The following is a 60,948-nucleotide window of genomic DNA, read 5'->3' as shown; positions in this document are numbered from 1 at the left end:
CTTCCTCTAATAGCTTCATGTGTTCCATTTTCATAATCTATCCAATGAAATTGACAATCTCAATTTTATATTTAACGTTTTTTTGCTAATTTATTTTGTGGGATCAATGATATAGCACCAAACCAAACTCTACTAATTTGAAGAAAAAAAAACTCTTAACACAATTCACTGCATTGTACTAATTTGGTTCTCTATATTTCATTGTGATCAATTTTTCTGCTATGAAATCAACCTGATGTATCAATTCTCTAGACATGAACAATAAACTTTCAGAATAGATCAATTATATAGCGTACTAATTTGAAAGAAGCTGTAACACAATTGAAATACTCAAAAATATTGGCTCAACTGACATGGTAAATTCTATTGGTAACAGATAAAATATAGACTTGAATTTTAGTATAAGCCATCTTTCTTCAAAAGATTATCTTCAAACATGCATATGTGCAACATGATCAGACTCATTATGAGTTCAGTAAATTCATGAATGAATGCGATGTAACTGTAGATAGAAACTACGCACAATTGCCTAATTTCAGAAATATGCAGATCAATCCCCTTAAACTATTAACTCAGCAAATTCTTAGTGTCATCTTTGTCATTTGTCATCTGTAATGAGATCATTAGATAGGCGCAAAACATAGATGAAACTATGCAATTGTACTATAGGCGCAAAACATAGATGAAACTATGCAATTGTACTATGTCCCAAACCTTAATTTTCATCCAAAAATAATGTAAAGAGATGCATATTACTCATGTGACTTTATAAATGGAGTTCTCTATTTCGTTTAAGAAATGGAGAGGATTCTAATTTGCTATTATTGAATAAACAACAGGTTTGTTGCTAGTTGAAATATAATAATGTTTGAAACCTCCTAGGCCAAAATTAAAAAGGTCTTCATATAATGTTTGACACTATTTAAGAATAATTCATTATGCAGCTAACAAATCTTCCCAAGATGTGAACTCCTGCCATTCTCCATACTTAGAGCTGAATGTTCCTCCACCAAATTGTTGTGCATACTCGGAAATAACACCGCGAGCAGTAGGATCACAAGTCTTTGCTATATCCTTAAGGGACATAGGTTGTGAGAAATTACATAAGGACATGCTAAGCTTCACTTTTGCTTTCTCTGAAAGATCCTCATTCCCCTTACTGCCATAACGTATATAATAACACTATGCATTAGAAACAATTCGCAGCAAAATTTAAAGATAAGGGTGAAAAGTGATACATGCATTGTGTAGACTGCCACTATTTGGAAGAGAAAATACAAAACATTTCAGATCCGAAATTAGCAAAATTAAAGCATGTGGGGGCTAAAATGTTCCATTATCTCACCGGGATTCAACTGGAAACTTGTCTATGAATATGGGAGAAGAATTAGGATAGTTTGGAGGAACCAGCAAGCGCAGAGGCTGAATAGGTGACTGTAAGGTGATAAAACACAATTAAGGCTAATAAAAGCTATAAAAAAAAAATCAGTTGCAAAATCTGGGAGTCCATACCTGTAGTGAAGCATATTGAGATTTTAAAGATGGGCTGAGAGACACAGGAATGAAAGAACATTTGACAATGGTCCCATGAACCCACTCAGCAGCAGCAGCAGCAGCTGTAGTTGAATCAACATCTTCATTACTTATGTCTACTACTGTGTCAATAATTCGGCGATTAATTTGCTGTATTTCTTCCAAAAGGGCATGACTAACCTGCCACAGTACACAAACTCTATATCAGAACCAAAGACCAAAACATCAGATCGGTTATTGAACACAAATTTAAGAGAAAATGTAGAGCTACATAGTAGTGTCATAGCAATGACAGAAGTGTATTAAAAAAATTTACAGTGGCTTAATGGGAGAGAAAAAAATAACTGTAAACTAATCAAACATGGGCATAGCATGTGTTGTTAAATTTATTTGACCAAATCAAACATATTCCAAATGCCACCAAGTTAATGACAGTAGCATATCCCTCTAATAGCTTTTATGAGTTTACTTACTCAAAACAATACACTTCAATTTGTCCCTTTTTAGAAAAGCAAATCAACATTGAAGCAAGTACTTCAAAGACGGTTTAGAGAAATATGGAATATCGGCCTACATCTATGCTAGAATAATTTATAAACATTAAGAAATACCAGATAAGAGTTTAACATGTTTTCCATCAATATAAAACAACTGACCTCTATTGGCCACATTGCTTCAGTGAGTTCACCAACAGTGGCACAAGGGTTGAAAACAATTTCGGCGCCATTCATGCCAAAAGTTTAATAGTGTAAAGGATGGTGCCTACCATAACATATATTAATGTCAATCTTTCCAAATTCTGTTTCAAATACAAGGTGACCTGTATTTCCTTCCATATAATATGCACTCTCAGTGAAGTCTCCGACTCTTGTTACATGGTTGTGCAAAATTTTGTATGTTTATTAGATAGCTGAAAGACGGTCTATTCCATTAGAAGTGGAAGTAGAAAGTTTAGAGAATTTACCTTCCTGTGTATCCCAATTATATTGTTGTGATTCCCAATCACAACGGCAGTGTTCCAAATAACCTCTCCGTGGTTCATATCCCTCTCAAGAAATGGGCTTATAATCACCATGTTATACTTCAGTGCAAAGATTCGCAAAAATTCAGTTGATTCCCAGTCAACAGGTTCTGCAAATTCACACCACTTCTTCTCTCGTGTAGAGAAACCAAATGGCATCATCCAAAATTCCTACAATCAAATTTTTAATTTTATATAAACAAACATCGAAGGTTTTACTTTCTCAAAGATAGCCTTTTCTTGGTCGATAAAGTGTTATTTGCAAAATTGTAAAACAATACTACAAAATTTTTATAAATAGTTAGTAGATAATTCCTTTTTCCCTTTCTTTGTCATGATGGAAAATTTATGCTTATTGAACAAAAACAGTTTTTAACAAATTGTGTATTCAATTGTTTGCAGGTTTTAGTGAGTATAAAGCATTAAAGGGGAACCCCCAGAATTGCCAAAAATAAGTGTGAATGGGTTATAGGATAGTAATGATTACTTGTTTATGACAGACACCTTTTCTTCTTGTTGTTCCAGCAAAGAAAGACCCTCTTCAAGCTTTCCTAGGTGAAAGTAGGCTTTAAGCAGCATTGAACACCTCCATAGTCTGAAGTAGACAACTTTTGAGAGTTCTGAAATATCCATATATGTCACTTGGCAACCAGCAGCAATTGGACAATCATTCTTCTCAGCAGAACTAAGAGTCTTGTCACACTGATGAATCACCTCCTCATATCTACTCAGCTGATATTTGAAACAAAAGTTAACCAACTCAAATCAATTGGCATAAATTACTACACTAAAAGGCTTATGCTGACGCTTAAGTTTTTTTTTTTTATATTAATAGATTCAGAGAATTTGAGAGAAAATACAGAAACTGTAACTTGAAAATGAAACATGCTCTATCATACATAATATAAACTTTAACGAAATTGCAGCATAATATAAGAAGAGGCACCAACCATTAAAGAGCTTCTGCTTTCATTTCAAGCAATTTTTCAGAGTGCATATTGATCATCAACGCCTCATTAATATGTTCCAATGGCCTCTCTGCATCAGAGGATGTTCTTCTTTGCAAAAGCTCAGCAGAATTATAAATAGAATCTGATACTTTCTGTCATCCAGTGAAAATAATCAGTTAGGAAGAGGGGGTGGACATCAACACCATAGCCAATTTATAAATTGTAAATTCAAAAACCTCTAGATTTTGTGAAGGGGAATGAAGAAGAAAATGCAAAATTAACACACATCCATCAAGCAGTAGACTGTTTTTCGCACAAGATAGCGACATACAATCTCTCTCTCTCTCTCTCTCTCTCTCTCTCTCTCTCTCTCATCTTTACCTATCTATATTTGTATGGCCCCACTTTGACAAAATACTTCAATTCAACACTTTCATTATTAAAATATATCCAATTTCAAATAATTTTATAAACCTAAGGCAGAGCCATGTTTGCAGATATAATATCAGAAAACCTTACAACTCAAACAACCGTGTAGAATATCAACTGAGGTTCTGTTGTGTGTGATGTTCTTCTTGAACCTCTTTGTGTTTTCCTATGAATAAAGATAGAAATCTGAATACATTGAATTCAAAGAATATGCTAGCTATTGTTCTAAGTTTCTTTTTTGAAAAAGTTATAGTTGTTGCTCATAAATTTGAAGACTTCGATTTCAATAAGTTTTCAACATATAAAACTTCAATATTTAAAATGATAATTTCTACATAAAAAAATAAAAGACATTAGGGTAGAGTAACTGAGTAAATACCTGAAGACGATGACAATGCGGATAATCTGAAACTCATGCAGACATGTAAAGGCTCTGTGAAAGTCGAAATGGTTTCCGAAATTCAATGGAAAAGTTGAATCTAACTCATATGAGTTAATTCTGGAAGAAATAAGATTGGAAAAATTGAAGCATTAACTCATATTAGAACCAAAAATTAACATACGACCACCATAAGTAACACCAGACTCAAATCATATTAGAACAACAAATTAACATACAACCACCATAAGTAACACCAGACTCAAATCATTAGCCATTATTAGAACCAAAACCAAAACAACCACCATAAGTAACAAAGACAAGGTAAAATACAATGCTAAACATCATGAGCAAACACAATAAAAGGCATCATCTCATATTAGTCTTTCTATAAAACAGAAACTCACAACCGCCATTTAGTTCTTCAACTATTTTATCTAAAGCTCAAACTATTCAAAACAAAAGTTAAGGAATCAGCACCTTGTAACAATAACTTCAGGTTCTGCAGGCTTTTGAGCATGTTTTCCACCCTTGTTGCAGGAACAAAGTTCTACAACAACAAAAAGAGTTCCATCAAAACAAATTTAGTGATACAATGTCTTAAGGAAACACAACCTTTAAAAATGGAACAAAGTAAACATGATAACAGCAACAACAAATGTACCTTGTTCTTCTCGGCTACTATAACGTTATGACACCTACTATGGAGATATCCACCTGCGAAAATAAATTAATGTAGCCAGGTCGTGAGCAAAACATTTGGCAGATCTGAAGCAGTCAAATACTCCTTGATTGTTGTTGTGTATTCATATATTTTGTTGGTAATTCCCTCTGGTGCAGGTCCACTATTTTCCATGTTATATTTAATCCCAAAATCCTGCATAATGGAAACCAGTTGACAGTAACAATCATTTAGAGTTGGTTTTCAATGCATCAAGATCTCACTATAATATTATACAAAAATTTCTATAGCATGAATTCCTGAGACATTACCATTTATCATTGGGAGAATTTTTGAGGGACAGAAATTAATCACTTTTCATAATTGTTAAATGAGATGATTTGAATTGCTTCAGAGAAATTACTCTCAGTCTCAGCCAAGTTATATAAAACCAAGTGATTGCAATCAAATCTAAAGTTAAATCCCTTGGTTACAGGGAGAAAAGTCAACAAACATAATCAAGAGATATTTGTTCAACATAATTTAAATCTAATACATATTTTAACAACAAAATCAGAGTGCCCATGGATAAAGATAAACGATTGAAAATTTTCAGGCAATGAGTAGATCATACCCATTATCAACTTGAAGCCTTGGAGTTGTGTTTGCTGTCATCAAATAGCACCCATTTGGAGACCATTCACTTGACACAGACCATTTAAGTTGTTTCCTTTCTACATAATCCCAAAAATACCTAGAACAACATAATGAAAAATGCATGAATTCTTCATTAGCGTATCATAAACAAATCATAAATAACAAATGGTACCTTCTCTTGGATACAAAATGTCCACTCCAACCTATCAATCATAAACATAACCAAATCACATAACATTACCAATATCAGCAAAAACACATTATTATGAAAGGACCTTAACCAAGACAACAAAATTCCATTTTTTTTCAAGAATCTGAGAAAGACCCAAAATTCAAGCATACCCTAATTCAGAAAACAACAACAAACTCAGTCAATCACCATTCTCAAATCTCAGCAACAAACCCACAAAAAATTAAAATTTCCAGAACTCATAAAAACCAATCCAAACTGCCATCAAACATTAGCAAATTACCTCTTTTTTATTCAAATTAAATTCATATCAAACATAACCCTAATAATTAAAACCGAAATTAACCCAGAAAAGAAGAAAAAAAATGCGATACACAAACCCTTAACATCAGATTGAAAGAAAAAACATAAATTCACACCTAAATTAACAAAAACTGATTCAATAAAGCATTTTTAGAGACATGCATGATCTCAGATGAACAAAAGAGGAAGAAACAATACCTCCCATGAAGATCCGTGTGTTCAACGGCGGAGACAGCGAGGACTTTTCCGATCATCTTCAATCCAATCCCACCGTCGGAGAATTCTTCTCCGGTACTCCCTCCCACCGCCGGCGAATTTCTCTCTCTCGTTCCCGTTTCTCTCTCTCTTTTCTCTCTCGTCCTCGACGGCGGCGACCCTTCTCCCGCTTTCCTTCTCTCGTCCCCCCTTCTCTCTCCCGTTCCCATTTCTCTCTCCCCTTTTTTTCTTTTTCTTTTCACATATATATAGGCAAGGGGAAGCCCATTTTGTAATTTACCAAAATACCCCTCATAAGGGCAAAATGGTAATTTCCACGGCCATTTATTTTCTTATTTAGTTTAGTAGACAAATGATCAAGAACAAAATTTGGAGGTGTTCAAAGAGTCATAAACAATTGTTACAATCCTCTTTTTAGACAATTTGGAGAAGAAGTTACAAGAACAACCAGAGAAAATTCAAGATAGAGTGGAAGCTATACGGATGCAAAAATCTTACAAATATTGAATAAAGGATGAAGATGATTTTACCCCATCCATAATCCAATATTTGCAAGATTTCTAAACCCATACGGCTTCCAACCTATATGAAAACCTTCTACAATTGTTTATGTAACTTCTTCTTCTCCAGGTCGTTTAAAAAAAGGTTGCAACCGATGTTAACAAGTCATTGAATACCTTTAATCTTCTTGTTGTTGATGCTTTGTTTTAGTTTAAAATTATCACCAAACGTAGACTTGTTCCACTCATTAAAAGTGTTCGTAAGGAATTCGTAAGGCATAGATTCAATGTTATTAAGCTTCTTATTTGCATACACGCATATAGAGTGATGATTTGATTGAATCCTAAGGAGAGCAACAACAGCATCTTGCAAGAGAATTCTCCAATTTATGTTTATAAACACACGACTCTATCGGCCTTTTGAAAACCTTGTCTCCGTTGTTCCACTTAGGACCTCACCAAATGAATTGCTAGTAATATAAACTCAAACAAAAAGGAAAATAACTACTAGACTAAATAAAAATTCATTTTAATAAACAAAAAAAATGTATACAAGACTATTTATCTTTTTTTTTTTTGGTACAAAGACTATTATCTTATATGAACTAATTGTTAACTTAAATATATCTCAACTATGAAATATTTCTATCAAAATTAAAAAAAAACCTAAGCCAAATGTCAAGGTATTGTCTATTTTGAGATCTGGTGTGTAATCTCTCACAATTTTTTTTTTTTTTAAAGAAAATCTCACAATTTTACCATATTGATCTATTGAGTGGAGAATTATATTTATTTACTTGAACATCAAGCATCCGATACTTGTGATCAACGTTTCTCTAGACTCCAAACCTCTAATGCTTGTGATCAATCCTTTGCTAAATTTCTAAACCTCCATGATTATATGACCAAACAAGATGATTTACAAGAATTTTCTCTAAATCAGGTTGTTTTAGATATAATCATAGATATTTAATGAAAACACTAACAAATGCATTGGACACTTAAAACTTTGATTATCATTGATAAGGACTTGGAAGATGCTTCATATTTCAAGCTTCACAAATATAAATTGTTCATTCAATAAAAATAAATGTTTTTGGACATAAGATGATGGGGAATGAGAGATTTTTTTTTTGAAGGAAGGAATGAGAGATTTATTAATGAATACCATAAGAGATAGAACATGTGACATATAAAATCTGAGGAGAAAGAATAATATGGGCAAAAAAAAATGCTTAGGAGTAAGTGGATTTTGTAGATAATGAAAACTACTCTGATGTGATGAAGAATAAAAAATAGTCTCTCTATTACTGTTTTTTTTTCTTTCTTTTTTCTCCTTCCGCTCTCTCTTTTTCAGACACATCCTCTTGATTAACTTTTAACTTCCAATTTATAGGCTTCAATGTCACCACTGATGATCATCAAGGACAGTCATAGACAAACCTAACGGCGATGAAAAGAGAATGGAAATACTCACCTTTTAGATTAATTGTATACTTGGAGAAAAATAGAGTCCTATTAAGAAAAAAAGACAAGAATATTGTGAGCCCCTCTTTATTGAAGTTGGAAGAGAAAGATGTTTGGTTGAATACTAAAAAATACACAATTTTTCTTCAATTAACCGCTGTTTTTTTGTTCATTTGTTTCTTTTTTTTCCCTTCCATTATTTTGTGATGGTAAATGCAAATAAAAAAATGTTAGTGATGTGCCAAACTTACGGCTAGATTAATGGTTGTAAAAAAATTATAGAAATTTAAATAAAGGCTAAAAATTCATTTTGGGGAATAATATTATTTTAGTCATTTTCATGAAAATAAAAAATTATAACTCAGGTCAAATATGGTGTCGATAACACTCAATTACTACTTTTCACTCTTCTCCTAAATCTAAATTGATTTTTGGAGTCAAAATTAAATTCTAAAGTCATATATTTGGTTTACCTTTTGTACATATAAATATAATTTGTGGTTGAGATAGTGTGAGTTATCGACAAGGATATCGGAAAATCAAGTCCCCACTCCATCATATATATATATATATATATATATATATATATATAACAATACTTGCCGTTTTTTAATTTAAAAAAACGCATTTTCAGCTAAAATAATTTTTAGACAATCAATTAATTTAAAATCGATTTTATCACTGCATAATCAAATAGGCTAAAAGGTTCGAACTCTTTCAGGAAAAGAAAAAAAAAAAAAAAAAAGGCTAATACAATGTATATCTTCTCCTCATTGGATAAGAGCGATTGGTTTGTGACGAAAAGGCTTGTGTATATTGTAAAGCCAGACTAGTGTATATATGTGTCAATGTGTGCAATGTTGAACAAATCTTATATGTGTGTACAATGTTGTCTATGTGTTTGATATTATATATGAACTAGCGATCGACCGAGGTGTGTACCTAAAGACTTCCATTTAGGAACTAAACTGCAAGAAGCCTAACAAAGGGTATATCAATGTTCCGCAAATTTTATATTAAGCTAATTATTTTATGCATATTCATGTTCACACTCTAAATTTTTTTTTTTAAGAAGCTAAACTAGCCCACCTAAATTAGCATCGGGGAGAATCGAACATGAGATGAGGAGCACACTCCCAGATCCCAAGCCAATACCATTAGGCCAACCCAAGTGGATTATTTTTATTTTTAAATTTACTCATGAACCAAACAAGTTGAACTGTATATAGCAAGTTCAGTTCATTAAGTTAACAAACTTAGTTTTCACATCATTTGATTCATGAATCATGTTTATCGAATCAATTGTTGAATTGAATCTCAAAATTTTATTCGAGTTGACTTGGTTCATTACCGGCCCAACCTTCATGTTGCTATTGTACTTCAATGTTGTTTACTATTTTACTTTCTTGTTATTTTACATATGAAGAAGGGACGTAAAATATCAAATATGTTCGCTCGAGCGTTAAGATTGGATGTCTTAACAGACGTCGTAATTAAGGTCGGTGAATCTGATAAAAGCATAAGAGCTCATAAATGTGTTCTTGGTGCACGGTCAGCAGTTTTAGAACGCATGTTTGTAATTTCTGAGAAGAAAAAGGAACCACCAACTACTATAAACATACCTGACATGTCATTTGAAGTTTGTCAAGCATTAATCAGTTATATGTATGATGACATTGAAGAAGAAGAATTTAGAAAGTATATGTGTGAGCTATTGGATGCTGCTAAAGCATATGAAATTGCTGACTTGGAAAAGGCGTGTAGTGAAGTGATTTTTATTATTCTTGTTATTTCTTTTGTCAATTTCCTTAAGTATCTCTATGAAAGTTTTGTAAAGATCTCGTTGGAACTCTAGATTTTGAGAATACATTTTTTTTCCTTATTTTCACTGATACACAATCAAGTAGTTTTCTACTATATTTTGAGTTTTAACACTTATTCCTAAGTGGGAGTTTGTTTACAATGTTGAACGATGTTTTTTTTTCATAATTAAAATGATTTGTCATAATATGTATTTGTAGAGTAAGACTATCATAAAACCAAAGACTAAACATTAATACATAGATCACACAACCATAAACATAGACAAAATTACAATAATAAGAAGTAATATAAAATCTAATCCTAATATAAAATGAGATTAGATTTTGTATTACTTACTATTGTAGTTTTAGAAGTTCTTTTACAAAAGAAAAAATTACACCATATCAATAATGCTCACAAATGTAATATAAGTTGTAATATGATTACAATTTCGAAATATAGCTATCCCTATCCAAACCTCTAATGCTTGTGATTAATGTTTCACTAAATCTCCAAGATGTTATCTTTGACAAGATGATTTACGAGAGTTTTCTATGAATCACCATGTTAAAGATATAATCATGAACATTCACATTTAAAGAAAACATTGAGAAATGGAATTGGAGACTTAATTAAAACTCTGATTCTCATTAATAAGGACTTGGAAGATGCTTGATATTTCAAGCCAAATAAATATAATTTTGACATTGTTAGTTGTTTTCGAGTAGATTTGATTTTGTCTCCATAATTGATTCTAATTGGAAATTGGAATTTAGAGTTCTTGCCTCAAAATGATTTTTAACCTTAACTCACTTTTATATGAATGTGATCAAACTCATAAATCATTTTAACTTCAACTCACTCGTAACCACACACAAGTATTGTGTATCCTCGCCATCATTCATAAAAAATAATGTTACAAAAATTAATAAATAATAAACTATTCCTGACTCAAGACAAAAATTCTTCATGGATCAATCCGGCACATTCCAAATTTACAAACCTAAATCATGCACAGTAATTGAACACATGCAGGCAGCCAGCAGTAGAATTGTGATCTAAAGCCAATATAATGCTTTGCTCATGTCAACCATGCAGAAGCAAACACCAACTGGACAAAGTTGGAAAAATAAATCAGTTAGCTGAAAGAATTGAAATAGACAAATTAATGGAGGATTCAGAATGATCCGGCAATAGTTATAACCTTACAAAAACCTTTGACATGCAGTGACTATCGAAAATGTGGTATTTTCACAAGAGACCGGGTTTTGGCTTACAAAAAATGTTGCAAAGGAGGTTGTGGTCTCTTGTGAATAAAAACTCAAGATAAAAGAGTGGAGAGACATTTAACTGAGATTTTGCCACACGTTATTCAAGACTTGAATTGAGATTTTGTGATGGTTAGCAGACACTAGTTACTTAATAGCACAGGTGTTGCTTGCTTGCTACTTAGTTTCAATTCAGTACTTCCACATGGAGTGAGTTTAGAACAAGATTCAGTGAAATTCTTATACAGAACCAAACCTTCACTCTTGCGGTGAATCTAAACAATCAATGGAAAATGTAATGAATTTAGTGTTTGGATTTTGAACAAGATGCGCATTTTTTGAATTGGTAAAACACTGGTTAAGTTCGGCATTGAAGCCATGGTGCACCGAACTACTGAACCGTGAACAAATTGTTTTTCTCAAATTGTTTTTGTGGTTCAGTTCGATTCAGTTCAGTTTTCTCCTATAAACCAAACCGTGAACAAGCCTATTGGATAAGGCATTACGAAAAAATGGAATGAAGCTAGAGACATAGTGAAAACCTAAGGGATGTTTGTTTCTAAGTTACGCAAATTTGATTTTGAAATCTAGGAGAACCTTTGCATGGGAGTATTATTTTCTACCCCCTTTACAGAGAAGAAAAACTGTGGGAATACGAAAGCTGTTTGTTTTTAGGAAATTTTTTATTTTCAATCTTTTAAATACTGTAACAAACATGGAATCCATGTTTCCTTACCACATATTTTTGGGATGTATTTGGATGACTTGAAACAAACGCACCCTAGATAAATTAGCTTTACCAAAAAATTAGGGAAAATAACCACTAGGAGAAAGCATTCAAAATGGGCAAAAAGGAAGTTATAATCATCATACTTATTAATAGGCATTAAGTGATGTTTCTTAGTAAGGAAGCTTACCAAATATGAAGTCTTCTGCATTTTAGTGCCTTCATTGCTGCTTTTGCAATCTCTCGTGCAACCTCTGCTTCGGCTTCCGCTGCCTCAGCCTCCCTTGCTGCTGTCTCAGCCTCAGCAATGGCGGCTTCTGCCTCCACATCTGCTTTTGTAGCTGCTGCTGCCACCTCTTGAGCTGTCACACACCTCATTTTTAAAAGCTCAACATCAATTTGAGATTTTGAAAGGATGTTGGCATCAGTTTTCTCTGCTTTTGGAGAATCTTTTGTTCTCCCTTCCAGGAGTAACAAGGAAGAGCATCTTCTTTTCTTAGATGTTTTTGTTGAATTGGTTGCAATCCTGTAATTATGATTTACCTGTGAATAGGTATGTCAGACATGGGATCAATTGACCAAATATCATATTTAATTACATGTCCAATATTTATCTTACAGTAATATAGGTTTATTAAAAGGAAAACTTTGTCAACTAATAGAATTTCACTCCCACTACAGAAAATGGCCATATATGCATAGTTCGACTGCCATAACAGATTTTTCGTAATTACATCTGTATATACAACCAATTAATTTCTCTGTAACAATTATTTTCCCCTAAGAAAAAAATTGTTTTCTGCTAATAATGTCCAGTAACATATCCATATCAGGCAATATCCAAAAAATTATCCAGATCGACAGTACTCCATTCGCTACACAGGTTTGCAGGAAAAAATAATGCTTTTTCAGAAATAAGTTCTAAGAAGCCAGGTTTGAGTAACCTAAGTGTCAATAAGGAAAAAAACTTACCTTGAGATCTACATTTGAACACATGCGCAAAATGGTGCTGAAATCTGGGTCTGTATGGTATGCCATTTTCTAATTCCGTGTTTGACTTCTTCTGCTTTCATGATGCCTCTTCTTCTGCAGTCCATTTCTGCTTAGAAGCACCCATTAAAAAAAGTCTACAACCTTCTTATGCCAATATAGTTTTTTCTTTTATTCTAGAGAACATCTTGGAATGCCGTTTTCTTCTGCATGTCTATGCACAAAAACTAAAAATCTAATTGAATATTTCCTTGAGAAGAGTTGAGGTTTAAATCAATCCAATCAGATAAATCCAGGGTGTTTATCTAATGACTTTGCACAAGAGGAATCCAAGCCATGCGGGCCAAAGGATAATCTCGAAGGAGAAGCAGACAGGATTCATGACTATAGATAGCGGCAATTGGGACATTCAGGGGAACTATTGCTCCATTTGCTTCCAGTAATATTTGCTATCAATAGATTGTCACAAAATTTCCGTAAAGTGGTTCAATTAAACAGACTAGAGTTTTAGGTATTTAACTCATTAAAAAGGTATGCAATTCACGTGACAGAGTTTTCAAAAAACATGATAAGCAGTAAAATAAACAGAAGAATTTTCTTTGAACACGCTATTGTGGTTGCTATCTATAGGATTCAATTGGATCATCACCCTATATGTGTGTACACTGATAATAAGCTTAACAAGATTGGTATGGACCTTATGAATTCCTTGCAGCTTGGATTCTTCACCAAGAATTCAATGAAGTAAAATTGAATGTAGTGTTGAAAGCGTTAACTTATCTATTACCATGAACAATCTTAACAAGTAGTACATACAAATACACTTTATGTATATTCAAAGCCTTAACAATAAGGGTCACAACTAGGGGTGTTCGCAGTCCGGTTTGGATCGGTTTTGAGGGGAAAAGTGAACCGATCCAAAATAAAAATCATGTGCGGTTCGGTTCGGTTTGGATGATTATTCTAAAAAAATCCGATCCGATCCGATCCAAATATATGCGGTTTATTTTGGATCGGTTTTTGGACATCCAAAGTGCAACATTTAATTTTTTTTATTAATATTAATATTACACATGCATAGAAAAATAATAGGTTTGATACAAAATATAACACAAATGTATTAAAAAAGTTTTTTTTTTTGACAAGAAATGTATTAAAAAAAAATTAACATTACACAATGAAAATGATTGATTATATTTGAAAGAGATGATTAATGCAATATATAATACCAATAAAATAATAAATAAGAATTAAAATCTACTTTTGCGGTTCGGTTCGGTTTTGAAAAGGTGATCCGAAATCCGAACCGATCATAGCGGTTTTTCAAAAACAACATCCAAACACATCCAAAAATATTCGGTTTTTTGCGGTTTTCGGTTTTTTTGGATCGGTTTGCGGTTTTATTTTGGATCGGTTTGGATTTGAACACCCCTAGTCACAACCTGGAAAAGAATGTGCATGAACAACTACAGAAAGTTATGAATAGATTAGATAACCTATATGGATTGAAAATCTTACAAAGATTGGATTAAAGATGAAGATAATTTTACCCCATCCTTAATGGCTTAATCCAATCTATGTAATATTTCTTAACTCATATGGCTTCCTCTCTATCTATAATTTTCTTTAGTCTCGTAAACTCCTTACGCATCAACAGATTCTAACCCTTGTTGTTAAGTGTCTTTGAATAACTTGAATCTAAAACTCATGCTAATTTGTTTTAGTTTGAAAACATTACCAAAAATAGATTTGTTGCACTTCTTAATATTGTTGTGGTAGTGGATAACTTACCACCGGTCACACTTCATTCATGTTTTTTATGATGATTTCATTAAATTATTCATGAAAATTCCAAGCTGCAAGGAATTTGTAAGGTCTAGGACCAATCTTATTAAGCTTTAGGTTAAGAGTATTACTCAAAACTACTTTTCCCACCCTTGTGCAGTCCGGATTTTAAAATCCGGATTCATGTTTACTATTTCGGATTTTATAATCCAGACAATTCTTATGTATAATCAGCCATCAGACTCTCTTACATTTCAGTAGTTTTGAGTTTTGCTTTTAAAAACAACAAAAAAACTAAGTAAAAAATGATAAAAACCTGTCAAATAAAATCATAAAAATACCACGAAAAAATTCTAAAAATCAAATAAAACTAATGCAAATTTTTTCGGATTTTTCTGTGAATATGAAAAATTTTAAAAAATGAAAAATGGGTCTAAACGATGGAATTTTGGATTTTGAGGGGCGGAGTCCCTTAAAAAGTCCCTTCTATGGGAGTCATGATCCTTGAATTTTTTCTGATTTTCTGGGGAAGTTTCGGAGCAATCCGATCAAGTAGCCCGAAAACCCGATTTTTTACTAAGAACAGGTAACAATGACTTAAAACAGAAGGATGAGAGTTAGGAAGATTAATATTGTTCCCTACAATGACTATCCATGTTACAAACATGTTTAGGATTTGTGTTGATATAGTTCGGATTATATAATCTGAACTGTTTTACCTTGAAAAAGGGTGTTTAGGGGGTTTCCGGATTATGTAATCCGGAAACATCATGTAACGCGCCCTATTTTTGATGTTTCCGGATTACAAAATCCAAAAAAATCCGTAACTCCATTTTTCACCCTATAACAAAGGAAAACACCATTCTGGATTATGAAATCCAGAAACCTAAAGGGCATTTTTGGAAAGAACACAGGGCGCGCGAGAATCCTATAGGGTGGGAAAAGTAATACTCTTAGGTTAAATTCTAAATAAATGCAACCAGAATAGCATCTTCAACTTGAATTCCCCAATTTCTGTTATTTATGGCACCATCAAATCTTTAGAAATCTGGTCTCTATATTGTTCACTTAGGGTCTCTCAAAGTGAATTGCTAGTAATATAAACTAAAACACAATAGGAAAAAATATTATCATCTTTTATAAAATTAATTTTTTAACTTGATATATCTTAATTAAATGACTAAAATACCCCTACACATGTTAACTCACGTTAGTGTTAAATTTACGCATGTTAACTCACGCTGCGTGACTTAAGTCACGCAGAAAAACACATACTAAAACCCAACGTGAGTTAACTCACGCTGGTTTTGTTTCATCCATTATCCAATTTTTTCACACATTGATGAGCTAAGGATGCTGATCACGTGCATGCAAATGAATGCTAGAGGACACCTCCAACTTCAATGTCATGCATGCACTACAAACACTTGTCAACTTTTGGGTAGCTCAAATGGAATACCAAAACAAGTTCATTTTATTATATAAAGACACATGTTAGATTTTTTTTTAACACTGAACTTACCATGCCATCGATTAACCGATTATCCTCATCACATGGCTCCATTAATGAGTACAATCACATAGTACAAAGTAAATGGCTCCATTAAAGAGAATCATGCATAAGAAAAATGATTGTGAATTGAACAAAACCAGCGTGAGTTAACTCACGCTGGGTTTCCAGTGTGTTTTTTTTTTTCGCGTGAGTTAACTTATGTTGCGTGAGTTAACATGCGTAGGGGTATTTTGGACATTTACTTTGGGAATGAGCAAAACTATTTGGGTAAAGAGCAGAATTCCTTTACTAGTTCTCCAAAACTAAATGATTATATGATGGAACAGAATGATTTACATGAGTTTTACTAAGCCATGTTAAAGTTAGAATCACGGAGACTTAAACATTTACAAATGCATTGGATACTTTAAACTTTTATTTTCATTCTTAAGGACTGAGAAGATGCTTCATATTCAAAATAAACAAAACTCAAATGCGGTGGTGGTGATATGGAAATGGGTTGAAATTTGGCAGAAGTAAAATGCTTATGAGTAATCTAAAATAAAATAAAAAATAAAAACTGCTTGTGAGTAGTGGAACTTTTGTAGATAATGAAAATTGTATTTGATGAAGAAGGAAAAAAAAAGGTTCTATGTTATGTTTTTTATCTTATTTTCACTATATCTCTTTCAAAAGGCTATATCTCTTATTGTCACTATTTGATGAAAAAGGTTCTATTCCTCTTGTTTAATTTTTAACTTCCAATATATAGGCATCAATGTCACCATTGATAATCCTCCGTGACCATTATAGACAAAACCAAGTTCTGATATATATATATGGGTTATGATAGAAGACACCTTTTGTGAAGGTGTCTTTTATCAAGTTACTCTATGAGCATTTGTTAAAAGACACCAACTACTTTTTATGAAGGTGTCTTTTATCAAAGTTATAACTAAAAAAGTGAAAATCACACCTTGAGGTGTGACTTGATAAAAGACACCACACTACTTTTTATGAAGGTGTCTTGTAACATAACCCTATATATATATATATATATATATATATATATATATATATATATATATATATATATATATATATATATATATATATATATTTTTTTTTTTTTTTTTGCAGAAAGCAAGCAACATTTGCAGAGAGTGCATAGCTATAAAAGAAATGGAAAGACTCACCTTTTCGATTACTTGTATACTTGGAGAAAATTAGTGTTCTATTAAGGAAAAAAACATAACAACCTCTTTATTGAAAATTTGAAATGATCCCCTTTGTACTAGGCTGACATAGGATGTCAAAACTACCGTTGTTGCTCTGTTACGAGTTGTATTGTTTGCGTAGATATATGGAAAGGGAAAAGGGCAATAAGAGAAAGATGTTTGGTTGCATACTCCAAAATACTATACACTTGCTCTCCAACAATCTTTTGTTCATTTGGTTCATAGACTATTTTGTTGTGGTAAATGAAAGTAAATAAAAAAAAATGTGTCATGGACCAAAGTAATGTAGTAGATGAATGAGCCATCAATTTTCATGCTTTTTAATTTATATATTTTACAGAATAATAAAAAAAACACATAAAACAATAACAGTAAAGAAATAAATAAAGGCTAAAAATTAAACAAAAAATATTACGTTTGTCATTTTCTTGATAAATAATAATTTAAGATGCATTAAAATCCGGGTGTCAATCATAGTTTTAAAACCCGGACCGGCCGGTCGGACCGGTTAGACCGGGAACCGGAGGTGCATCCGGTTCGAGCAGCTTAATGGATCGGACGTGCAATAGAACCGGTGAAAACCGGCATGACTCGGTTAGAACCGGTAAAAATCGGTGAACCGGCGGGTTCGATGAACCGGACCGGTTCAATGCTTGAAGTTAAGAAAATGAAAAAAAATCTGAGAAGAAAAGGTGAGAAACTGAGATCTACGAATCTGCGATGGTGATGGTAAGAAAGCAAGGAAGCGGCAGATCTAGTTCGTGAATGCAGCAACTGATCGATTGTTTCAAACTAATCATCTTATTGTTTCAATTAGATCAAAAGAAAGATGAAGATTAGAGGAATATAGATCTAATATTTGTTTTCTGACTTTTCTCTTAAATTTAAGGTAGAGAGTTGGTGTAGCCTTAGGTTTGGGTTAGAGAAAGAAAGATGAAGCTGCCGCTGCCGCTGCCGCTTGTGAGTACACACACAATTAGGTTTATTTCACTGACTTATTTCTTGGTTGGGTTTTAAATAGTTTTATATTTTTTGAGGCAAAGGCTTATAATAGTTTCATACTTTCACTTTCATCACGTAAAGCATTAATTTTTCCTTTTATAAGTAATGGTTTGCAAACCCACTTTACCATTACCTAGTAATTTAATATTTTTGTTTAATAATTTTTTAATTATTCCTTGTAAAATATTAAATTATTTTAAAAGCAAATGTGGATTAATAGAATATTTATTAAAATTTTTACGGACACAGTTCAAACATCGATTACAAAGATATACTACCTCCGTCCCTAAATATAGGAGCCTTTTGCCAAAATTGCGGAGATTAAGAAAGTTGGTTGTAGTATTAATTTTGTATATAATTACTATTGTTTTTACAATTTTATCCTTAAGAGAGAGAGTTAATTTATGTTTTCAATATAATATTTATTGTTGATTGAAGAAAAAAATGCAAAATAAATAAGGGTATGTTGGTAAAGAAATAATTAATGTACTTGGAAATACCAAAGGGGTCTTATAAAAAGGGACAAATTATTTTTTCAAAAGGGTCTTATAATTAGGGACGGAGGTAGTATAATTTATGGAAAATGTTAACTTGTGCCCTTAAGGCACAAGTTTAGAAGGTAAATGTAGAAACTTATTTTTGAAAATTGTGCATTCAATGTCTTGGAAAATTAAAAACTTATTTTTTCAATACAACACACATGTTTTAATTCTTTTTTTAGATCCTTAACTTGTGCCCTAAGGGCACAAGTTAACATGACCCATAATTTATTATAGGGAAATGTTAACTTGTGCCCTTGGTGCATAAGTTAAGAAGGCAAATGTAGAAAGTTTTTCTTGAAACTTGTGCATTCAATGTCTTAAAAGTTGCAAAAGTTATACTTTCAATATAAAATTTACTTTCAATTTCCCTTTTAAGGTTCTTAACTTGTGCCCTAAGGGCACAAATTAACATGACCCTTTATTATATTATAAAGACCGAGTCATAGAACCGAGTCATCCGATTCAATCCGGTTTAGACATGCGGTTCAACCAGTGACCCAATGGTTCGACCAACGACCCAGTGAACCAGTGCCCTCACCGAGTCGATCACCGATCCGGTTTTTAAAACTATGGTGTCAATAACGTCATCACCAATGAAGCATGGAGATTTGACAAGACGGCATAAGATTAATACAGACACGTCGACAATACTAATGCAGAAAATATAGAAAACCAACATGCAAATTTAATTATCTATTATATTTAAATAAAATATGAACATTATTTATAAATGATCTAAATTGATAATGAAAATGTAAACATGATTTAACATTGTTAGTTGATTGCGAGTAGATTTAATTTTATCTTCAAAATTGATTCTAACATGAAATTAAAATTTGGAGTTCATGCCTCTAGAATTGATTTTTAGCCTCAAACTCACTTTACATGCATGTATTCAAACAGATAAATCATTTTAGTTTCAACTTACTTTTAACTGGAATCAATTAATTCAAAATCAATTTGTCACTACATAACCACACACAGTAGTATTGTTACAATACCCTTACCGTATGTCTTTCAATAAAAATAATGTTACAAAAATAATGAATAAAAACTATTCCTGACTCATGACAAAAATGCTTCATGGATCAATCCGGCACGTTCAAAATTTACAAGCCTAAATTATGCACAGTAATTAAATACATGCAGGCAGCCAACAGCAGCATTATGATCGAAAGCCAACATAATGCTTCAATCATGTCAACCATGAAGAAGTAAACACCGTCTGCACAAAGTTGCAAAAATAAAACGGTTAGCTGAAAGAACTAAGATAAACCAATTCAATGCAGGTATTAGAATAATGCAACAATAGTTATAACTTATAACCTTACCAAACCTTTGACCTGCGGTGATTATCGAAAATGTGGTATTTTCACAAGAGACCACGTTTCGGCTGGCAGAAAATGTAACTATTTAGAACCAAACTGAACCAAATTATCCTTAAAAAAACTGAACCGTTAAATGATTGGCAAACTGAACCGTGTTTTAATTCTGTTAATTTACTAACCAAACTTCAAATTTCCACAGTTTGGTGAACTGAAACAAATTGTGGACCCCCTCCCTGTTGTTCCACGCACCCACAATGTAAGAGTTGTTTTCTTAACTAACGAATTCAACTAAAACTTCATGGGTAAGAAAAATATCAGAAACATGTGATGATTCATATCCCCCCCGTTTTATCAATTATATCCCCCCTAATTTATCATCACTTGGTGATGTTCTTTCTGTGGATTTAAGGAAATTCACTTTTCCATTGAATTTCCTTTTCGATAACATTTAAAGCTTTTACCTTTCTGAATCCACAACTCATGCAATAATGCAATCACTATGTAATAGTAAGCAGACACTAGTCACTTAAGGGGACAGTGTTGCTGGCTGGCTTGCTACATGTTAAAAGAGTCCCACATTGGATGATATAAGGCTTGGACATGGGTTTATGAGTGCAAACCTCACCTTAAAATCCGGTTTTGTAAGGTTGAATTAGACGCAACACAAATTCTAAGCTAGTATCAAAGCCTATACAAGATCTGCTTGGCCAACTGCTATAAGGTCACCGCTATCGGGCCACTCAGGTCCCGCTCCAGATGTTCAGTCTTGACATGAGGGGCGAATGTTTTTGTCCCACATTGGATGAGATAAGTCCCCTGAATATGGATTTACAAGTGAGAGTCCCACAGATCCTATCCAAGACCAAGTGGACCACCTACTATAAGGTCACCGCTATCGGGTCACACTCCAGATGTTCACTTTTGGGCGTGAGGGGTGTGTGTTTGTGTCTCACATTGGATGAGATAAGTCCCCTGAACATATGGGTTTATAAGCAAGTGCAAACCTCGCCTTAAAAGGCGAATTTGTAAGGTTGATTAGGCCCAACCCAAATTCTAAGACTACTTAGGTTCAATTCAATGATATATTTGCATTTAGTGTTTACAACAAAATGGAGTGGGTTTACAACAAGATCCAGTGAAATGCAAATCAATGTCTAACAGCACCATATATTTGCATTTAGTGTTTGGATTTTAAACAAGATGCAAAATTTTGAATCGGTAAAAAACCAGTTCGGTTCGGTATTGAAACCATAGTCAATCGGAGCACTGAACCAGTTTGGTTTGATTCAGGTGAAGCCATTGAAGTTTGGTTCGGGTTTCTCCAACTGTTTTGTAGTTTAGTTCAATTCTCCTATAAACCAATCCATGAACAGCCCTACCTAGATAGGGCGCATTATGAAAAGATGGAATGAAACTAGAAACATTGCCAAATCTTAGGGGATTTTTGTTTCTAAGTTATCTAAATTTTATTTTGAAGTCAAGCAGAACCTTTGCATTGCAGTATTATTTCCCACCCCCTCCATAGAGAATAAAAACCGTGGGAATACGAAAGATATTTTTTACGTGAAATTTTTTATACTCTGAAATAATCTTTTTAACACAATTACAAACATGGATTACATGTTCCCTTACCATATATTCCTGGGAATGTATTTGGTTAACTTGAAAGTTGAAACAAACACACACTTGAGAAATTAGCATTATAAAAAATTAGGGAAAGTAACCACTAGGAGAAAGCATTCAAGATGGGCTAAAAGGAAGTTATAAACATCGCAGTTATTTATATGCATTGAGAAACGTTTCTAGGTAACTTGAAAGTTGAAACAAACACACGCTTGAGAAGTTAACTTTATAAAAAATTAGGGAAAGTAACCACTAGGAGAAAGCATTCAAAATGGGCTAAAAGGAAGTAATAAACATCACAGTTATTTATATGCATTAAGTAATGTTTCTTGGTAAGGAAGCTTACCAAATATTAAGTCTTCTGCATTTTAGTGCCTTCGTTGCTGCTTTTGCAAACACACGTGCAGCCTCTGCTTCAGCTTCAGCTGTTTCAGCCTCCCTTGCTGCTGTCTCAGCCTCAGCAATGGCAGCTTCTGCCTCCGCAACTGCTTTTGCAGCTGCTGCTGCTACCTCTTGAGCTGTCACACCCCTCATTTTTAAAAGCTCAACATCAATTTGAGATTTTGAAAGGATGTTGGCATCAGTTTTCTCTGCTTTTGGAGAATCTTTTGGCCTCCCTTCCAGGAGTATCAAGGAAGAGCATCTTCTTTTCTCGGATGTTTTTGTTGAATTTGTTGCAATCCTGTACTTATGATTTACCTGTCATTAGGTATGTCAGACTAGGAATCAATTGACCAAGTATCATATTAAATTACTTGTCCAATATTTATCTTACAGTAATATAGGTTTATTAAAAGGAAAACTTTGTTAACCAATAGAATTTCACTCCCACTACAGAGAATGCCCATATGTGCGTAGTTCGACTACCATAACAGATTTTTTGTATTCACATCTTTACATACAACCAATTAATTTCTCTTTACCAATCATTTTCTGCTAATAACTTCCAGTAACAGTGTAACCATAACATTCAATATCCAATAAATTATTCAGTGGACAGTATTCCCTTCGCCACAAAAGTTTGCAGGAAAAGATACTGCATTTTTGGAAACCAAGTTCCAAGAAACCAAGTTTCAGTAACGAAGAGTATATTTACCTTCACTAATTTGCCGCTTGCCACCATATGCTTCAGTTTTGTTGACAGTAACTTTATGAGGTTTGGTGGAGACCGGTATTGATCCTATTGAGGTAAACAATTTCAGAACTACAATCAACTCAATGATACAGAGAAGCAAAAAAATAAAATGTCAATTGCTAGTATATTTAAAATGACACAAACAAATAGATGCATATTATGACTGATTGACTTATGCTAAGCCTTTCTTAACCACAGGAAGGCAAAAAGTTAAGAGCTTGTTCTTGCCAGGTGAGAGCTTAGGGGAACTTGTTTAGGTGAGTTAAAGAACCATCAAATGAAAAAACTGCTCTAATATTTTGGTACCAGAAGAATGGAAGTCCCCTAGTTACATGTTAGAACTAGTTGAAATTGTGGAGAGTTAATAAACAACATATAAATCAATGGACCTAGGAGAGAAACATTTCCAACAACAACCATCAAGCCTTATCCCACTAAGTGGGGTCTGCTACATGGACCAAATTATATCATAATGTTCTATCATAAACCTTATTTGGATCCAACTCATTAATATCTAAGTTTTTCATAATAGTTTCTCATATAGTTTTTCTAGGTCTTCCTCTGCCTCTAGTGATCTGACTATCCTCCATCTGATCTACTCTCCTTATACAGAATCTACGGGTCTTCTCTCTACATGCTCAAACCACCTGCGCCTGTTTCCACTATCATTTCTACTGTAGGTGCTACCCCAACTCTCTCTCTAATGTTGTCATTTCTAATCCTATCTTGTCTAGTCTTACCACACATCCAACGCAACATCCCCATCTTTGCTATGCTTGTTTTATTCTCGTGTTCATTCATAACCGCCCAACATTCCGTTATTCTCGTGTTGGTTCTTATACAGAGGAACAATTCCAAAGAGTTTAAAATACTTTTATTATTGTAAACTTGATCGCAAGCAGGCTGACCGATATTTTCTAGAGGGAGACTGAATAAAACTATAGGTCAAACTGTTATGAAGGAATTGGAATAAATGGTCTGTCATTTGAGATAGGATAGTGTGGTGTCTGATGATGCATGTAACTGATCTCACTGAGTGAGGAAAAAAATTTGGTTGCTCTATTTGTTTGACATTTAGATTATATATACCATTAATGAGGCAATCAAGGTAGAAATACCTCTATATAAGCAGCAATGGCGGCAATGTCAGAACCCTTTGGCTCCTTCAACTTGACAATCGAGTCGAATATAAGGCTGTCCAATCTGTCATTATTAAAAAGAATTCTGCTGCCATCATTGAAAAAACATTGCCACATGATTGACGTTGCAAATTCACCACAATCTTAAGGGGATATTGTCATCAAAAGCGACAACAGAAGACAAATATTTATCAAACATTTTGTAGTTGTAATTGGAACCTATATGTGAGTTTGTGCGTGTATTTGAATAATTTGAGTGTATGTTTGCCATGCTTAGAAAAGAATCATCATGAAATTATATAGCTAATGAAGAATCAGAAAACAATATACCTTGTGGTACACAAATTATAGCCAAAATTGTTTGCAACTTGTTTAATTCATTAATTCATTTAAAACTTTGGTATGCTGGCATACTGCATTAAGCAACCTTAGAGCTGATAACTATTATAGAAGTAATATCTATTGATTATATGATGTTTGTTCATTTGCTATTCAAGAACAAGTTTATACCAACCAAGAATCACAGACCATTTAGTTCTATAAAGTGCAAAAAATATTTCGCATGAAGTGCTATAACCTTGATATTTGTTCTTTGGAAGTAGATATTCCACCAGAAACTGAAAGAGGCTTAGGAGCTGCAACTTCTGGATTATATTGAACTATGGCGGTCGAGGTTGGGTGGTGGTTATTTTCATTTTTCGGGGGTGGTAGGTTCTTTTTAAGTGCAAGTTTTGCCTTCTGCCTGGATCCCCATATTGCAGTCACATTTATGTTCCTCCATTTGTCCTGTTCATAGCTTAAAACACATATAGTTATATAGTAACACACCTAGGTATATAGTTTAATATGACAAAATTTTCAACGCAAAGAAATCTGCATATATTTCTTAATCCTTGTGATAAAGTAAACAGTTAATCATTCAACATGTGCCGTAGCAGTAACATCTCAAACCTAACATAACAATAATTTTACTTTAAAACAATACCTATCTAGAACATTTAAAACAAATATTACCTTGAGATCTACATTTGAACGCATGCGCAAAATGGTGCTGAAATCTGGGTCTGTAAGAATGGTACGCCATTTTCCAGCCCCGTATTTGACTACTCCAGCTTTCAGAGCTGCCTCTTCTTCTGCAGTCCATTTCTGCTTAGGAGCACCCATTGGAAGAAGTCCGCGGCCTTCTTATGACAGTATTGTTTTTGCTTTTATTCTAGTACTAGAGAAAACCTCGGGATGCAGTCTTCTTCTGCATGTCTATCCACAAAATGTCTGACTTTATTGACCTACAAACGTCATCCTTCAATAATTATAAGACTTAAATGCACTTTTGACCCCCGTTCCTATACTGTTGCAATTTTGGTCTAAACTCAGATATTTTTACTCAAAAAATTGTGATTTTTAGCCATAATTTTGAATCTAAACAACAACAACCAGGACTTATCCCACTAAGTGGGATTGGCTACATGGATCAAAACAACGCCATAATATTCTATCATATACCATATATTTCTATCCAACTCATTAAACTCTAAATCTTTTTCAACAGTTTCTCTTACAGTTTTTCTAGGTCTTGTTCTTCTTCTAATTTCTATCCAATTATGAATCTAAATAGGGCGTAAAAAGTTATAACTTTTGGGGCCAAAAATCACCATTTTTTGGGACAAAAATAACAATTTTTGGTGTATTGGGACAAAAAATTGCAACAATGTGTGAAATTGAGGACAAAAGTTAAGTCTAATTATAAACAATATCAAAATAAACTAAAATAGAAAGATTTAAAAAATCTCATTTACCAAACATTGACCTCAATAGCCAAATTAACTTCAATTGCACATTTTTATGCATCCAATGTTTGAAAAGAGATCAATTCAGGAATCTCCAGCAACCACAGCTCAGATTATTTGTCTGCAGGAAAAGGTAACAAAATTGTGAAAAATCATCAAATTAGGTGAAACAAATTATGAATTGTATTGTTTCAATGGCAATGCAATTAGATCAAGCCTTGCTACAAAGAAAATGATTCTTGATTTGCCATTTCAAAAAAAAAAAAAATTGAATCTTAGATTTTAAAGAATCAACCACCAACATTAACAAATTTTGTTTTTTTTTCTCTTGCAAATTTGATTTTCAGCTCAAAATTTACAAATTTTAAGTTTTTTTTTTTTTTGAAATATTGAAGAAAAAATGATGAATACTGACCTGGGAAAATTAAAGAAGAAATTGAATGGATCGGAGAATGAAAGGTATAGGTGCGAATTGGGAGAATTTACGTGCGGGTAAATTGAATTAATACGAGAAATTCTGCGAATAAAGAGATACACGAGAAAGAGATGATGAGTATGTCTTCTTTCGTCTTTTGATTTTCGTGGAAGGATTTTTGTTTGTGTTTTTCTCGATGTTTGAGATTTGATCTTGTTATTTTTTATGGAGGAATTTAAAATAAAAATTGGATAAATAATGTCTATGTTAGAATTAGACCAGAGAGAGATCATACATAAATATACTTTTTATCCTTTAATCTTAATTAAAACTTAACTACTTAAATTCAATTACTTGATTCCTTCAACAATAAAAAAAAATTACTTGATGAGAGTCTCAAGTCTTAATTGAATAAAGATTTAAAAGGAATATGATATCACACTAACAAAAGAATAATGTTCCAAACCCCTCAAAAAAAAAAAAAGAATAATAATGTTCCAAAATAATTGTTGGTATATGACTTTTTTTTTTTTTTGACAAATGTTGATATATGTTTTTAATGTATCAATTACTTAATTATTTTTTAGGGAAATGCTAATCGGTAGCCGCGGTCATTGGTTAATGATATTAAAAAAGGAAATTATAATAATTATTGTATTGAAAATTGTGTAATTAATCCATAAATAGTTAAAAAAGTTTCCTTTTTTTAGTAATAACTTCCTTTTTTTCTCTCAAAAAACTTCCTTTTTTGTATCATTAACTAATGTTCCGGAGACAACGGTTAAGAAGACTTTCTGTTTTTAAAGGGATGTATCAATTACTTAATGAGAGTGTCAGACCATCCACAACAGAGCACCCTAAATTAGGTGCTTATATTTATTTCATATCTCCACATCACTCATTTTACGGTAATACTTAATAAGCACCACGTTTCTCCAACCCAGCACCTCAAAATAAATTATTAAATAGGTCTCACAAATAATTTTATATCATTACATTTTAACATTTATTTATTTTATTAAGATTTATTAAATGGGACCCATGAAAAATGAAGAGAGAGAGGGTGCTTCCATAGCCACCCTTCTCCATAGCTACCCATATACTATTCTCCATAATGGGGTGCCTATTTAATGTGGTGTTAAATAGGTGAACCACCCACCATTGTGGATGGTTTCAGGTCTTAATTTATTTTATTTTAACCCCCCACCCCAACTAATAATGTATATTATACTATCCATTTCAGAAAAATCTTGTATGGACATAATCACAAATCAATGCCATTTAGGCACTCTCACATTAAATGAGCAAAATTTAAGAAAAATTATTTAATCACATCAATTGATATTATTCAATTTTACTCTCTTTCATTTTATTTTTTTAAGTTTCAAGTGTGTGCTCAAATATATTTATTTGAGTTTATATCAAAGCAAGCAGGCCTCATGCATTTCTGATTAATACGTAGTAACAATAATTTCGTAAACTTGTCAGACTATTCTATTTATTTACATATTTGCTTAATGTGTGAAGAAAGAAAAAGTAAGAGAAGTGTTATTTGAACAACCAATTTGGTGACAACTTATTTGACAACCATATTTTACAAAGAAAAAAGTGGTATTGACACAGAAACCATAACAATAGAGAGATAAAGTAAAAAGTAATGTGAGTATGAGAGAGAAAGTTGTTGCAAAAGTTGTCACTAAATAGATGTTCAAATATCATTTCTGATAAAGTAACTCCCAATATAAGAGAGATGAGATAGTAACTATAAGAGAGCTCACTTCATTTACTTGAAACTAAAAAAGTGCTCATCATTAAAATCTAATAGTTAATAGCTATTTTTTTTTAACAAATCTAACCGTTAATAGCAATTAAGAAGTGTTTAGGGTGCGTTTGTTTCAAGTTATATTTATTGATTCCCGGGAATAAAATGATAGGAATATATATGCCTATGTTTGTTACAAGTTTACTAAATTTTATTCCCGGGTATAAAATGTTCCTGGGAATAGAAAAATTTTCCCAAGGAAAAGGGTGGGAATAAAGTTCCCATGGAGATGGGAATAAATTCATAAATAGTTACCTATTATAATCCCTATTTTTATGGTTCCTAGGAATATTATTTAGTAAACCAAACATATTTTTTCTAAATACCTAGGAATAAAATTCCCATCTTTATATTCCAAGGAATGTTATTCCTAGGAATAAATTTGATAAACTTGAAACAAACACACCCTTAAGGGTGTGTTTGTTTCAAGTTTACCAAATTTATTCCTAGGAATAACATTCCTTGGAACTTTAAGATAGGAATTTTATTCCAAGGTTTATAGAAAAAAGATGTTTGTTTAACATTATAATATTCCCGGGAACCATAAAAATAGGAAATATAATAGGCAATTACATATGAAATTATTCCCATCTTCATGGGAACTTTATTCCCACCCTTTTCTTTGGGAAAATTTTTCTATTCCCAGGAACGTTTTATACCCAGGAATAAAATTTAGTAAACTTGTAACAAACATAGGCATACATTTTTCTATCTTTTTATTCCCGGGAATCTACGAATATAACTTGAAACAAACGCATCCTTAGTGTTGTCATCTTTATAGAAAATAGAAATCATCCTTGTTTTTCTATTATCTCCCTCATTAATTTCCTTATGATGAAAGATTGAAATATTATCTTTTCGCGCTTCCCATATATATAGGCAAGCACCATATAGCTTATGGCTTGCCGGTTATAACCTTTCAATACCTATGAATACTCACTACTTAGATCATCTGCCCCCGGTTGTATTAACCTTTTATGGCAGAATGTAGCCAATGTCTATTTTACTCATCATGTTCGATTGTAGTTTTGACCCAACATGCCTCAAAAAATCACTGTCTTTTTAGGTGATCCAATCTACTGTACTCCTCAACTCCATGACTAAGGTTTGAATTGTGGGCAGGACAAGGGCATAAACACTAATAGAAATTAAATACTGACAACAGATTTACAATACAAAGGTTAATGCTACATGTCGAAGACCTGGTACCAAACACAGATTCGAGCTACAAGATTGTTACGGGATTATTAACTTATTATTATTTAGCATAAGTGCCCATGCTTCCAATCACACTTACCCCCTTGTAACTGGAAAACAGTTCTAATTTGTAACTAATTTGTTTCCACCAACAGTAATTCCACTCTTATTTGGTAGAAGCTTCTTCATATAATACTTAGAATTGCGGGACATGTTGATTGTTTTCTTTTTCTTTTCAGGAATATTATCAATTGAACATTCTGAAAATCCACGCCTCACAAACCTGTCAAGAAGTTGGGAATCATTTTGTTTAGAAATGCAATTATGAAGATTATAGTGCAGCAATTAAAAAGCAAACTTTTAAGTCCTTTAAACAAAAAACTTGTCTTCTAATAGTGAAAAATGACATGGATTGTGGATAAGGCCTAAATGACATGGATTAGGGGAAGTTGCTTACCAATCTGCTGTACGTGTTGTAAGTAGGAAAAGCTTATTGAATCCAAGAGATGCTGCTTTCTTCTCCATATAATCTGGCACATATTTCATCATTATATTATATTAAAAAGATGTGGCATGCATGATTACATGCAACGGCCTTTGATGATTAAAATTATACAACAGCTGATTAACATCCAAAGCTGAAGCCTGAAAAATATCTCCTTGAAACATAAACATGTTGAAAGTGGAAACTTTTTAACACAAAAAAAATAGTGTTTTCTTATGAGTTTTTTATTGATTATACATAGTTTGTTGCTATTACTAGTACAACTATTCTGGTACTTCCCAAACATGTCTTGTGAATTAATATTGCATCCTTTCATAATCATAATTCAGGTTTACATGGTTCAAGTCTTCATTTTTCTTTAGTTTCAAAACTCTTTTGTAACAAATATGGTCTGAAGCTGATTAATATCGTTCTGGAATGCAGCATAAGCAACAAAAATACCGAAAACATCCCAATACATAGAACAAATTATTACTCAGTAGTAACCATCCATCATTTACAAATAATTTCAAGCACTTCAGTAATGAACATACCAAGCAATTTGTCTCCCTGTCCTTGGCCACGGCAATCAGGAGATACTGCAATAGCAGCAACCTCTGCACACTTCTCCTCAGGGTAAGGAAAAAGGCCACCACATGCAATTATTTGACCTTCTCTTTCCACAACAACGAAATTATCCAACGTTTGTAGCAGCTATAAACAGAGAATGATAAAAAATGATAAATGTTTAGACAAATTACCACGGCTATGTAAGCGATGTAACTATCTACAATAGACACAGAGTAGATACATAGTTAAGCAAACCTCTTCATCAGACCGCTTAACCAGTATGCCACATGACTCCAAAGGCTGAATAAGTTGTTTGATTCCAGAAAAATCTTCTTTCTCTGCCTTTCGAGTGCCTTCGTAAAGGTCACTGCAAAATTCAAATACAGCGCCATGAACAATCTGATGTAGACAATAACTTTCTAAACTTTTAAGTATGTGGGAAATGAACATCGTAGGTTTTTGGTACAAATTTAATTTTGAAGTTGTAGTATGTGTACTATGAATTATAACCAGCTGCACTTGTATATAGCATACATGTACTCTATAAGGCTAATATGAAACATTATCTCAAGTCTCAAAACTAATCCTTCGATCTTTTTTGTAACTAATGGTTTCTTGAAAGGGAAAACATGAGAATGCTCACAAATGGAGTTCAGATCCAACTCGCATATTTACATCCTTACAGATAAGTCTGGATCTCACTAGAGTAAAATCACATGTACCAGGAAAAACCCACAAGGATGCCAACTGAACTGTTCTTAAAAGCTAAAACAACTTCAAGGATACAATTTATTTTCAAACACCTATTTGTCTTGGCAATTAGTTAAGAACCCTTGAACAAAATAACTTGCAAGCATAAGATCTAGTGCAGAAACACACTGCAAAGATTGCTTACCTAGCCACCATTGTTCCCATCCCATCTCTTGTAAACAATTCCAACAATAAAACTCCACTAATAGTGCCATCCAACAAGTGAACTCTTTGAACCCCTCCCTGATAAAATGGAAGATGGTATTACTCACAACATACCAAAGAAACATGCATCAACTGAATTTGAAAGCTAATCCAAACCACCCAGAGTACAGTGGCAATATTTGAAATGAGTCAAAGCTCAATATAATGAAGATATGTTGTAGTAACTGATATATATGTACAACACACACCACCTATTATTGGTCTGATATTGATTTTGAAAATACTTTTGTTTTTACAAATGCTTATGTACAAACATAGACTTAAATAAGCACAACCAGGGCACTTGACAAGAAAATTAAAAGATATAACATGGACTCACCCTGCAAACAAAAGCTGCAGCAGCCAATTCTGACAGGTACCCATTCATTCGACTTAGCCGTTCTTGACCTCCAATAGCAAAGCCTTGCTCGCTAGTCCCTAAGCCATCTCCATTCTCAAAACCAACACCATTGTGGAAAGTTGCATTATGCCATTCTGTAATGCGTTTTCCATTAGGTGGAGATTTGACTGCCCCGTTAAAATTGTTATGCTCAACAGGATTTAAACCTTCTTCCTCAACCGCTTTCACATAGTTAGCTGCTATTTCACTTTGCTCGGCCCGCTTGCGAATTAACATGTCTGCTTCTTCAAGAGGCAAGAAACGAATTAGGCGTCCATTTTCATCAAGTATTGGACCATCTATAACGCATATTAACTTGTCCGCCCCAATTGCCAAGGCACAAGCTGTTGCAACCTCATAGGTGCTGGAGAAAGAACAAATAATCATATTAATATTAAGGATTCAAGCATAACTGCAGTACTTTTGTGCTTTTTTATCATGATTTCAAGAGTCTGTCTTTTCAATTCTATTCGTAAGTGTAGTTCTTAAGAAGATCCTAGAAAAAGTACATATCAGATATGATTAATCAGAAATTACAAAAAATGCTATGACAGCATCATTCATGCAATAAGTTATACTATATGATATGATGTAGCTAGCAACTAGAAAGAAATTATTAGAAGCTAACAAAAGCATACTTGCAATTCAATACTTCACCAGAGCTGGAGTAGCCCAAGTTGGTTAAAATAACTATAGAACCACCATCAAGTCTCTCACGCATGCGAGTAGCGTCTATTTTTTTAACTTCCCCAGTTGACCCATAATCAATTCCACCGACCACCCCTCTTCTCTGTCAAAAAAAAAAAAAAACAAAATAACAAGATACTCTAAAACAGCGATTAATGATAAAAAAAAAGAGACAATTTTACAAGATCATTGTCTAAGCACAATGAATGAATCATAAAATCAAACCTTGGCTGCAAGAAAGTTACCACTTGTAACACTGACACTAACGTCATGCAATCGACTATTATCACCATGTCTACGAATATTGCATATGGAAGGTCCAACTGAAAGTTTAGCTGCTATCATTGACATTATTCCTCCTGCTGCACACATTGCAGCGTTTAGAGATTCATCATCTGTTATTCTATATCTCCCAACATACTTAGGCTCGCTCCCTGTAAACACAGTAACATGGTCAATGATGAGTTTTTGCAAGTAACACCGTGTTATGATTGAAAAGCCCTCATTTTTCACCATAGGTGGATAAACAGCTTAATTAAACCCTTATTGTGCATGTGCGTATGTATAAGCTATTTTTGTAACAAAAGATAATATAAACTATTTCATACTCGCTCTGTCCCTAAATATAATCACTTGTTTGACAAGAAAATTTGTCCACAGCTATAAGCCATTTTCAAGTTACTAGATGCATTTATTGTTTCTTTTCCAAATAAACCTTAATTAATACCACCACGCGTTTTAGAATATGAAATGTCAAATTTAATTATATATACAGATGGTATTTTAGGTACATCTATCTATACATAAAACGAACACATTAACTACATCATCAACTTTTCTTAATAAGCGTCAAATATGCCATAGGTGTTTATATTTAGGGACGGATGGAGTATAAGTTGTTTTCCATAGGTGTTTTCATAAAGTTGTTTTCAATTGTCTCCAAACAAAAATTGTTTATAATTTCATAAGCTCTCCAAAACAGTATTAAGTGCTTAAGTCAGTATATAAGTTCAAATAAGGTGATCCAAACAAACCCTTAACCCAACTAACCTTTATCTTTGAGAATGTTGTCAATTTGCACATGGGTGCCAGGAACAATAACAAAGTGGATTCCAAGGTGATGAAGAAAAGCTATATCCTGCACCCAGAAACATTACTGTTACTAACTCTAACACAACAAGTACTAAAAGTTAAAAAATAAAAAAAAAAGTGCAATTAAAACAATAAAAGCAAAAGGTGATATATTTAAGTTCATGTTCGTTGAACTGATTTTGAAGTGACTTATATAGTAAAAACCACGTTTAGACTCAAAAGTTAACGATTCTAGCTTCAATTAGAATGAATTCAATTCTGGAGTCAAAGTTAATTCAACTCCAGAACCTAACAAAAAAGAAAATAGCAATTTGCCTTGAGAATGGGATCCAAAGAAGAAGGACTATCAACAATTTCAGCAGAAATGACGAGAACAAAAGTGGTTCTACGATAAGCGAGAAGATAAGGCCAAGCTTCACGAAGGGAACGAATGAATTGTTGTTGTTCATCTCCTTCTTCAGTGATTCCGTTCACTCCTTCGTTGTTCAACGCATTGCGTTTTGTCATTGTCTCGTGATTTTGAGCGGTGAAAAACGAGGAATTAAAGGAGCGAGGTTTGAATTGGAGATTAAGTTGTTGAGGATTGAAGTGAGAGTATTGGCGAGAAGATGAAGTGGTGAAGTTGATAGGGTTTGGAAGGGAAGTATAGAGGCGCGATAAAGAAGGAGCCATTGAGTGTTAAGCGGCAATGGCGGACGTGATTTCAGACGTAGAGACTTTTCACGCCGCCGTGCCGCTTGGACAATTTGTTGCTTTCTTCCAGCCCCTGCCCATGTGTAAAATTTAATATTACCACGAACTCTTAAAAAAAGTTGGAATTTTATAACAAATTAAAAAATTTGAACGGATGTAAATTTTTAAACAACAAAAATATAAAAATATATATTTAATCTATAATTCTAATTTTCTTTAGAGTGTCATAATTCTAATTTTTTTTTAAAGATTGTCATAATATTTTATTTATTATTAAAAAATCATTAAAAAATACTTTATCCGATCCTATTTATAATAAATTTTTTGTCAACAAAAGTTAATGTATCGTAAAAAAAATGGACCAAATAATCCACTTTTGTTGACTCAAATTTCATTTATAAATAGGATCGGATGGAGTAAGAACGTTAAACATGAATTGACTAAATAATAGAGATTAAAATAGATGATGGAAAGATTATAAAAAGACTAAAAGTCTATTAAAAAAAATTTAGAGATCAAAACAAAAAGTTGATATTTTTTTAAAAAAGTTGACATATATATTTATAAGAAAAAAACATATTTAATTCAAAAAATTAATTGATTCTAAAACAATGGGAAAATACATAAAAACGTGAAAAAACAAATTTAGGTATTTTTGAAGCAAGAGAAATGCTAAAAACACACGTTTTAATAAACACTTTTCAACATACTATCTTTAATTGATTAAAATTTATGAGATTCACTAAATCTATATTTTTTTGGTGGTACTAAATCTATATCTGAACCACATAATTTAGTGAAACCAATCAAAAAGAGTGTGTTGTGCTATCATTCCTCTTGAAGTAATACCAAAGCTAAGTAGTGGTAGTAAAGGGACAAAATAACAAAATATAAAAAAAATATTAGGGAGAAGGGAGTGGGTGGTACCTTGAGAATGGCATGGAAGTAACTAGGAGTAGCAATAACCTCAGCAGAAATGTGAACAACAAAGACTCTACCTCTTTGCACAGAAAAATAAGGTTTGGATTCAAAGAGAATTTTCACAATATCTTTGTCTTCCTCAGTCACACCATATTCTTCTTCATTACATCCACACCCTCTTACCTTAAACTTGGTGTTTTTGACAGCCGCAATAAGACAACAATAATTGGTCACTGATCTTGAATCAAAGTTGAAGATTTGATGACAAGAAGTAGGGCCACGTGAAAACAATGTTTGAGTTTCTCTTTGGTTTGGAAAATTCATGTGTAGCTTCCAAGAACAAGCAGCCATGTGCTGTTTTGTTGATCTAACTTTCTAACTCAACAAGAAAGAGAGAGAAAGAAAGATTCTGTTTTAGGTAAGACTAAGAGCAAATGCATTTTACTAGTGAATGAGTGAGTAAATTAAGAAGTGATGCCATTATTGCCAAAAATGTCAATTACGCGGCGAGACGATAACGTTGGACAGATGAGAGTCGGTTCTGCTTGGAAGGCTACAATAGGAGGAATAAACGTACCAAAATACACCATTTTCCAATATTAGATCTTTTTCTTTTGTTCATAAAGGGTTAGTGAACCTTTCCGTAGAAAATTATACTAATTAAATTAATCCCGTAAAATGTCGTGTTTACTGTTTTATTTAGTCCTATCATGTGAAACTAAAAAATTGATCAAATTTCCTTAAAAAAAATTGTTTGACCAAATCAAATTATACTTTCTGGTGCTAAAAAACAACCGTCAATTAATGCAACACGCAACAAATAATATGTATCCAAAAAAATATGTATAGAAACTAGGGAAGGGGGTATTTTTGAATTATTTTTAACAAAATGTATATAAAAAAAATAGCAAATGGTTTTCAAAATTACGTTTAGATTATTTGAAACAAATTCATCACAGATAAAAGACAATGTCCTTTTGTTTGATTTTGAAGTTGAAACACTATGTGGTTTCTAAACCCTTGGGTAGGTTGTAGGCTTAAACTTAGGCTTTGAATTGGAAGTTTGGAGGGGAGGGGAGGGTTTTGGAAAAAAGGAAGGAGCAAGTGGAAGAAATAGAAGATATTGGGAGGAGAGGGCTTTGGAGGTTAATTTTTTACTCATAATAAAATATCACCCTCATTTGGGGGAACTCAAGAATTGTATTGGGGAGGGTTTTGGGGGTTATGGAGGGTTTATAGGAATTTTTCAAATCCAATTTATGTTGTTATAATATTCTTAAAATTAAAAGTATATTAATCATAAGTAGGGTTAATAGGCTTTTACCCCCTGTAATATAGGTGACTTTTGGTTTTGCCCCCTAGGAAATTTTTTTTTTAGATTCCGTCCTCGTAAAATGAAGATTCTTTGGTTTTGCCCCCTGACCCCAATGAGTCAGCAGAATCTCCTACTTGGCACGTGACGTCAGCAGATTCTGCTGACGTGACGCGCTGACTGTATAATTATTTTTATTTTTTATTTTTTTTATTGGGGTACACGCGGCATTTTTATTTTTTAAAAAAATATTAAAAAAAAATAAAAAATTCTGGAAAAATTAAAAATTAATAAAAAAACTGAAAAAAAAATATTAAAAAATTCTGGAAAAATGAAAACTTAATAAAAAATTGAAAAAAAAAATTTAAAATTCTGGAAAAATGAAAAATTAATAAAAAAATTGAAAAAAAAATTCTGGAAAATTGAAAAATTAATAAAAAAATTAAAAATTCTTGAAAATCGAAAAATTAATAAAAAATCTGGAAAAATGAAAAATTAATAAAAGAACTGAAAAAAATATTAAAAAATTCTGGAATTTTTTTTTAAAGAAATTAAAGAAATCTGGAAAAATTAATCAAAATAAAAAAGTATCTGAAAAAATTAATAATAATAAAAAATGATTAAAAAAATAAAATAATCTAATAAAATGAAAAATAATGAAAAAATTTTGGAAAATAAAAAATTTCTGGAAAATATTTAAAAAAATTCGAAATTTTCAAAAAAAATTAAAAAGATTAATCATTTTTAAAAAAATGAAATTTTTGAAATTTTCATTCGTATTTTTCGAAATTTTGATTAGTATATATGCATTCATCACTTTAAAATTTAGTTTTGTATGGTTGTATTAGGTCCAGTTTAAATTTGAAGACATGCAATTGAAATAAAACAAACCAACATGTCATAACATTAGTGAATGAGAAAGCTAGATTAATAGAGTTCGATATTGCACCCGATAGAAGAACAACCGACAAAATTCCAGGAAATACTAATTAGTTGTAATTTTTAAATGGTCGAGAAAAGGGGAAATAATGGGCGATAATAGAACACATGAATCAACGAATGTAGTAGACATTGTTGAAAACAAAATTTCGAAAAATACGAATGAAAAATTCAAAAATTTCATTTTTTTAAAAATGATTAATCTTTTTAATTTTTTTTGAAAATTTCGAATTTTTTTAAATATTTTCAAGAATTTTTTTATTTTCCAGAATTTTTTCATTATTTTTCATTTTTTAATATTTTTTACAGTTTTTTTATTAATTTTTCATTTTTTCCAGATTTTTTATTAATTTTTCAATTTTCAAGAATTTTTAATTTTTTCAATTTTTTTATTATTTTTTCAATTTTCCAGAATTTTTTAATATTTTTTTCAATTTTTTTATTAATTTTTCAATTTTCCAGAATTTTTTAATATTTTTTTAAATTTTTTTATTAATTTTTCATTTTTCCAGATTTTTTTAAATTTTTTTTAAATTTTTTTATTAATTTTTCAATTTTTTTAAATTTTTTTAAAATAAAAAATAAAAAATGCCACGTGTACCCCAATAAAAAATAAAAATAATTATATAGTCAGCGCGCCACGTCAGCAATTCTGCTGACGCAGCGTGCCACATAGGAGATTCTGCTGACTCAACTGGCTCAGGGGGCAAAACCAAAGAATCTCAATTTTACAAGGACGGAATCTAACAAAAGAATTTCCTAGGGGGCAAAACCAAAAGTGACCTATATTGAAGGGGGGTAAAAGCCTATTAACCCTCATAAGTATTAGTTTATCATTCTCTAAAAAACCGTTCTTTCAAAAAATGTGAAATTTTTGTCCATTTTTCTATATATTTCCAACCCCCAAAGCCCTCCCCTCCCTTTCCCTCCAAACTCCCGGTCGAAGCCTTAAGCTTGGCCAGCCGTTGAAAACTACGAGCATCTACACAATTTTTATTCTGTTCAGCAACAAGTTTAGTTGTCGAATTTTTTTAAAGGGAAAAAGATGTGTATAATGTAGCAGTAGCTTAGCTTTTGGGGTTTTAATTTGGAAGGGGTCTTAAAATTAATGATTGAAATTGCCAATTATGCGCAAGCATGTGATCCCACAACCGCAATAAATCCGGGTCAAGATATTTGTAAGTATTATCCCTTTGAGAATCAAACAAAAACATGAAAATATGAACCGGGTAATCTATTAGAGAGGGCCACTTTGGATGTGAATGACGATGTGATAACACGATATGCCCTACACTAGCCTCAAGTGAATTTCCTTTTATTTTTAGTGAAGTAATGTGGCAGCCGCAGGTATGAAAACAGGGTAGTTAGTGAGGTCAACAAATTAAATCCAGTAATGATAAATAAATAATATTATAAGATTAGTTTTTTGCTTTTATGTAAACAAAACAAAAGCTTTATTCTTTCAGTAATGATAAATCCAGTAATGATAAATCCAGTAATTAAATCCAGTAATGATAAAACTTTATTCTTTCTTTCTTTTTTTTGAAGTTATTTTGCTTTCAATCAAAATCGATTAGTTTAAAATAATTGAATAATAAATTAAAGGGCCCCTGAATTAAATATTAAACAATAATCGATCAAGCGTTTGGTCCAAAATTAGACATATCAACTAACTACTCCCTCCGTTCCTTTTTAAGTGTCTTTTTAGAGTGAATTTTTTGTTCCTATTTAACTGTCTTTTTGGTATTTTAAGGGTACGATTTGTCAATTATACCCTTTGTCAATTACTTTTATCTTTTTCAATAAAACTAATTAATGATATCTATTTGAAAAACTAAAGTTTGTTTTTATGTAAACAAAATTTATTTGTTTTGTTTAAACAAAGTTTGATTCTTGTTATCTTCAAATTTAAACAAAATTTTGTTCCAAACAATGGTTCCAAGAAGAGTTAAAATTTTATAGATAAGATGAGTAACAATTGTTAAAAATTCAAGTGTGACTCTAGCATTGGTTGGAGTCATAGTTGCAGCCTTAACTTTGATTAAAGGAGTTGGAAGAAAGTTAATTTTTTCTTAACTTTTGATTAATGTGAAGTTGGAATAATTTTTACATTGACTTTAAATAATTAAAAAGATGTGCACAATATTTAGAAAATTGACAATTGTTTGTTATGAGAGAGAGCGCACAAAAAAAAATTAGGAATTTGTTGGAGAAAAAGATAATAACTGATAGTTGTTTGTTACGAGAGAAATATAACATATTAAATTTATTGGAAAGATAAAAGTGTGTGCAAAAAAATAGGAATTTATTGGTGGATTACAATGAGGGTATAATAGGAAGAAAATGTGCAAAAATATACATCGCTATTTTGGTGTTAATTTTCTAAAAAGACACTTAAAAAGGAACGGAGAGAGTATCTTATTTACTAAAGCTTAACCCGTAAAGCTAACCCTAAACCTAATTTTTCCCCCCCATTTTTTCATCCACTTTTCTAAACCATTGGATCTTGCGCATTTAGGCGCCATTCAATTTTAGCCATTGATCATATTATATTTATCTCTTCTATTTTCCGAAACAACTATTTCGTATTTATCTCTTCTATTTTCCGAAACAACTATTTCATATTTATCTCTAATTATAATTTTGGTCATATCCGAAATTTGTTATCAATTCACTTAAATCCGAAATTTGTTTTCCTATAGTTTTGGCCATCCGAATCCTTATTTATTAATTAACCTAACAAATTTCCCTTTCAAAAAAAAAAAAATTAACCTAACAAATTTCATTTGTATCCTCTTTTTTTTTTTTTTTGAAACAAATATTTTCTACACTTTTACGATTGCAATTTAACATAACAAATTTCATCTAAAAAAATGCATCGCACAAATTTTATTCTTATCCTCGCCTTTTTTTTTATGAAGCAAATATTTTGGTTATATATACGAAGCCCTAAACCTGTTTCTCTCGATAAAAATAAACCCTAAACCGTGGTAAATGCTTAATCCGTAAAGCTAACCCTAAACCTAATTTTTCCCCCCATTTTTTCATCCACTTTTCTAAGCCATTGGATCTTGCGCATTTAGGCGCCATTCAATTTTAGCCATTGATCATATTATATTTATCTCTTCTATTTTCCAAAACAACTATTTCGTATTTATCTCTTCTATTTTCCGAAACAACTATTTCATATTTATCTCTAATTATAATTTTGGTCATATCCGAAATTTGTTATCAATTCACTTAAATCCGAAATTTGTTTTCCTATAGTTTTGGCCATCCGAATCCTTATTTATTAATTAACCTAACAAATTTCCCTTTCAAAAAAAAAAAAATTAACCTAACAAATTTCATTCGTATCCTCCTTTGTTTTTTTTGAAACAAATATTTTCTACACTTTTACGATTGCAATTTAACATAACAAATTCCATCTAAAAAAATGCATCGCACAAATTTTATTCTTATCCTAGCCTTTTTTTTTTATGAAGCAAATATTTTGGTTATATATACGAAGCCCTAAACCTGTTTCTCTCGATAAAAATAAACCCTAAACCGTGGTAAATGCTTAATCCGTAAAGCTAACCCTAAACCTAATTTTTCCCCCCATTTTTTCATCCACTTTACTAAGAACACAAAGGTGTTGTTTGTTACTTCTTTCTTTCATACGGTATAACTATAAATACACATGACCATGGCTGTGAATGTCACCTTCATCCTTGAATTTTCTTATCCATGAAAAAGAAGAAGAAATGGTAGGTGAGAAAGCATGAGTGTGGCCTGATAAATTCTTTCTAAAGAGGACCATAGTTTTTTTTTCTTTTGATAATAAGTGGTTTGCTGTTGTTCATGTTGTAAGATGTTGAACTGCTGACATCGTTGTTTGTGTTTTAGATGAAGATTGTCACGTGCGCCCCTTCCCATTACCTTTTTCTTTTTTGTTTCTTTAATTATAATATACACATGTGGCTTTTTCTTTTAAATTTAATTGAAAAATAATGCATGTGGCGTCCAACTCACTTAAGTGATGAGCCACGTGGGCGTTGATAGAGTCAAGATTAAGGGGACCTTAAAGTTGAAAAAAAAGGGTAAACTTAGGGGGTTAAAAAGTGGTTTTTTTAATAGGGTACCAAAATTGCAACTATGATAAAGTTAGGGGCCAAAAGTGCGTTTAAGTCTTTTAAATAAGATTTGGGTAGAAGAAAATCCAAAAGAAATTTGGGATCCATTTCCAATTAATATAATCCTTCTTTTATTTTTCAAAAAAAATATATAAAATCAATTCAATCAAACTCAATTTTGGTCACCGCATAATCAAACACATGCATAGTAGCTTCTAAAATTGTTTAGTTTAAGTCGATTCTCCAACATGGGTATAATCCGTTGTCGCCCTTTATCATATTTATATTAATGATTTCATATTACTATGATATTTAACTATTGTTATTGTCACACTAAATATCGTATAAGAAATTTTCCCTTTTCTTAACCATTAATTAAAATAATATTTAAACGAATTTAAAAAACACGGTAATAAAATATAGTATATATAGACATAATTATATTTTTAATTTTTAATTTATTTACATACTTTATATTTAACTTATTACAATTTATAGTTTCTTTATCTATATCTAATGAAATTTTATGTTTATAAATAAATATGTTTAGTTCCTATAAAATCACGACATTTTTAAGTTTACTCTGGAATTTTAAACGGTTGCGTGACTATTCATTTGTTTGCTAACAAATCTGTGTGCTGGTATTCTCCTAATATAATTTTTGGTATACTTTTTTAATTTTATAATTGAAACTATGGTTCCCTTACTAAATTAGTTACTAATCAATCAATGTATGATAACTGATCTGTTCGGTGAGGAATCGATGGAGGCAACAGTGGTGAAAAGTGTTCTGATACAGTGGCGATGAGTCTTTACGGTGGAATGGAAGGTGCATGCAGGCACGTTAGCTCTACGAGACTAAAGTCAGTAGAGAAACAAATACAATTAATAACTCCGACGATGGATTTGTTGTTGAGCTTAGTGTGGATTGTGCTGCGCCAAACAATTCAAATGTTCAGATGGTAATTATTACATTAATATTTCATGAGTCCGTAAAGGTTTAATCCGTAACACAATTGATCAAAATGTTTGCCGCCAATGTCTGCAGGATGTACCAGAGGCTGAGGACTCATGCAGCAATACATGTGTGATTGACACACCAACCACCAAAACAGGTGCTAAGAGGTCCTCTAATAGCATTGACTATGTGGCTGTTGATGATGATGAAGCTGGCCAGACGTCGGCCACAAAACCTACCAGAGTTGTTCGTGTCAAAATTGAGCACAAGGACGACAAAGATGTTTAGCTTGCTCGAATGCTAGAGCCGTTTGCTTTGTTATCGAATTCCTTCAATCTGCATAAATCTGACTTTAAATAATCTGTGTTTTTTCCTTTTGTTTTTTTACAGTTTAGTTTTTAATTTTCTTCAAGTTGTTGTGTCGGCTATATTTACTCAGCTAAGGAAACTTTTTCCAGTCCACCTAAATAAATTTATTCATTGCCATAAGTATTAATTCAACAATTTATTATCATTGTCTTTTATTAGCGCTTCGACCTCTAAATGTACGAAATTTATTTTTAGATTTACCTCCGGAAGGTGTTAATATTTTTCTGAATGTTAGATAGTCATTCACCAAGTTGGTATGCTTGATGAAGAAAACCCAATACTGATTTGGCTTGAGTAACTAGATCCCACACATTCACATGTTAAATTAAAAGTACAGATTGATAAAACCAAGTTAGTATGCTTGCCTTTGCTTAATATGTGTTTAAGCGAAGGAACATTTTATAATGTTTTAAACAAGTATGTAACAGATCATTAAAAAATTTAAAATTTTAAGCATAATTAAATAAATTTTAATTTATTAGGGACTAAACTACGTGCTGAAATTTTTTATAGAAACCAAAATCTATCAAAAAAATTTACGAGGACTAAAAACTAAATTTGATATATTTATAGGGACTAAAAACTTTATTAATTATTCGTTTTATTATGTATCAAATTATTCCGGCCCGTGAGACCCGTGCGTTGCACGGGTCGGCGTTCTAGTTATTCTTTAAAAAAAACTAACTAACTACTATTATTTGGCCATAAGAAAAACATATCGACTGTCACATCACATTCGATCCGATTTTAACAATTTACAAGATGCTCAAGATTTTATTAGAGAGATGGCATTAATTCTCCTTCATCGTAGAAATTAAAACTTGATTACGACACGGCATTTATGCTCTATTATTAGTTATGTGTGGATTCTAGTAGCATCTGTTCTACAATTTCTGGTTTGGACTTTATGCTGTGATAAAATTGCAATTGTAAGTTACTCCTCTTCAACCTCATTTTTGTGTCGACTTTTTTAAAATTTTGTTGTTGTTATTTATCTGTCACTTTTCAAGTCTATCGTAAGAAAAAGACAAATAATTTTATCAAAAACAACATCTTTACTAATGCTTAAAAATATACTTTTTTTTTTTTTACCTTATATGCTTATAAAATTAAAGAACACAACAAAAAAAGATAACGTAGCTAGCAAATACCCAGTGCCATCGGAAGACTACATTATAAAAAAAACATTGATAATTTATACAGTTTATGTAATCATTTTTTTTTTTTTGGAAGGAAGTTTATGCAATCATTTTAAAGAGCAGAAATGAACGTAATCCTTCAAAATTCAATAGTGAGAAGCAAATATGAAACTCAAATATAACCAACACTACGAGGCAAAGATGTATACACCAAGTCAGACTAGTTTCGATAATCAAATACAAGGCAATACAACGTGTTAGACGGTCCATTACAAGTTAAAAACAATTTTTGAAACCTGCCCAGTAAAATAATAGTCAACTACTAGCATAACTACTAGCATAGAGAATGAATATCTACATATTCTAAACTGCAAAAAACGCTACAAATCGCGAAAAAATTACACCACTAAAGCTTATCTGATCTACAACATTACCCTTCTAGTTTTACTTTCTGTGAACAAACCGTTAGACAGGCATGAAACCCTCTTTGTTTATCTAAGCTACTTCAATGAAGCTATCATCATTTCATAGAAAAACACCATGTGGCTTAAGACCACAGCCACCTGCGTGCACGATTTGTTTCGGAGTTCGGCGTTACACTAATCCTATCTGCATTGGTGGACAGCCATTTACCGAAATCAGGAGATTGAACAAGCTCTTCCAAGGCTTTTTCAGTGGACTCTTTTGTAAACGCGTCCCATTCTGCTGGTGAATATTTTCTTCTTTCAGGTGTAGTGTGTATGATGGATGGATAAAACTCTTCTGTCAGCCTTTTAGGTAGCGACTTATTGAAGCCTGGTGACACACAAATTTAGCATGTTATGCGCCACTTATGTTGAAAACTGAAAAAAGACATAATTTGTATGGAATTTGAGAGATGGAGCAAACCTCGTTCAGAAGATTTGCAAGGGGTCATAGAGGAGCTTTTCACTTGTGGCTGATTAGGTGTAGAGTCCTCTATATTGTCGATATACTCATCATCTTCATCATCAAAAGGTGATGGACTATAAACCTGTGATCTCCTCCTGTTTTTCTGAGGTGATTTAAATAAACGCCTGCAAAATTTTCTCATACATCAGAGTGGTGTATAGTTTAATAATTTAAAAGGTCAAAAGACTCCAGAGTCCAGCCAGACTAGGTAAATGTAAATCTAAAACATTTATTAAATTGTTGTGATTTACAGCAATCCACCGAAGATAAAAATTACACCTTTTGAATTTAACTTTTCTTAAATAACCAGTTCATAGAAAAGTGGCATCTCAACTAAAAAACAAAGACACCAAGTTGCTATAAAAAGGCGAGCTTCAGGAATGCATGTGTATTATCACAATTAATATCTCTAAAATTGAAATTGAAAGGCATATCTTCGTAATTGGTTATTGAAAATTATGAAGGAAGCTCCAAAGTATAAGACAGTGAATAACCTGCGCAAGCGACGAAGGAATCTCAATCTAAGAATCCTTTTCAAGGAGGGAACGAGTGATCCACATAATAATGCCGATGTTCCCAGCAGAGGATCCATAGAACTCTGCAAACAACATATTATCATCAAATTTGTAATCGTGTGCTAATATTGTATTACCCTATACAGGTAAAAAGAGTCGCTAAAATGGAGCAAGAAACCAGCATAAAGGAAATATGAAGATGTAGATAAACAGAAAGAAAATCAGAATGTTATAAAAGAAAAACCTGAAGAATCATAATAGCAGCCAGAATCCTTATGGCCCATGCAACAAATTGAGCAGTGCTCATGTCCACAGATCCCTCTTCAGTCAGGACAAGCTTTTTGACCACCCAGAATCCTAACCAGGCCCCGGCTATTGCAACAAAAGTGAGCAAAAATATTGCCAACTGCAATTGACATTTCATGAGTTAAGCATTTAAAGACAATCTAGACAAGAAAAGGCAAAAATAATAAACAGTACATACTGCATAGTGTAGAAACCGTGAAACAAATTCAATTTTAAGGGTGACTGCAAGAAAAAAGAATGTTCACTACGTACAATGGGATCAACTCTATAGCTTAAGTTGTTTGATAGCTGAATATCCTAAATTTGGAGCCCATGCAATCTCAACTTCTCTTGTAGGCACAGTATATTTACCCTTCTTGTAATCATTGTATCTACTATACATAGTGTCATTACCCAAATAAAAATTGAGAAACAGCTAGAAAAATTAAAACCACCACTGTGCTTGAAGCGCTTGGAGCACTGGGTCTCACATGCACTCTCAAACCAAACATGCACAACTCATGGTTCTTTCTTACAGAAGTAATTTTACTAAAGTTACCTAGGCTCTATACTTAAGTGTTAGGCTTGAATATTTAAGCTTTTTTGCCTTAGGATTTGAAAATCAAATATTTATACAAGAGAAAGAGGGCTGAAAGAGCATGATTTTTCCAATATGAGACTAAGAAGAGTGAATGGTAGAAAAGACTCGGTATGTACATAAAAAGAGAAAAGACACTTTTTCCCTTTCACTTTCTTTTATGGTTTTTCCTTTTAAACCCTTTGCTATTTTCTTCTTTATACTCTTTCGGGAATTTGAAAACACAAACAAATATGAGTGCAAGTGACAAGCACATAATGCACAAATGATAAATCAGCAGGGAAAGGGAGAGGAGACTAGCATTTAATAATTTACTCAACAAGGATGAGTTAGTAGAGGATAGCATTAGGATGAGGCAGCAAGTGGTATTCTGTTAGTATCTTGCTGTTATGAGAAAGGGAATATCTTACATTTTGGGCACTCTCTTTTAAACTTAAACAATACTCTTAGTATTTCCACTCTGTTCATTTGGGTCATCTAATGAATCTGCCAAATAAGTTATATGTTCATTTACATCTGGTAACCTAATAGCCAATATAGGCGATCGAAGTTCCCAACAGGGATATTAGCATTCCTAGATATCTGTCTCCTCCGCTATTACTTCCTTCAAGATCCGTGCTGCCTTACGGCATGCCTCTTCCCTGGGATATCAAACAGGGAAACCATTGTCTGCTTAGCACTACAACAGTCTAACACATCAACTCCATGTCATAATGTGATAACGTAATAGTTAATCATTTTATTCTTTGGTAGCTATTCTTTATTAGATTAACTGAAAAAATGTAGACACTGTAACTCTGTGTTTCATTTCCAAGGATTTTCATGCCATAAATTCTGTAAAAGAAAGTTTAGGCACAACAGCTAGAGTTGCTAATGGGTGACCAGGAAGGAGGTTACACATAGGTTTAAATTGCGGAATTAGCCTTTTGCAATGCATGATAGACCCATAATGGACCTTATTTGCACTGTTCATATCTGTGCATTTACTATTTTTTCTCTACTGTATTTGAGTTTGCTCGGGTTCTGTTGATTTGGCCCTGGGCTCCTGCCTTCTGCTGTTTTCCACAGATGGAGATAATGAACTATTGTAAAGTGATGGTGAAGCCGCAAAATGTACAATGTGGTTACCGCACTAATCAATTTTCCCTCCAAAAGAATTTGACACTACTATATAAAGATATAAGCACCCAAGTGCCAGGTACAATTTTCATTCTGCAACTATAACTCTAACTGAACAACTTCTTACTATGTTGGAGCCCTTGCAGTTGCAGTGCCCAACCAATGTCGCTCTGCCATCTCCGTCCATTTTCTTCTCCAAGAGATCATTATTGCTCACTCTTTCCAGTCATCAACCCTTTACAACGGTTGATGTTAATAGATCAGAGACGATTTTAATCAGGTGCACACTTTACACTTTGTTTTTTTGGTAGATAGATGAAATGGCAAAGTCACTAGAAACTCACACGCACAAGTGGAGGAGCTAGGGTTCGACCCCGGTCATGGCGTCTGGCTTAGCAATTTTAGCCTTTTTGCCAGTTGAGCAGAGACTTATGGACTGCATACTTTACACTACGTTAACCAGTAAAAGATTCTATTATCTACTCCTACAAATACAAATTCAGCGCAGCTATGACTTCATCTCTTTGCGTCATAAAATAAACTTCAGATTCTCTAAAATTCTCTTAGCAGATTTTCTTTCACTTTCTCTTATTTTCTTCCATTCTCACTGCAATATAATCAACGGGTTAAAAAGGTAAAAGGATCAAACTGAATGAACAAATAAGGGATTGGAACCCTTAGTTATTATTCAAGAATCCCTCTGATAAATAAAACCAGAGTGTAAAAACAATAAGTGAGTTTGAGAGCAACTTTCTCTCCTCATGTCTGAATGTTTCTAAATGCCTAACAAACACCCCCATATTTTCTATTTTTAGACAAATACAGTTCTGTTATCATCCCCTTTCTACTTACCCCCCCTCCCTCACATGCACCCATCTTAAAATAACCAACATAATTCTTACCACCCATCCATGTGCCTTATCATAGCAGGAGTATTATGGCGCTAGGTTGCCGGTACCCGGTAGCCCGTGAATTTTTTGAGTAGGTAATAAATTTAAAGACAAAAGAGGTGAGCCCAACCAGCATAACCATAATTTAGAATACAAATGAATAAAGTTTAAAAAAAGTAGTGCAGATGTTTAACCAAATTAGCAGAAAGCATAGAGATGACTTACATACAGGATTATACATGTCTTCATCAATTCCTAGCTCCGTAAGTATTGAACGAACCAAACCAGGAATGTAACGGAGGAGAAAAGTCCCCAAACCAATCTGATTAAAATAATGGTTGAAATTATATGATCCACATTCATTATAAAAATATAAAATATGATTGGAGAGAGTACTGAGGTCACACTTACAGCAGATGAATATAAAAATATAGCAAGGGAACTCTTCCGACCAGTTGGAAGAAGTTTCATACCCTGTCAGTTAGAACAAGTGAACTCCACATTAAGGTCAACAAGAAATTTACAACTGCAAATAAATATCAGAAATAGGTTGAAATTGGATAAATCCCAGGTTTCCCATGAACGTTTGAAACTGAGGCATCAAAGTATTAATCAGAAAGAGAACATGAGTCTTAACCTCAACATCTAGCGACCACAGTTTAAAATTTAGATAGGTAGAAACATAAAAATACTCATTCTAGTCTTTATCTACTTGATATTCAAAAATATATTTCCTCCCAAACTACCGGATTGATTAAAATTATAAAATCAAGTCTAACGATTATGCAGACAACACCATTTCAGCAATCAACAATGTCAGTGTTGCCTTGACCATTGAAATCATCCAAATATAAGATTTACAAACAAGGAACAAGAATAAAAAATTTGAGAGGAGTTGAAAATGAAAGTTTGGTTGATTGCATCATAAAAAATTCATCATAAACAGAATACAAGATTGAATGTTAAACAATCCAAATTTCAAAATTGAGGAACATAAATAAGTTACCTGATAAAGAATGATCAGTATCACAAGAATTATTCCGATGGCCATTGCACTGCTATAATAAAATGTTAACGATTGGCTTAAAAAGGCTGCCGAGCTCATCAGAGTAATACCCAATATTAACAATACAATGCGATATGCAAAAAACTCTGCAAAGAAGGGGAAAAGGTCATATTAGTACTAGACATAATTGTTCTTGAAGGGTTACCAATAGCACTTAATACAACTTCTAATCATCAACCAAAAAATTTACCATCTTCAGCAGACACTTCAAAATTCTCCAGTGTTGAGCCTGCAGTCCTTATGTCTAAGAGTTTATGGTCAAAAGGAGACATCGTTCGAACCCAAGATCCCTTTACAGCTTTCTCCCACTGGCCTTGTGGGCACATCCCCGTAGCAAGAGACGCATTCCTGAAAAATGCACAAAGAAATCCCTTAATCAATTAACTAGTTTGATAGACAACAATCAGTTATGAAGAGTTTGTGAAGTGGTGGTGCTAGGGACAAAATTCATGAATGCTAGGGCGGAAAACCATTAGCGGAATGGGAGAGCAGTTATACAGTTAAGATGGAAGTTAGGGAGTTAGTTCTTGGTTAAGTCACAAGTTTAAGTATAGGAAATAGTATAGGAGGATATCTTTTGGGAAATAATCTGAATCCAGCGCATTGCTATTTTGTAAAAAGGGAAATCCTTGGAGGAGACTTCTCTCCTTGATTCATTTAAACTCACTCTATAACAGATAATGTGTTGTGTCGTATTCGACATGTTCACTATCAATACAATAACCAGATCCAATTCCAATATCACGAATAAAATAAATATTTACTAAATCCATCCACAATAAGATGCATGACTGTAGATAGACGGTAGACCGCACGTAATACAAACAAGCATGCACTACTGAAAATACTCACCTATGGAAGCAAACCTCTATGTTTGGCACACGAACATTTGAATTAGCAGGAAACACCTTCACTTTCACAGAGTGTGCAAATTTTTCCAAGTTTCTAAACCTTGACAGTCCATGTATATGAACTCTTTCAACAATCAAAGTAATACCTGGCTTAGAACCAGGAGAGTTTCTCACGGGCAAACCACGAGATAGTGGCAATGTAGTATTTTGAATAATAACTGCAACACACAAGAAAAAAAAATAAGCTTTTTAATTTGTCCCAAAACTTTGGCTCTGTTAAAAATCTGAGTGTTGTCAATTGAAGATTGCAAAAAATAATTGTTCAAATTCCGCTATGCAAGAATTCTACAACGCCGCTATAGCAACTATTTAACAACAATACGGACTAGTTATGTTCTACTTGGCTTGTTATTTCAAAAAAATTAGGGTTTCGTTTGACAAAGAAAATACAAAACCCTATATTTGAATTTGAATTTGAATAATGAGGAGAAAGGGAAAAGAGTGCGTACATAAGGAGCGTTGTTCATTGGCGAAAACAAGAACTGCAGAAGCCCAGAGGAAAATGAGGCGAAGAATCCAAGAAGTTTGTGGAGTGCGAGTCCACGCCATCGTTGTGCTTGAGATCAGAAGAGAGTGTCAGTGTAAAGACGAAGTGGCGCGCGATTTCTAAATTAGTTGAAAGTTGAGGGTAGTTAGGCAATTTTGTAATAATCAAATCAAACTTTCTTTCTGTGCACGTCGCAAACTAATTTTAGCTTAATTTCCACGATCAATAATTTTTTTAGCTTAATTTCCACGATCAGTAATTTTTTTAACATAACGATCAATAATTTGTTTTAAATTTATATCCCATCATGTTTATAAATTTAAGGGTGATTGTGATAAAATTTAATCACAGTAAAAAAATGATAGTAAAATTTAAGGAAAAAAAATGTGCATTTCTTTAAGTGTATCTCGTATAGTTTTTTTTTTTGGTACAATCTCGTATAGTTTTTAACTGAATTAATAGTGATTTTTCATAATCATAATTTTCTCAAAGTTGGTTATAGTCACAAAAGTGTATTTATAGTGTACTTTATTAAACTCAAAACTTGTTGGAGAGCCAAATCAAAACAAATTATTCGGAGTATTATTATGTGTTTCAAATGAAGAGTCTAAATGAAAATATAGTAAAGTTGATAAAAATAGCTTTTATTTGTTTTGGTTGGTTAATTTTGTATTTGAACTAAGTTAGATCTTTTTAGAAGTTCAACAAATTAAACCCTTTAGATTAATCAGTATTTGAGTCAGACATCAAGTTAAAAAAAATTGGCTGACTTTCTTGAGTAAAATAAAACACTAATACGATCACTTCTCTTTTTTTTCTTTCTAAAAAAGACAAAAATAATGATATTTATAAAATAATCTAGTAAAAACTTTTATGATAATTTTCTTTTTCTCTTTCTTTACAAGGGTTTGTTTGGATTGAGCTTATGAAAAAGAGGCTTTTATGTTAATTCATAAAATCTTATTAACGAAAATTGTATATTCAGGAGTTGTTTTTTCACAAACTTATAAATAATACATTAATGTTTGTTTATTTATTTGCATAAGTTGTTTTGCATAAGCTCTAAAATAAGTCAATTCAAATGAACCCTTAGACAAAATGATAAAAAAGGAAGTATGAGAGAATAAGATCATCAGTTTCGTTCTCGTGAGTTTAGCTCAGTTGATATGAACAATGCATAATAATATATACTCTCTCTGTCCCGCAATAGATGACCCATTTGAAAATGTGTAATTTTGACCTTACTTACTCTGACCATATTTTTCTACTAATATACAAAGATAAATAATATCATATAAGATGTCGTTAGATTTGTCTCGATGAGTATTTTCAAAATATCAAATTTTTATAATTTTGTATAATATATTATTGGCTAAACTGCACTTTTCGGCCCCTAAGTTTCATAATGTTGCGATTTTGACCCTATTAAAAAAATGGCAAAAATGACCCCCCCCCATGTTTAGGGAAATATGTTCTTTTGACCCCCTGACATAAGAGAAATATGCTCTTTTGACCCCTTATCTTTTCAAAAAGTTGCAATTATGACCCCTTCTTTGGGACACGTGGCGTCTTCTCAGCAATTTTGGGACGAAGGAGGCCAAAATTGCCATTTTTTTAATAGGGGCCAAAATTGCAACATTACAAAACTTAAGAGGCAAAAAATGGAGTTTAGCCTATATTATTCAATATATTTAAACTCAAAATTATGCATTGACATGTGTAATAAAATCATCTGTGTCAAATATTATTCGACGGAGAGAGTATATATTAATGTGAAAAAAAACTATGAAGTATAAGATATTGAATTCAAACCAACTTCACCAAAAAAAAAATCATCGGTCTCAAAAACAACCGACTTCCCAAACAAGTGAAAAGAAAAGGAGTGAGAAAAAGACATTTATATCATCAATCAATAAATAAAATTAGGGTTAATTATGTTTCTAGTCCCTATAAAATAGCGACCTTGTAAGTTTAGTCCCTACTTAATTTTAATAGCATTTTTAGTCCCTATAAAAAAAATTTACTTATAATTTTAGTCCCTGCTAAAACAAAGTTTGATTAATTATCCTTAAACTCTTAAATTTTTGAACGATTTTTTTGAGACAAGATTAGAACACTATGAAAGGTTCGTTTACTAAAATTTAGAATTTTCTGACATGAAATGAATTAAATATAAATTTTTTAAAACGACAAAAGTTAAAGATAAAAAGTAATAAAATCTGGATGTAGAAATCAAATTTTGCAATAATTTTTTGCGGGCGAACTTTTAGTAATGTTCTAAACATGTCTGCAAAAAAAATTTCAAAAATTTAAGAGTTTAAGCATAAATTAAACAAATTTGAATTGAGTAGGGACTAATACTCAGTGCAGAAAAACAAAATTAGAGACTAAAAATGCTATTAAAATTAAGTAGGGACTAAACTTACAAGGTCGCTATTTTATAGGGACTAGAAACATAATTAACCCATAAAATTATGAAAATTCTTAGCCTAAAAAAAACATAGTGGGGACATTTTTCAATAAATAAATATATAGTGGGGACATTTTTCAATAAATAAATATAAATAAAACATACTTCCTCCGTCCCTATATGTCAGCATCATTTTCTTTTAATAGAGGTAAAGAGGGTTTATATATAGGAACGAAGACTACTTGGGATATTTTGAAAGGTTGGTGGTGTAGCATAGAACAACAAGAAATCCGAAATGGAATTGATACTACCTCCGTCCCTAATTATAAGACCCTTTTGAGAAATTTTTTTGTCCCTTTTTATAAGACCCCTTTGCTATTTCCAACTACATTAATTATTTCTTTACATACATGCCCCTATTTATTATACATCTTTTTCTTCCATCAGCAATAAATAACATGTTGAAAACATAAACCAACTCTCTCTCTTAAAGGATAAAATTGTAAAAACAATAGTAATTACAAACATATTTAATACAAATATCCACTATCTTAATTCCCGTTATTTTTTCAAAAGGGCCCTATAATTAGGGACGGAGGTAGTAGATAATAACAAAGAACGATGATATAGGTGGCATCTTCGCATCTCATCTTAGATTCTTCTGTCGACATCTTTTGCGTCTAAAATTTCGCTTCTATTCTCATTTCATTTCGTCACTCTTCGTTAATGTACCTTTTCTTCTCTCTTTCATAAACTATCTCATTTCATTAATTTGATCAATTCAATTTTCTTTAATAAAATAAAACCCTTATGTTTGATTATTTATTTTGTTTTTAGATTATTTGATTTGATTCTGGAGTTGGGAGAGAAAATGGGTAGTGACAATTCAAACGATGATTTATTGGGAAGAGAAGAATGTTGTGAAAGAGAAGGGAAAGGGAAAAGGTTATGGAAGAAGGTCAAGTATCAACTTGTTGAATATCATTCTTTACCAGCTTTTCTTAGAGATAATGAATACATTCTTGGTCATTATAGATCTGAATGGCCTATGAAGCAAGTTTTGCTTAGTATCTTCACAATCCACAATGAAACTCTCAATGTTTGGACGTAAGATTTTCATTCTTCTTTTTCTGCCTTTTTTGCTATTGAATTTAATTATCTCTGCATGTCAATTTTTCATAAATATTTGTAGCCTTTACTATGGTTGTTTTGATAAGGCCCCTGATAATCCAGAGTTCGGTTGGGACAGGAAGTAAGTAAAGTAAGTCTGTCTAAGAATTGTTCCACCCATGAATCGAAGTTTTTACTGGGTTTTAGTGCTTACAACTTTGTTGTGTTACATATGGGAATTTTCAAGTTTTTGACTCAAAGTCTTGATTTTTAAATTGTGAATCTGAAGACTTGTTTTTTTTGAATTGTGAATCAGGTCTTATTATGAATCTTAGGATGCATTACTGATAAAAGGAAAATTTTTAAGTAAAAACAAGTGACATAGCAAAATTATAAGTTGGTATATCATATATGAACTTCATAATAATTCAAGGTTCAAGTTTTGTATTGAATTGATATATGACTCACATGTGTCGTAAGATAATGATCACCATGTTTCATTTTACTCTGGGAATTTTTGTCTTGCTTGGTAGTATCATTAGAGTAAGGAATACCAGTTTATTTCCCTCAAAATAGGGAAAAGAAGTATATCATAGACGAATGTAACAGTATGTAGGTTGTATTTACCTATCCCTCCCTTTAGATACGGTAGCTAGAAAGATGCACCTGGTGTCACAACACTCCATAATTAGGGTCTTTCTATGTCATTTCCTTTCTTGTTTTAAGTATCAGAATATTTTGCTCTTATTGTCGTACCTTTATGTATTTGTGACCAATGAAGGAAGGAAATTTCCGCAATCAAAGGCCATGGCCACCAATTTACAAACCATCAATAACAGTTTCGTCTCCTTGTATTTATTTGAAATAAAATAATTATTTGCTCTTCTTCATTTTGATGATGATATATCATGTGAAGACCATCTCAACCTTCCAATTTCATTTTTGAACAGGGTTGCCTAAAACTCTATGAAAATAACAATATTCATTTAGCTTACCTTTTCTGTTTTCTATTTTGTCATTACCCTTACCATCTTTCAATTACTGGAGTTCAGTAACATGTCTATTGCCCTTAAGATTTTTACTTCATATTTTTGTTTCTCATTCTTTGTCTCTTTTGTTAAGTATATAGTCCACCATGCTTTTTTGTTTTGTTCCTAATTCTTGTTCTCAATCATAAAACGAAAAATGTTATCTTTTGCAGGCATTTGATTGGGTTCTTCCTGTTCCTGGCATTGACCATATACACCGCCATGAAAGTTCCACAGGCTGTAGATCTTAGTTCGCTACCGCATGTGCCTGACTTCCTCAAGAATGCTGACCTGCACAAGCTACAATCGGAGCTTTTGACGTGTCTACCTTCCATGCCTGATTTGCAAAGACTCCGGGAACTTCTGTATAATTGTTTGCCTGGAAGATTTTCCAGTAGCAATCATACTGATGTATGTGTTTTGGTAATTACTTTACAACTGAGTGCTTGTTTAAATCCTGTTTTTCCCCTTCGTGGTTCGAGGAGTGGCAGTGAGGTGTTAGTCTAGCTCACTCGTTGATTTTTGATATATTAGCATGCATTATTATTTTTACTGCTTCTTTACTTGTGAAATGATTCCTTGTTTAAGTTATCTAGAATATAGATTAATAACCAATGTGCTGAAGTACAATGTATGTGAGATGTATATCTCATCTGGAATGCAATAAATGATATGGTCAAGTTATTATAATAAACAAATTAAGTGTTAAACTTGGTAAAGGAAAAATACGGAATGAAGGGAAGGGTTAAAGATGTCAGTTCGTCAATAATTTTCTGGTGTGAGCCTTTTTTTTTTTCTTTTTCTTTCTGAATTAAATATTTCATATATTTTTTAAGAGAAATGTTTTGCTGTACTTTTGTTTTTGTTTTTCTTTCATCTGTTTTTATTGATGATTGACTAGATTTTTGGAGTCGATACAACTTTGCTTATTTCTTTGTTGATTTTGCACAGCATAATGTAAAAGAGGACCTGGCGAACATAATAGCACCGCTGGTGATTAGACCAATTACAAGGTGGCCTTTTTATGCATTTTTAGGTGGTGCCATGTTTTGCTTGCTAGCTAGCAGTGTTTGCCATCTCCTCTCGTGCCACTCAGAGCGCGTATCATACATTATGCTCAGGCTTGACTATGCTGGAATTGCGGCTTTGATTTCTACCTCTTTTTATCCTCCAGTATATTATTCATTTATGTGTTATCCATTTTTCTGCAACCTTTACTTGGGTTTTATTACTATACTGGGCATTGCCACCATGTTGGTTTCGCTCCTACCAGTTTTTCAAACTCCAGAATATCGCACCACCCGTGCATCCCTCTTTTTGGGAATGGGTTTGTCCGGTGCAGGACCTATTCTGCACAAGCTTTTTCTGTTCTGGGGTGAACCTGAGGTGTTTTACACAACTGGTTTGGAGATTCTTATGGGTGCTTTATATGGAATTGGGGCACTGGTTTATGCCACCAGGATTCCAGAACGATGGATGCCTGGGAAATTTGACATTGCTGGACACAGTCACCAATTGTTTCATGTATTGGTTGTAGCTGGCGCGTACACTCATTATCATGCAGGGTTAGTTTATCTCAGGTGGCGTGATCTTCGGGGCTGTTGATTTATTGAGATGATTGGTAATTGAATACTCTGTTGTTATTGTATGAGTAGTCTCTGCAAATTCACTCCTCTAACTGATGCAATTTGTGATTATTGAAGAGGAGGGTATGTTTATGTAACCATATTATAGGCATTATGTACACACACATAGAATCCTCAATTTCCATGCGTAAGTGAGCAATAAAATTTCATTTGGGCTACTGTGGCATGATATAAAAACTTTTAGAAAATTGACATTCGACACAGCTTAGGATAATTGGATGAACTATTCCAGATAGATAACTCATGCAGCGGTGTGCCTACTTTTACGGTTTAAAGATAATGACAGTGTAAAACAAATATACATGAATCTAACCAAATTTATATATTATAACACTTTATTATATACTTTTCGCGTTGTATCACAACTGAATAAATTGGCATGTTAGGCACAACTATAACCTGTTCATGAGCGTGTTTTCAGGCAAAAACAGAATTTAATTGGTTGATTTTGTAATCGTGAATCCCTCGTGAGACAAATTATCACGAGATATAGCACTTCTCCTTCCTTTTTTAGCAAAACTATGAGATGATATGTCAAATGTATTAAAATGTGTGTATGTAAGATAATGCTAGTCGTGGAAGATTGATTTGTTTAAATTTTACTCATGTTTGTGGGTGGAGCAAACAAATGTCCAATTGATCCATAATCAAAGACCAACATATCGACTGAATCGACACGACGACACCTACTCTATTTCTTGTTCTCAATGCTTGTCCTCGTATTCTTGATAAATAGTTTTTCGAGTCTTACATATAAGAGAAAGTTGTGTCAATAAAAATTGATGTATCTTGTCCAATTTTAAGCAAGATACATAAACTTTTTTTGGTGTGTTTTCTTTCTTGTCTTGTGTTCACTGTGGTGGCCTTGTTACTTTGAATTTCCATTGGTTTAATGTAGCAACATAGTAGGACTTTGAAGGACATATGAATAATAAGGAGTAGGGTTATATTCGAGGCAACAAAATTTAATGCCCAATTCATATAGATTCACGTAAGTTCCAAGCTGTGAATCTTGTTCATTACAGGCAATTACCACATGCTAGTATTTTCTTAAAACTAGGCATATTACTCAAATAAAAACTTAAATCTGCATTTAACTTCTTGATTTCTTAGTCCAAACTTAAAATCAATACTTGGCCGTCTAGGGCTATATACTCTCACAATAGTGATCAAACTTGTTCACCAAAGTGTGAAAATACACGACACTTAGTTACCAGAAAATTTACAGCCATCATGCTATAAACACCAGGAAACTCAGCTACTAATAATAACTTTTGATTCATCAAATAAATCCATATAAATGAAAGAAAACAACAAATTATATAAGCACTGCAACAAAAAAAAAAAATATATATAATGCCTTATTTCAAAGGCAAGTAATTTATTTGATTTTCTCTGGAGTCTACTTACATTGGATTCAGAATATATTTAATTCATATATGAATGACTTTACAATTTGTTGTTTGATTTCATTTACATGGATTTATTTGATTCACTCTTTCCTTTCCAAAATGCAAATGAATATCACGCGCTTTTTTATTTTAATATCCTCAAAATGCAGAACTTTGCGGCTATGGTGCATGCAACTGAAGGAGTAAAGAATAATGTAACGCCCTAAGCATTGGTAATTTCAAATACTAAACTTTCTACACCATCTAACACCATTTCTATGTGCCGACATTCTCTAATGCAGAAAACTTTCTCTCCTCTGCAAAAACACAAACTAACTTTAAATTCCATTTTAAAACCCACAGAAGTGTTAGAAAAGTAGCGAACTTTTGGGAGGAATTGAGGTGAGAATATTTGATTGAAGAGCAATTTCTATTGTTTAAGAGGATTTTTTTATTCTTATTTACTTGCTTGGTATACAAATGATAAGCTCTCTCCTATCTAATCTATTGTTTCAGAGGAAAAGTTCTACGGGCATCAATAGATTATTTTACACACTTGAAGAGAGTTCTACACACTTCTCTCAACTATTTACATTTAACAATGTATCTATACTACTCTTTTTTTTTTTTTTTATGACAAAATATATTATTAGATAGGAGAAAAGTACAAAGAGTACTTAACCCACAAACATGAGAAAAGAATAAGGGATACTCAACACACTAAAAACCGACACTCAATCAAGAGTTAATACATAAGAGCGGGTGTGAATGTCACTCATAATACAAACAATTCTCATCTTTTTTCCTAGCTAGAAACCGTCTCTAAGAGGCTCATTTATACCTTCTACAATATCCTCCATCTCCTCTCTCGTTGAAGAGAAAATGATCATATTCCTAGCCTATCAAATCTTCCACATTGTGACACGTCAGATGAAAATTAGCCCCTTCCAATGTTTTTTGTTTCTGGACGTGGTTGAGAAATACTCAAGAAGATAAATAACATTTTTCAGGTAGAATGACACACATTCCAAACCACCTAAAGATCAAGTACCAAACTCTTCCAACAAAAGGACACCTACAAAACAAATGATCTTCTACCTCAAGAGTCTCCGGACGCCACACATAATTCGGACTAGCTTCTATCGACAACACCCCACCCGCTCGAGATAAATTCCCATGGGTTGGAAGTCTACCAAGGATAAGTTGCCACGAGGAAATTTGGACCTTTGGTGACACTAAACTAGTCCATATACCCCTTAAACCCGTTCGAGTCGCCACACTTAAATGAGAAGAAGAAATGAATTTATCAATCAACGCAAAATATAGGGATTTAACTGTGAAACCATATGATGTATTAAGCAACCGATTCCACATATCAGTCTCTTTTGTAACCAGATGAGAATCCAGTGACGGATCTAGAAATTTTAATAAGTGGGGTCAAGTTATATCATAAAAAATTTATAAACGCGTAAGCGTGCGAAAATTATACAAGTTATATTTATAATTGCCCTAAAATGTTGATTTTTTTAAAATATTTGTCCATTTCTAGCAGGGTATAAAAATATAACCATAATTAATTATTTTTTCACCACCAACGTAGCGTCAGTCACAATCTTTTTCAACAAATATAAGAATAGTTTATATTATAATAATAGTTGTATGGTCTTGCTAACGATATGCTCTGAGATAATTGGTTAAAGATTTCATAAAAGAAAATTTTATCTTAAAAATAAGCATTATTTGTATTGATATAATAATTATAACAACTTTTTATAAAAAAAAACTACTTATTCTGATTGATTAACTAGTCCTCTTAGAACACTCGTTAGGATCCTTCTTAGTTTTGTAATATTTTATATGTAATAAATAGAGTATATAAAGACAATAATAGAGTAAATAGGCAATTTCCCCCCGAAATTGTAAGTTTCGTCAATTACCCCCTGAAATTAACAAAACTTCAATTACCCCCCTGAAATTGCATAACGTTAATCAATTTACCCCCTCCGTCAATTTTTCTGTTAACTGTTTACGGTTATGATCAAATACCCCCCGAACTTTTGCACTTATGTGCAAAATGTCCCCCAAACTTAAAAATTTATATTTTTTTCCTTACCAAAAATCATACATTCAGTTCTTCAAGTAGTATATATTGTCCCTATTGTCATCAAAATTCTATTCACAAGAACAAGAATGAATATATGCCAAAGAAATAATGGTTTTGTCATGTGCAGCCTTTTCATTCATATTTCATATTTATCAACAAGAAGCAAGATAATTTTTTTACAAAGAAGGTAAAACTAAAAACCAAACATTAAAATGATATCAAGCTA

At 32.5% G+C, this 60,948-nt stretch overlaps 7 protein-coding genes across 21 annotated transcripts; 2 read left to right on the top strand and 5 right to left on the bottom strand.

The window, feature by feature from the left end:
* Nucleotides 1–719: 719 nt before the first annotated feature.
* Nucleotides 720–6,520, bottom strand: LOC146919644 (mediator of RNA polymerase II transcription subunit 15a-like). Of its 4 annotated transcripts, XM_085713049.1 has the most exons (13): nucleotides 6,322–6,520; nucleotides 5,803–5,833; nucleotides 5,608–5,727; nucleotides 4,977–5,189; nucleotides 4,793–4,862; nucleotides 4,313–4,432; nucleotides 4,024–4,099; nucleotides 3,505–3,656; nucleotides 3,059–3,286; nucleotides 2,498–2,725; nucleotides 1,513–1,713; nucleotides 1,346–1,434; nucleotides 720–1,159 (listed from the first exon to the last, which is right to left on the bottom strand). In XM_085713049.1, exons 8-13 carry the CDS (start codon nucleotides 3,505–3,507, stop codon nucleotides 937–939), a joined length of 972 nt encoding a protein of 323 aa, XP_085569175.1. In that variant the 5' UTR covers nucleotides 3,508–3,656; nucleotides 4,024–4,099; nucleotides 4,313–4,432; nucleotides 4,793–4,862; nucleotides 4,977–5,189; nucleotides 5,608–5,727; nucleotides 5,803–5,833; nucleotides 6,322–6,520; the 3' UTR covers nucleotides 720–936. The 4 variants fall into 4 exon arrangements, with proteins under 4 accessions (XP_085569175.1, XP_085569176.1, XP_085569177.1 ...); XM_085713050.1 differs by lacking the exon at nucleotides 4,024–4,099; XM_085713051.1 differs by lacking the exon at nucleotides 5,803–5,833.
* A 3,233-nt stretch (nucleotides 6,521–9,753) lies between these two features.
* On the top strand, nucleotides 9,754–10,161 carry LOC146919643 (BTB/POZ domain-containing protein At1g21780-like). Its single transcript, XM_085711058.1, has one exon. The coding sequence runs from the start codon at nucleotides 9,754–9,756 to the stop codon at nucleotides 10,159–10,161; it is 408 nt and encodes a 135-aa protein (XP_085567184.1).
* Nucleotides 10,162–10,874: 713 nt separating this feature from the next.
* On the bottom strand, nucleotides 10,875–13,956 carry LOC146919642 (telomere repeat-binding factor 2-like). Its single transcript, XM_085713067.1, has 3 exons — nucleotides 13,077–13,956; nucleotides 12,295–12,647; nucleotides 10,875–11,220 (listed from the first exon to the last, which is right to left on the bottom strand). Exons 1-3 carry the CDS (start codon nucleotides 13,140–13,142, stop codon nucleotides 11,196–11,198), a joined length of 444 nt encoding a protein of 147 aa, XP_085569193.1. The 5' UTR covers nucleotides 13,143–13,956; the 3' UTR covers nucleotides 10,875–11,195.
* Nucleotides 13,957–20,064: 6,108 nt separating this feature from the next.
* On the bottom strand, nucleotides 20,065–26,766 carry LOC146919641 (telomere repeat-binding factor 2-like). Of its 8 annotated transcripts, none has more exons than XM_085713063.1 (8): nucleotides 26,581–26,766; nucleotides 26,175–26,286; nucleotides 25,393–25,678; nucleotides 24,956–25,164; nucleotides 24,358–24,442; nucleotides 23,201–23,284; nucleotides 22,451–22,803; nucleotides 20,065–20,378 (listed from the first exon to the last, which is right to left on the bottom strand). In XM_085713063.1, coding segments are annotated over exons 3-8 (882 nt in total). In that variant the 5' UTR covers nucleotides 25,543–25,678; nucleotides 26,175–26,286; nucleotides 26,581–26,766; the 3' UTR covers nucleotides 20,065–20,377. The 8 variants fall into 8 exon arrangements, with proteins under 8 accessions (XP_085569189.1, XP_085569186.1, XP_085569188.1 ...); XM_085713060.1 differs by having other exon boundaries at nucleotides 24,358–24,463; nucleotides 25,393–25,664; XM_085713062.1 differs by having other exon boundaries at nucleotides 25,393–25,664.
* Nucleotides 26,767–29,514: 2,748 nt separating this feature from the next.
* LOC146919640 (putative amino-acid acetyltransferase NAGS2, chloroplastic) lies at nucleotides 29,515–36,055 on the bottom strand. 2 transcript variants are annotated; one of them, XM_085713058.1, is made up of 10 exons: nucleotides 35,407–36,055; nucleotides 33,745–33,832; nucleotides 32,920–33,128; nucleotides 32,646–32,797; nucleotides 31,948–32,371; nucleotides 31,549–31,646; nucleotides 30,909–31,020; nucleotides 30,638–30,797; nucleotides 30,057–30,129; nucleotides 29,515–29,882 (listed from the first exon to the last, which is right to left on the bottom strand). In XM_085713058.1, exons 1-10 carry the CDS (start codon nucleotides 35,749–35,751, stop codon nucleotides 29,723–29,725), a joined length of 1,821 nt encoding a protein of 606 aa, XP_085569184.1. In that variant the 5' UTR covers nucleotides 35,752–36,055; the 3' UTR covers nucleotides 29,515–29,722. The 2 variants fall into 2 exon arrangements, with proteins under 2 accessions (XP_085569184.1, XP_085569183.1); XM_085713057.1 differs by lacking the exon at nucleotides 35,407–36,055 and adding an exon at nucleotides 34,102–34,545.
* Nucleotides 36,056–44,436: 8,381 nt separating this feature from the next.
* LOC146919639 (transmembrane protein (DUF2215)) lies at nucleotides 44,437–51,105 on the bottom strand. Its single transcript, XM_085713048.1, has 10 exons — nucleotides 50,996–51,105; nucleotides 50,488–50,704; nucleotides 49,826–49,983; nucleotides 49,576–49,721; nucleotides 48,981–49,043; nucleotides 48,799–48,891; nucleotides 45,922–46,083; nucleotides 45,657–45,760; nucleotides 45,121–45,287; nucleotides 44,437–45,027 (listed from the first exon to the last, which is right to left on the bottom strand). The coding sequence occupies exons 1-10, from the start codon at nucleotides 51,093–51,095 to the stop codon at nucleotides 44,780–44,782; spliced, it is 1,458 nt and encodes a 485-aa protein (XP_085569174.1). The 5' UTR covers nucleotides 51,096–51,105; the 3' UTR covers nucleotides 44,437–44,779.
* Nucleotides 51,106–54,052: 2,947 nt separating this feature from the next.
* LOC146919638 (heptahelical transmembrane protein 4-like) lies at nucleotides 54,053–57,385 on the top strand. 4 transcript variants are annotated; one of them, XM_085713055.1, is made up of 4 exons: nucleotides 54,053–54,073; nucleotides 54,281–54,550; nucleotides 55,755–56,004; nucleotides 56,533–57,385. In XM_085713055.1, exons 2-4 carry the CDS (start codon nucleotides 54,315–54,317, stop codon nucleotides 57,184–57,186), a joined length of 1,140 nt encoding a protein of 379 aa, XP_085569181.1. In that variant the 5' UTR covers nucleotides 54,053–54,073; nucleotides 54,281–54,314; the 3' UTR covers nucleotides 57,187–57,385. The 4 variants fall into 4 exon arrangements, with proteins under 4 accessions (XP_085569181.1, XP_085569182.1, XP_085569179.1 ...); XM_085713056.1 differs by lacking the exon at nucleotides 54,053–54,073 and adding an exon at nucleotides 54,097–54,171 and having other exon boundaries at nucleotides 55,755–55,992; XM_085713053.1 differs by lacking the exon at nucleotides 54,053–54,073 and adding an exon at nucleotides 54,097–54,171.
* Nucleotides 57,386–60,948: the final 3,563 nt, after the last annotated feature.

The sequence above is a fragment of the Medicago sativa genome, chromosome 5 (genome assembly GCF_051527215.1).
Source record: "Medicago sativa cultivar Bolivia chromosome 5, Bolivia_mono, whole genome shotgun sequence".
NCBI lineage: Eukaryota > Viridiplantae > Streptophyta > Magnoliopsida > Fabales > Fabaceae > Medicago > Medicago sativa.
The sequence above is the reverse complement of the archived record's forward strand: the minus strand, read 5'-3'. Positions and strand labels throughout refer to the sequence as shown.

Coding starts and splice junctions, on each gene's coding strand:
- LOC146919638 (XM_085713055.1), top strand. CDS start 54,315: ATGGGTAGTGACAATTCAAACGATGATTTATTGGGAAGAGAAGAATGT. Junction 54,551..55,754: donor GAAACTCTCAATGTTTGGAC/GTAAGATTTTCA, acceptor TATCTTTTGCAG/GCATTTGATTGGGTTCTTCC. Junction 56,005..56,532: donor ATACTGATGTATGTGTTTTG/GTAATTACTTTA, acceptor GATTTTGCACAG/CATAATGTAAAAGAGGACCT.
- LOC146919642 (XM_085713067.1), bottom strand. CDS start 13,142: ATGGCATACCATACAGACCCAGATTTCAGCACCATTTTGCGCATGTGT. Junction 12,648..13,076: donor GTTCAAATGTAGATCTCAAG/GTAAGTTTTTTT, acceptor ACCTATTCACAG/GTAAATCATAATTACAGGAT. Junction 11,221..12,294: donor TGCAGAAGACTTCATATTTG/GTAAGCTTCCTT, acceptor AACTTTGTCCAG/TTGGTGTTTGCTTCTGCATG.
- LOC146919641 (XM_085713059.1), bottom strand. CDS start 25,542: ATGGGTGCTCCTAAGCAGAAATGGACTGCAGAAGAAGAGGCAGCTCTG. Junction 23,285..24,357: donor CCATTGCTGCTTATATAGAG/GTATTTCTACCT, acceptor TTACCTCAATAG/GATCAATACCGGTCTCCACC. Junction 22,804..23,200: donor CAAGCGGCAAATTAGTGAAG/GTAAATATACTC, acceptor ACCTAATGACAG/GTAAATCATAAGTACAGGAT.
- LOC146919639 (XM_085713048.1), bottom strand. CDS start 51,095: ATGGCGTGGACTCGCACTCCACAAACTTCTTGGATTCTTCGCCTCATT. Junction 50,705..50,995: donor CAATGAACAACGCTCCTTAT/GTACGCACTCTT, acceptor TGTGTGTTGCAG/TTATTATTCAAAATACTACA. Junction 45,761..45,921: donor CTGCTATTATGATTCTTCAG/GTTTTTCTTTTA, acceptor TGTTGTTTGCAG/AGTTCTATGGATCCTCTGCT.
- LOC146919643 (XM_085711058.1), top strand. CDS start 9,754: ATGTTCGCTCGAGCGTTAAGATTGGATGTCTTAACAGACGTCGTAATT.
- LOC146919640 (XM_085713057.1), bottom strand. CDS start 34,458: ATGGCTCCTTCTTTATCGCGCCTCTATACTTCCCTTCCAAACCCTATC. Junction 32,798..32,919: donor GTAACTTTCTTGCAGCCAAG/GTTTGATTTTAT, acceptor TTTTTTTGACAG/AGAAGAGGGGTGGTCGGTGG. Junction 29,883..30,056: donor ACAACACGTACAGCAGATTG/GTAAGCAACTTC, acceptor ACTTCTTGACAG/GTTTGTGAGGCGTGGATTTT.
- LOC146919644 (XM_085713049.1), bottom strand. Junction 1,714..2,497: donor TAATTGGGATACACAGGAAG/GTAAATTCTCTA, acceptor GTACTGTGGCAG/GTTAGTCATGCCCTTTTGGA. Junction 1,160..1,345: donor AAGTTTCCAGTTGAATCCCG/GTGAGATAATGG, acceptor ACGTTATGGCAG/TAAGGGGAATGAGGATCTTT.